The sequence below is a fragment of the Mytilus californianus genome, unplaced genomic scaffold (assembly GCF_021869535.1).
Source record: "Mytilus californianus isolate M0D057914Y unplaced genomic scaffold, xbMytCali1.0.p SCAF_8, whole genome shotgun sequence".
Lineage (NCBI taxonomy): Eukaryota > Metazoa > Mollusca > Bivalvia > Mytilida > Mytilidae > Mytilus > Mytilus californianus.
The window spans coordinates 38,708,209-38,780,297 of NW_026262734.1; the positions used below are offsets into that span (position 1 = coordinate 38,708,209).

General features: G+C 34.0%; 5 protein-coding genes across 5 annotated transcripts in view; 2 read left to right on the top strand and 3 right to left on the bottom strand.

The window, feature by feature from the left end:
• Positions 1 to 2,404: 2,404 nt before the first annotated feature.
• Positions 2,405 to 26,407, bottom strand: LOC127712329 (serine-rich adhesin for platelets-like). The gene is made up of 9 exons (XM_052218697.1): positions 26,261 to 26,407; positions 16,216 to 22,908; positions 15,526 to 15,717; positions 11,699 to 11,899; positions 9,940 to 10,098; positions 7,220 to 7,569; positions 6,483 to 6,573; positions 5,963 to 6,045; positions 2,405 to 3,335 (listed from the first exon to the last, which is right to left on the bottom strand). The coding sequence occupies exons 2-9, from the start codon at positions 22,898 to 22,900 to the stop codon at positions 3,276 to 3,278; spliced, it is 7,821 nt and encodes a 2,606-aa protein (XP_052074657.1). The 5' UTR covers positions 22,901 to 22,908; positions 26,261 to 26,407; the 3' UTR covers positions 2,405 to 3,275.
• A 5,759-nt stretch (positions 26,408 to 32,166) lies between these two features.
• On the top strand, positions 32,167 to 42,963 carry LOC127712332 (uncharacterized). Its single transcript, XM_052218703.1, has 2 exons — positions 32,167 to 32,259; positions 40,772 to 42,963. Exon 2 carries the CDS (start codon positions 40,784 to 40,786, stop codon positions 41,759 to 41,761), a length of 978 nt encoding a protein of 325 aa, XP_052074663.1. The 5' UTR covers positions 32,167 to 32,259; positions 40,772 to 40,783; the 3' UTR covers positions 41,762 to 42,963.
• On the bottom strand, positions 36,676 to 39,175 carry LOC127712333 (uncharacterized). Its single transcript, XM_052218704.1, has 2 exons — positions 39,045 to 39,175; positions 36,676 to 38,269 (listed from the first exon to the last, which is right to left on the bottom strand). The coding sequence occupies exon 2, from the start codon at positions 38,260 to 38,262 to the stop codon at positions 37,321 to 37,323; it is 942 nt and encodes a 313-aa protein (XP_052074664.1). The 5' UTR covers positions 38,263 to 38,269; positions 39,045 to 39,175; the 3' UTR covers positions 36,676 to 37,320.
• A 6,973-nt stretch (positions 42,964 to 49,936) lies between the features above and the next one.
• Positions 49,937 to 59,841, bottom strand: LOC127711857 (protein unc-93 homolog A-like). Its single transcript, XM_052218022.1, has 3 exons — positions 58,915 to 59,841; positions 57,254 to 57,524; positions 49,937 to 50,474 (listed from the first exon to the last, which is right to left on the bottom strand). The coding sequence occupies exons 1-3, from the start codon at positions 59,821 to 59,823 to the stop codon at positions 50,245 to 50,247; spliced, it is 1,410 nt and encodes a 469-aa protein (XP_052073982.1). The 5' UTR covers positions 59,824 to 59,841; the 3' UTR covers positions 49,937 to 50,244.
• Positions 59,842 to 65,299: 5,458 nt separating this feature from the next.
• Positions 65,300 to 72,089, top strand: part of LOC127711756 (protein unc-93 homolog A-like) — an 8,062-nt gene continuing 1,272 nt past the window's right edge. The window contains exons 1-2 of the mRNA XM_052217869.1: positions 65,300 to 66,391; positions 70,573 to 70,840. Coding sequence (XP_052073829.1) covers positions 65,498 to 66,391; positions 70,573 to 70,840 — 1,162 coding nt within the window. The 5' untranslated portion in view covers positions 65,300 to 65,497. The remainder of the gene's footprint in view (positions 66,392 to 70,572; positions 70,841 to 72,089) is intronic.

Below are 72,089 nucleotides of genomic sequence, written 5' to 3' on the forward strand. Positions count from 1 at the left end.
GACTTGCGGCTAAATATTGACAATGAGGGTCGGTCCGACATTAGTCTTCACGATAAGAGATATGATTTCAATTTTCATATTGTGAACTTTCCATTTCTTTGTAGAAATATTTTAGCAGGCAAACATATGATTCACATATACGGTATCTCCTAGTTGTTATGATATTTAAGGGCTTGTATTTCTTATCATAACTTTATTGATAGAAGGTGGCTGCTATCAAGGAATCTCTTGAACCAAAAGTATTTAATGGTACTGTTAAAGTCATCTCGGTCGTTAAATCCTTTACGAACCCAAAGATTATTTTGGTTTACCGTTATGTAAAATATATGTCACAGATGACCTCAGGTATGTACCACTTCTAGTAGCCTATCACAGCCACAATCTCGTCCTCTTTCCCTCGATTGTTGCATAATGAAATGGGACAGATCACCTTATTTAACCTGTCATGAGCAACAAGACATGTGCCCACAGTGAAGCTGGAACTGTTAGTCTCTCAGAACACAATGAGTTCATCCAAGGTTTCGGTTGGGTTCATGTTGCCCATAATCTAATTAATTTTCAGATCTATATTCATGAAGATTTTATAGTGCTATTTTTGAAGACGATGTTGCTCTTTATATGTCTTTTGGTTATATTTTCATTGGTTTGTGTCTCATTGACGTATACCCGATATCTCATGTTGTTCTTTTCAAAGTTTTTTGTTGGTATTATCTGTCGTATGGTTGATGTCTTATTAACGTGTTACCCTTATCTTCTTGTGTGCCTATAAATGCAGCACAAATATAATTTCAGAATAATTCCATAAAAAAAGATTCGAAAGATACCAAAGGGAGAATCAAAAACGGGTGTTGCTAAACGGCGGAAACGGAATACGGAACGGAAACGGAAAGAAGTTGCATCTTTTCTTTTTTGGTCGAGGAATAAGTTTGAGAAAGAGAAACTGAAAAAATCATGGCAAAACACGACGTCAAATAATAGTCAACAAAACACTACATACAAAAACTATAAACTGAGGCCCCTCATGGGGGTGTCCAAGTAATCACATAATGACAATTGTTTTGCCAATATAATCACATGATCATTAATTATTTTTTTAAAGAAGATAATCAAATACAGTCCTAGATTATCAAATTATTAAATAATCATGAAATATTTTGTCTGGTAATCAAATAATCACTATAAAAACGGCTTAGTAATCACATAATCAAAAACCCCATGAGGAGGCTCTAAACTGAACAACACGAACCCCTAAAATACCAGAGATGGTCACAAGTGCTTTGAAAGGGTAAGTAAATATTACTTCACGTGTGGTAGCAAATATGTATTTTTACTCAATAGAATAAGATCGTCACCTTTCATATTTGTGTATATTTTTTTTATTTGGCGGACATTATCTTCCTAAGACCACCTTTACCTTTTACGAAACGGATAATTACGATATATAATAGCCATGCTTTTACGGATATCTGTCGTAGATGCATACATGAATAAATCTTCTGTCGTCCTTATTTTCAACAGAAATGCACCCGGATATCTTCTAATTTATCTGTGTAATGTCCGAAAAAGACAAACATGGATATGTTCAGAGTCTGGTATTTTGGGGATCAATATCAATTCGTTAATTGATAGTTTGAAGCTATATACGAAATATTTTTTCTTTATAGTTTGTTTTGGCCATTGCTAACAAACACGCATTTCTGTTCTATTTATGACGTTGCTGTACGAAATCTTGTATGAGGTACAGTACGGGAGGCATGATGTTGTAGGAGCAGGTTTTTTTCGGTAAGTGCCAACATTCTTTAATAATTTATAGTTGGTTAATTATTTTGTGTTTTGTTTTCCAATTTAAAAGAGATTGTTGCTTGACGTCAGAAGGTAATTTCAGAGTCGGAGACAAAAATCAGCTAAAACACCATGTGTAAATACGTCTTATAACGATGGAGAGGTTGATTTATTGTATAGACACTTGTCTATTGTTGAAGATAGAGTGTTTCTTTCTAGATATCTATTGGATATTTTCTCGTTGGGTTACTGTCTCATTGACGTATACTCCACATCTTCTTTATTTGCACTAAAGAATTAAAAGCGAGAGTCTTAAAGAACTACAGTATCGTATCAACTGGGAGATATATACTCCATATACAGGCGCTGCTGGAATGTTTCTACATAGTAATGGAAAGTTTACAATTAGGAAGCTGAAATCATCACTATTGTCCTAAAGTTTTGTTCTCAATTGACCCTAATTGTCAATGCTTAGATGTAAGTCAAGATATGAAGCAGGCTTAACTGTATCTGTATCAAGTAATGTTATTATGACGTGATGAGTTGTCAGAAAAAAGGAGATCTTTTATGAAAATAAAAAAATAAATGAATTTATAACATTTTGTCATTGGTCAAGTCTATGTAACAATTTCGACAATTTATTTAGACAAATTACAAAGCAAATATAGGACAATACAATGTCAATAAATAATCACTACAGAAACTACTTAATTAAACGCTTCATTTTCTCGCATATATATCGTAATATAATTATAGAACTAAAACAATGTGATTCATATAACGAAAAACAGAGAATGAAAAATTATATGAATAAGATTCATCCTACCAAACGTTCTGACCGTGCCATGTATGTGACAACTAGGTAGAATGGGACAGTAAATTAAGTTATCCTACAGACTATTTAACGCTGATTAACATTATATCGTGAGCTTTAAACGTATACAAGTGGAATTTTAATTAAAACCACAAGTATACATTAATTAAACAATAAAAAAACATGTAAAATCCAAAATAGGCATGTAATACTGTTTTATTTGCATAAAAATGATTAAAATGAGAAATGAAGTAACAACAATATAATTATAAAATAACAATATAAAATAAAATTTGCTTGTTCACGATATAAAGTGCGGTCTTTCGGATATATGTAGCGTTTGATGGGCATACACCAAATAGAGTTTGCGTGGACATATAAGTTGATGTGATTATTAAAAAAATATCGAAAGGTGCTTATATGATAATCTATACCTGCAGACTATTACTGCTCGCTAAAATGCTAAACTTAAGTCTGAATGGGACATTTTTTTTCAGAAATAAGTGTTGTTAAAATCAGAAAACAGGAAAATCCAAATTCACTCCTTCTTGTCATATGAAATTCAATCAAATATCATTATGTCATTCTACGTAAAACTGCTCAACTGTTGGTCCTACGACTGCTATTCTATCACATAAATTAACAAAGAACCAGCTCTGTTAAAGATGTTTTAAGGATTTCACCGTTGTTTACGAGGTTTGTAAATATTTCTTGGAATACAACCACTAAATACTTCAATCTGGAAAATAAAATGAAAACAAATGTCATTCAACATAATTATTGCAAACAGATGTGGAACTTGAATCCCTCCACCCTGTTTTGAAATAAATCATTATATAGCAGTATAAGACAAGGGCAATGTCTAAGTAGGCACAAAACATTTGGAATTCAACAAGAAACTTATATATTTTCTACAGTTTGTAAAAATATATGATGAATGGATGTAAAAGTCTTCAACGTCGAGTGACAAACATTTCATGTATATCAGAACAAGAACATGCAAATGTAATATCACCGACACGTTGATTCAAATTTTCAACGTGCTAGTTCATAAAGTGATAGTCCATACAAATACTTATCAGCCTATGCGGACACATATTCCAGACTTCGAGCAGTCTAGTCCGAAATGTCACCGGTTTAGAGGAGAATCAGTAAACTCATATTTTCAAGTCTTTGGTTTGACCCGTCTGGGTATCGAACCCACGTCCTCCCGCACCCGATGCAAGCATGCCACCACGGGACCACAGAGGCGGTCGTACAAAAACATATACGGTGTGATTAACTTCAATTAAACAATTGTTTTCACTCAGCTGTATTGACCAAGCTGGAAAAGTCTTAATCTTACTCGATGCTCACAATCGTTTTAAGCATGTGTCTTCTCGAACTTTTGCACTAAAACGTACATGATGAAAATCATTCTAAATCACTTGCGCCTATAGGTGGATCATCACTAGATATTCCTCAGATATAATTTTCTTTTACTTTGCCAAAAAGGAGACTTTATCATGCTTTTTTAAAAAAAATATTATAATAAGTATGAGTCACCATGATATTTTGTCAAGCTACAAGTCGTCCAAAATTGCCGAATTTTGTATAGGTTATTTATGAAGAAGACACTTTTTGTGAATAAAAAGAAATCTATGAGATAGAATTTTGAAAAAAAAAAAATAATTGAGAAGATAGGTTTTATAATATGCTTTAGAAAATAAAAAGAAAAAATGGTGTCACCTAACTTGTTTCCTTGCCACAAGTAAAAAATGAAAAAATCACTATCATTCCAGTGTAAAAAAAATTCTTTAAGAGTTATCTCCCCTTTTATGACTTTGTTGAAAAATTGAATCGCACAAAAACAAATATTTAGTATTTGTTAAAAACAGACAATTTAATGCAATAAATTGCTTATTTTTTCTTATTTAAACGAACAGTCTTACACGTTATTGCCAATCTGTCTAAATATTTGCAGATTTAAGCAAAGAACTAGACCGATTACGTATTGCTATTTTACAATCCAAGATGGCGGTATACAGTTAAACTACCTTAAATCGATAGATAACATTGAGAATGGCAATTGGGAATATGTCAAAGAGACAACAACCCGCCCAAACAGCAGAAAACAGCCGAAGGCCACCAATGGGTCTTCAATGCAGCGAGAAAATCCCGCACCCGGAGCTGGTCAAACTGGCCCCTTAACAAAATGTGTACTCGTTCAGTGAAAATGGACGTCATACTAAACTCCAAAACATATAAATGAACTAAAATTAAAAAAAACATACAAGACTAACGAAGGCCAGAGGCTCCTGACAGGCGCAAAAATGCGGCGGGATTAAACATGTTTTGTGAGATCTCAGCCCTCCCCCTAATACCTCTAGCCAATGTAGAATAAACAAACACACAGCGATACGCACAGTAAAACTCAGTTTAGAAGAAGTCCGAGAACGATGTCAGAATAGGTAACAAAAGAAACTAAGCAAAATGACAATGATACATAAATTAACAAAGGACTACTAGCAGTTACTAACATGCCAGCTCCAGACCTCAATTAAACTGATTGAAAGATAATGTCTTCATCATATGAAAATCAAGTACAATCCCTCCCGTTAGGGGTTTAGTATCATACCATCATAAAATATATGAGAACATAACCCGTATCATGCCAACAACTGGTTTTAGAATAAATGTGTTTATTCCCGATGCAAAGACCCTATGAGTGAATCAATATTTATACCAAAATATGCAATCCTTAATGACTTGACAACAGTATCGTAACTATATCCCTTCCGAATAAGTCTGTTTAAAGGTTTGGTTAGCTTTTGAGGTGAATGCCGACATTTTTGTGCTTTGTAAAGAATATTACCATAAAAGATTGGATGTGAAATACCTGAACGTATAAGTCTGCATGTTAATTTATATTTACGAATGATGTCCTTGTACCGATGATAAAATTTAGTAAATTTTTTGACTAGTTAGAATATGTTTCTGATGTCTCAAACGCTAAAATGTACTTGAATATGATTTGAATGATAGTCAGCATTCTTGACTGTTCTTGGCACATATAGCTAAGCCGAAACTTTTCGAGACCAAATTGAATCAAATATATACTCGATTATACACGATGTAGATGATCTCATTTAGTACAGTTAAGACGGTCGAGTACAGCATGTACAGTTCGTTAAATACTTAGAAAATCGACATTGTGTTGACATTTTGTTACTGAAAGTTCAGTTCAGACACCTGTCAAGTCAAATCAAATGAAATTCTGCGTTTGAAGGAAGTCAACTAAAGTTATCACAGTAAATTACAAAACCTGGTCTACTCATCCCCTTTCTTTTCCCATTGAGATAAATTGAAAAATTATATTTCACTTACACTATCTATTAAACCTTTGTATCCTGAACCAGGTTTAGGACAGCCGCCTATTACAATAGCATTTGATCTTGTTTCTAGTAAACCTGAAAATTAAAAAAAAACAATATTGAATAATGTCTTGTCACATATAAAAAAACACCATGCTATAAATATCAATTTCATTAGTCATGTTAAGAATTTCAAAAGGACAGGTTTTAAACTTGTTACAAAAACAATTGACACGAATTATAAACCGAGGACAAAGTGGTCTAAGTAGTCGAACTATTTTATCACTAGCCTGTCAACACTGAGGTTGTGAATTCGAATCCTGCACGTGGTAGTTGCACTCAACTCCAATCTTAATTGACTAGGACTGTTAGTTTTCCTACCGAAGGTTGGTGGTTCTCTCCAGGCACTCCGGCTTCCTCCACCAATAAAAATTGACCCCCACGAAATAGCACAATAGTGTTGAAAGTGGCGTTTAACACCAATCAATCAATCAATGAAGACATGTAAACACTCATACAAATTCAAATCTTACCTCCCAACGGCTTTCTAGATCTATAACCGTCTATTGCAGCAACAAAACTGTTACCATCATACACATATGTAACGTCATTCCAAGAGTATGGCTATAAAATAAATTATGTTTGCATTACAATTGTAACCATCATACACAGTGTACTAGCTGGAAACTGATGGCAGAGGGCCACAGACCTATAAAAAGGGCATGAACATATAATGTGATAAAAAGTGAAGTTGACAGATTCAAAGGTTTAAATAAAAAAACCCGTACAAATGCAACTGATTGCAATATGTTTAAGATATGACCGTCTAGGACTTATGGAATAAGAAAACAAAACTGTTTTAACTAGAAATATTTAAACGAACATATTTTAGTTTTTAAATAAGGGTTCATTATACCCTAAATGTTCGCCACGCACAGCATAGAAATGCTCCTTACAAGTACAAATTGATATACAATCATCCGATTTCATGCAAAAAAGTAAACAAGAAAAAAAAAAAAAAAAAAGAACAAAAAAAAAGGAAGAAAGGTATCGTACCGATTGCTTTGCGCTCAACGCGTGTTTCTCCTTGAATACTCATCATTTAGAACGTACATGAGGAGAATCACACGTACTCTCTATCGAATTTTTATTTTCAATTGCAAGATTGCAAATGAATTGAAGGAAAACTCGTCCCTTTAAACCATAGTTATTTAAGGTATAATGTATAGTAGGTATCAAGGACTTTGGTGTATATCTAAGTGTTACTTACATCGAAATGACTATTGATAATGGTTCTTCTACTAAAACTGTTACTTTTAGCTACTAATTTCACTTTATGATTTTCTAATCCTATTGCAACTGTTGCGGTACCAGTCATGCCGCAGTTCGAAATCAAATTTCCTTTTCCTGTTGCTTTTGGATCTGGCTTGAATCGTATTCGAATGGCAAATTTTTTTCCAAGTTCTTTATTCATGAATCCCCACAGAGTTATGCGCCCGTTTCCATTGAATTGTGCAGCACCATCATTGATTACAACGTTGTGTACGTCAAACGCCATGTTAGAACCTGACAACTCCTTAAATCCGTAATTGAAATTCATGTAAAAATTTGGCTGACATTCTGTAAGAAAAAAAAAGGAATTTTGAGAATCAATGAGGTATGAGGATCTAGATGGAGTCCTTAATATCTGTATTCTTTTAATTTATCTTTAAAATAATGCTTATTCGGTAAAATTCTCATGTAAATAATTTCTCTGTAAATTCGATGATTTCTTTATTCCGTACATTGCAGTGGCGGATTAAGAAATTATCATAAGGGGGCCCACTGACTGCCATAAGAGGGGGCCCGCTTAGTCATGCTTCAGTGATTCCCTAAATCAACCAATTTTTTTCCCACAAAAGAGGGGCACACTAGGCCCCTAAATCAGCCTCTGCATCGTTCATTTCTTTATTCAGCATTTGATTCCCTAATTCTTTTATTATCAACAGTTATTCTTTATTCGTTTACATCCAATTATTCTACATTCTATATATTTTTTGCTATTATTCTCTATTCCGTAAACCCCATCTAGACCCTCGTGTATATAACGTTTATGTGCGACGTTTGAAATAACCCGAAATAAACATATATTCAGAAGGGATACTGTTATGATACTGTTGTCAGTTCCGATGATTAAAGATGGCATATTTTGGTATCAATATTGATTCACTCATAGGGTCTTTGCTTCGGAAATAAACACATTTATTCTAAAACCAGTTGTTGGCTTGATACGGGTTATCTCTTCTGGTATATTTTATGATGGTATGATTCTAAACCCCTAACGGGAGGGATTGTTATTGATTTTCATATGATGAAGACATAATCTTTCAATCAGTTTAATCGAGGTCTGGAGCTGGCATGTCAGTAACTGCTAGTAGTCCCTTGTTAATTTATGTATCATTGTCATTTTGCTTAGTTTCTTAAGTTATCTTTTCTGACATCGAACTCGGACTTCTTCTAAACTGAGTTTAACTGTGCGTATTACTGTGTGTTTGTTTATTCTACATTGGCTAGAGGTATTAGGGGGAAGGTTGAGATCTCACAAAACATGTTTACCCCCGCCGCATTTTTGCGCCTGTCCCAAGTCAGGAGCCTCTGGCCTTTGTTAGTCTTGTATGTTTTTTAATTTTAGTTCATTTATATGTTTTGGAGTTTAGTGTGACGTCCATTTTCATTGAACTAGTACACATTTTGTTAAGGGGCCAGCTGAAGCCCGCCTCCGGGTGCGGGATTTTCTCGCTGTGTTGAAGATCCATTGGTGGCCGTCGGCTGTTTTCTGCTGTTTGGTCGGGTTGTTGTCTCTTTGACATATTCCCCATTTCTATTCTCAATTTTATGTTCCGATAAATCGATTAAGTCGAGCATAAAAAAATTCATGCCCAACTGATGACGTCACAAAATATAATGAAAATTTCTAAAATTAAGGTAAATAGATATTAAGGTTTTCTATATGGTAAGCGGACAGAAAGTCACAGGACAAAAAGTCACAAGACAGAAAGTCACAAATTTGATAGGACAAAAAGTCACAGGACAACAGTCAAAAATAATTTGTTGACAATTGTTTGAATATATAAGAGAAAGATCTTGAAATATTTACTTTTTATTACATATATTCTTTTTACAGTTTAGAAAAATTGTTCATTAGCCTTGATAAATGAAGATTTGTTAAATTTTAATCATGCACACTGGGAGATCACCCCTATTCCTATAGGTTTGTGGAAGACTACATGGATTTCCAAAATTTTGGAGTTCAAAATGGCGTGGTAATTAATATAATACCAAAGACCCTTTTTTGTTCTATGAAGTTCAATAATTTTGCTAAGAAATTTAGTTCGTTATATGGGGATAAGAGTTCCTTCACACGTATACCATCATTTTCAAAAAGACCGATACCGACAAAGGTCATTTGTTGTGAGAAATAATCGCCTTTTTATACGATATAGTTTCAGCTTTTTCGCATATTAATATCTCTAATCGGTATCGTTAAACAAATATTTTAAAGACTTGTATATACACTACATGTATATGAAACACTTCGGAAGAAATAGTCCTCGAAAGTTGAAAATCTCAGAAATACAATGTTCCTGATAAATTTGACTTATGGTTACTTCGAACTTACATTTTAATCCAGACTATCTCTACATAGGATATACAGTCCTTTTGCTGAATTACTTCTTTTTTTGTATTTAGAAAGCAATACAGCTTTTATTGACTTCGTACTGTAAACCTACTTATTTCCGCGACTTTCGCGAGTAGAAAAAAAAACGCGAATATAAATCGTTGCAAACTTGTAAAATTTGGATCTTTCCTTATTTAACTACATCAAGTACATTTGAAAATCGCGAACTTAAATAGCCCGATGTGGACTATAAAACTGGCGAAACGCGAAAGAAAGTATCCGCGAAAATAAGATGGTTTACAGTGTTTAATGGCAATTTTAATGATGCTAACCTTTCATTCTGCGTCTACCAGAGCGCCGATTTCCTGATCTACATCCACACTGTCTTGCACTGAATACTGTTCCTTCTGGACAAGCTCGAATTCTTAATCCATTATGTTCCATTGTAAGATAGCCATATGGATTGTATTCATCAGGCAAGAATTTACATGCTGTTAGAAGGTAATGCTTTATTTTAGTGACAAATACATAGCAATAAAATAAAGATGTCAATCCTGTATATTTCTAGGAATATCATTGGGTTAAAAGCGATGGCGTGGAGACCCTGTATATTCAATATGGGGATAGAAGGCGTAGTTTATTTTAATACACGGTTAGTATTGGTGTTATTTCCCTTTATAAAACAACACGGCGTTGAGGAAAAATCTGAAACATTTCACCCATTCAACAGATGAAGAAATTGATGATGAACGATTGAAATAAAAGCAAAAACACATTAAGAGCTAACAATTTTTATTGTTGGCATTTGTTTTTGTATAGACCAATGGAAGTATATAGGTTCTTTATATTGAAGACTTGATCACTTTGATAGACCACTAGTCTAAATGTCACATGTTAAGATAAATTCGTTACAGAGTGTGCTAGTGACCTAATACGATATACATGGGGTCACTAGCACATCGTGAAACTAATATTGTATGCTACAATTTAAAAAAAATATTCACCCATGTTCCAAACCCTGATTGATTAAATATGCGTAAGGACTTCACAAAGAAAACACCTGCAAGTTATTTATAATTATAATATTACTAAGGTGGAAGTCATCCCTGAAGTAATTTCAGTTTCCAAATTTTCCTGCCACTTTCTATATAATTATCTGCAACGGAAGCGCCTTCTGAGATCAGATAACAACAGGGGAAGGAACTAACTTTGTATCAACTTTTCTCCAACATAAAGTCAAAAGTTATACCGCTTTCAATAGTACCGCCATGTTTGCCAAACAATCATTTTTAATAAAAATTAGCATTTACGGTAGCAATTTTTATGCGCATTTCGAAATTAATGTCTCGTCAGTGATGCTAGAGGCCAAAATTATGATCACTTACATCACATAGAGAGCTTTTCAATAGATACAATTGTATTTAGATATTTAAAAATATGGTCAATATAGAAAAGCGCTTTGGACCAACGAAAGTATAAAGTGTTATTTACATTCACAATATATGTATATTATCCCTATATTTAAAGTTAATCCAGACGTGCGCAAACGGTTGTCGAATAAGCGTATTCGAGATACATGAACAAATTTTAAAAGCTACAGGTTATGATTTATTTTAATTATATGATTGTCATTGTCTCCTCTTCAATGTTTGTATTAGGTTTTGGACTTTCAAATAGTATGGTCTCGAGAATCACTGATGAGAAATAAGTTGTCGAAATGCGCATCCGGTACCATAAAATTTGTACTGTTAATGTGCACATTATTTTTGCAGAAAAGGCTGTGAGAACTGTAAGTTGTTTACAGTAAAACAATATCAGTTTATCGTCGTCTCATGTTCTGGCATATATTTGATAGATAAAAGTTGCTAACACGTTCTGTGTACAAATTCTTCAAGGAAGAACTGAATAGATAAGTTATGATTATCTTTAGCAAGCATCGAATAGGCAAGTTATGATTAATACTCTTTTATAAGATGTGTTCATTTTTTTGTTGTGAAACATGGAGACTGTATCTATTCAAAATATTTACACAGAATATTTGAATGGCATATAAAGGCTGCATTGTGTTCTATTGAAAACTAATAAACTTACATTGAAACCGCATACGATTTTCAAGGTCGTAAGGAGTCATACAGGGGTCACGGCATGTTGGGTCTGGTACACATCCATAGCTGTCATAACGGAAACCTTTCTCGCAACATTGAGGAACGGATATACCGTAGTCACAGCGATAGTAAGAACGACACCCACCTGTTCTGTTGTATTGAACCATATCTATATCCAAACATGGATCTGAAAGTGAAGCAAATAATATTTCATTTTAAGGCATAACAAAAGTGTAAATACGTCTATAGCACAGTTGCAACATTATAAACCGATCACCCTCTGTTATGCCTTTGTGTGTCAGGTATTAGTTGTAAACAGACGACACCAGAAATACCGTAAGTAACTTGCGCGAGAGGCACTGTGACGGGTTGTTTGCACGAGAGGTCTCTGATATGGGTTATCAGCCTGGGTGTGAATTTATGACTCATTAAACATATGCAAAAACTATCATATTAATGGTAACTTTATGCTAAAGAGAGAAAATCATATGGCTTTTTCAATATCACATCCGTATCAACCTGAGACACTTATGTAATTCCAAGAGCTCTGCTCGAGGGATTATATTGGTTGAGGGTTGATACGGTGTGTGATTTTGAAAAATGTCATATCATATACACTTTATTATATATATACCTCACGTAGATGTTTTTTTTATGTGACATGACGTCATACAGATTAGGGGTTTGATAAAGCCATTGCAACAGTGAATGACATCGATATCACCACGGATAGTTGATACAACACGATTCCCGTTGACGTATTACACATACAATTGCCTGTATTTTCTACTAAGTATATAATATTTATCATATACTTAGCATCAACATTAATTGTTACATGAATGGTAATTTTTCCTTTGATCTTCGAGTGAGTTAACTTCGGTTATTTTTAGAGGAGTGCGTTTACTGAATGTTTTTTTTAGTTATTGCACTCTCCAGTCCCGCCGTGTGTCGCTTGTCATAGGAAAAGCAAAGAATGGGAGGACTCGGGCTTAGACCAGTGTTCTAACTTTCATCTCAAAAGTTTTTATTTCACTGTCTAGCTCCGCCTCCTTGACCTAGTAAACAATGAAAAAGATGAGAAAAAAGGAGGGGGGGGGTGAGGGGGCTTACCCTTACACTAGCCAAACTTGTAAACCTAACCCTTAATCAAAAATGGTTCCCTATACATTGTACTTGAAACAAATGAATGCCCAAGGAGAGCTACAAAAAGGAATAACGTGGTCTATAAACGAAGAGGCGATATTGATAAATTGGTGGATACTTGTTTTATCGTGACAATATAAATATTTCAAAAAAATTGTCACTGGAATTTTAGTCGTTTAATTCATCAACTTCATGAAAGAATAAAACAAAATGTAATAGGAATGACTATAAATTTTCCTACTGTTATTTCGGTTGGATACCTGTTTTTCTCGTGTCGAAATTAATAATATTCTAAAAAATATATGTCACTGGATGTTTAGTAATTTTCTTCATTCTATAAAAGCCTATCTCCGTGAATTGATCATGCTTCAAATACTTGTCCCTGGATCTTAAACGCATTCAACATGCAACCATTGCAATCAATTAACCGATCTTTTTCCAGTTCCTGGGAATGGAAGAATAGTATTTAATTATCTTCATAATTGGTATTAGAAAATGTTTCCTTTTTATCACAACGATAAAACTCCTTTGAAAAAGAGGGACGAAAGATACCAGAGGGACAGTCAAACTCATAGATCGAAAACAAACTGACAACGCCATGGCCAAAAATAAAAAGACAAACAGACAAATAATAGTACAGATGACACAACATAGAAAACCAAAGACTAAGCAACACGAACCCCAACAAAAACTGGGGATGATCTCAGGTGCTCCGGCAGGGTAAGCAGATCCTGCTCCACATGTGGCACCCGTCGTGTTGCTTATGTTATTACAAATCCGATAAATAGTCTAGTTTGGTAAGTCTTATTCGTGAAAAGGGAGGGTATTGTAGTTACGACATAAGGAACATATCCGATATCATCTGTGAAACGGTTATTCCATAACGGTCAACCAACTCGTGATGGCGTCCGTAAAATTTATGAAGGGATGATTTCAACTTCACCATTTTGGAACTCTTGGTTTAATAGCTTCCTTGTGAGCAGCAATTCTCTATCAAGGAAATTTTGGAATGGGGAATACTTGTGTAAAGTGTAGAAAAGTCAAATGTTTTAATACTATTGCAAGATGAGAGAGAGTCTTAGATTGTATGTACTCTAAAAGATCTTTGGAATTTTTTAGTATTCACATCTGATTCACGCCACCTCTAGAATAGGCAGTTTCACAATAACTTTGGAGCCCGGCTTTGATTGCAGATAAAATAGATGTTAATAATTTTGAAAGAGGTTTCGTGGAGCACTTGGAAGACCCAGCAATATACCGTTGTTTGTAAGGACACTTATGTAGTTTAGGTATCCAATACAGTGATGGAAGATCCAGTTCTTCATCTTTGGTTGAAATTCCAGAGGAACATAGAACAGACCTATGATTATCCAGGATTTCCTCTTTGGTAAGTGTCGTGAGGGTATATGTTGAGTTTCCAAGTGAATTGTCAATACCCAATTCATTTATCAAGCAGTTTATGTAATGATATTTACACACAAAAACGATGTTGTTTGGGGCTTTATCTGCGGGGACAACAACATATTTGTCATAGAGGTAGGACAAGTGTTCTGCAACATTTGAAACTACACTTCATTTTCGAGTTGGAGGGCAGAGAAACATCGAAATAAATTTTGCATCACCCGCCAGCAACCCCCCCCCCCCCCCCCCCCCCCGTCCCCACTTTTCAAGAGTTTTTGGGTAGAAAAAATATTAATAACAAGTAAATGGCTATCGAGCCTGAATACCACGGCATCAATTCATTTAAATGTACCTGTATCTGACATACAAATCCAACTGACATTTGCTGCATGTGTTAACTTTCTGGAAATCAGATATAGTATCACGCCACTATTTGATTGACATATTGAAAAGTACATTAAAGTTTTATTGGTCAGCATTTAACCTTTGACGTGTGTCATAGCCCATTAATGTTACAAATCATATATAGCCACGCCTTACTCATTAATTACATATTTAATCCACGCAAAGCTACGCTTTTCGTGAATTAAACACGTTAATTCGTTAAAGGCGTGCTATATATATAACTTATACTAACGTCTCGTGTTGATATGGGGGTTCCGGAATGGTACTCTAGCCGATAATGAAAAGGCCATGTATTTATCTGTATATGAAGGGTTAAATATCAACAACAATATACACATGTGATTACAAAGCGGCGGTATACATGTCCTCCGTAGTACTTGTATAGCTCTATACGTGTTTCGTGCTTATACATCCTTTGGTTTTCGTCATTCCTGATGAAAATAATCGGTTCGAACGCATTTAAAAATAAAATTTAAGAAGTGTTATTACCATTTGTTTTTGAAATCATGTTAAAAAATTGGCAAGTTTCTTACTTGCTGCTTAAAAGTTTTAACATGAGTCTTATTCGAACTGTAATTATTCAAATATAACAAACATAGGAATAAATGACTAACATTCGAAGGACAACCTTCTCTCATTTCAATAAAAAAGATTCAGTTTAAACTAAGGCATTTATAAGAATAAATATTAGTAAAACGTACGCAATATGTAAATGGATATCAAAAATAATTTGTAAAATTGGCGTTATTTATTATCTGCGTAACATAATTATATTTACCGGTTTCACCTTCATGAGGAATAAAGATATATATATATATAATGTTACTTGTGAGGCATGTTTTATAAATGAATACTATTTACCATCATAGCAAGGAACCTCCGCTGGCGGTCGACATAATACTTGGTCCTGGTGCCAGAAATATCCATACGGACATTCTCTTTGCACAGCAGTAGTTCTTCGCTGATATGTGTAACACTGAACTAATTTATCACAATACCCAGGATACTCGGCATAACCTATTCCGTCAATAAACATACTATTGCCACATAAAGCTACAATAAAAGATTTGATTGCATTTGTTTTAAAGACAAGTTTTAAAATGCGTATATTGGATTAAAATGCAGCTCATGTGAAGAACCACTCATAAGTAAATGGTCTCATTGTTTATATTATTTTATATATATTGTTTTGAGTTAGGCAAAGTTTGTAAATAATTTCTTTTTTTGTTCATTCGAGTATTTCTAGATCTGTGATTTACGTTTTCATTAAGATTTTACTTACTTTTCATACGTTAAATTTTGTAACATAATGAATGTGTTGAAATATCGTTATTGAATTGGTCATGTGTTTATCAAAGTTGACTTCTAATCTTCTTCTTAGTTATACATTAATATGATGTCGTTTGGACATTTTGGCCTTCTAGCCATTGACCGTATGAACTGACATGAAGTCTAATGTAATTTTTGATTAATAGTGTAGTTATCTTGTGTTCTCATTGATGCGTACTCCGCATAAACTTGTATTGGACCTTGGATAGAAAAATTACTTACTCTCTAAAGCTGGAGACGTCATTTCTGGTTCATATTGTTGCACTAGATTTTGTTTTCTGTCTTTGTTGACACCAAATGTTGCTTCAGCCCCCTTGGAAATGTCAAATTTATTGCTCATGTGATCTGCTTTTTTATGAATCTGCATACTTCTGTGATATAAATCCCTTGAGAGCTCGTTTATTGGTTCATTTTTCCTCCACGCTACTCTTGATTCTTTTACAGGTTTTGATTCGGTCGCTCTTACGTTGGTTGTTTCAAGTCCTAGTTGTTGTTGAGATTTTTCAGGTCCTGTTTCAGCGAGATATCTTTTTGGCATTGCAGTTTTCTGTGTTACTTCAGTGGCTGGTTTGCCAGTTCGTTCAAGCGTTTGTAAAAGTATTTTTGTCTCAGTGGGCAATTTGTCGGTTTTTTTTGTCTGTATTGTATCTTTAACAACTACTGCTTGATCTGTAATTGTTATTTTTTGTTCAGTTGCTTTACCTTGTATACTTAAATCGGGATTTTCAAGTGTTTGATCGACATGTTTTATATTTGCTTTCTCAGATCCTTTTGTTTGTGATACTGTGTTGATTTGTTTTTGCTGTGTTGCCGTTGAATCGACAACTTCCTTCTTTTGCTCAACTAGTCTAGTTTCTGGTGCTAATTTACCTGATTCAATTTTTAAACTTTGTTCATCAATTATTGGCACAGATGGTGCTTCACTAGCAATAAATGGTGATAAGGTAGTTTTTATAATTATAGCTGATTCAGTTTTTAAACTTTGTTCATCAATTATTGGCACAGATGGTGCTTCACTAGCAATGAATGGTGATAAGGTAGTTTTTATAATTATAGCTGATTCAGTTTTTAAACTTTGTTCATCAGTTATTGGCACAGATGGTGCTTCACTAGCAATAAATGGTGATAAGGTAGTTTTTATAATTATAGCTGATTCAGTTTTTAAACTTTGTTCATCAGTTATTGGCACAGATGGTGCTTCACTAGCAATGAATGGTGATAAGGTAGTTTTTAGAACAGGTTCAGTAGTGTCTACTATTATAGCTGATTCAGTTTTTAAACTTTGTTCATCAATTATTGGCACAGATGGTGCTTCACTAGCAATAAATGGTGATAAGGTAGTTTTTACAACAGATTCAGTAGTGTCTGCTATTTTAACTGATTCAGTTTTTATATTTTGTTCATCCATTATTGGCACAGACGATGATTCACTAGCAATGAATGGTGATAAGGTAGTTTTTAGAACAGGTTCAGTAGTGTCTACTATTATAGCTGATTCAGTTTTTAAACTTTGTTCATCAATTATTGGCACAGATGGTGCTTCACTAGCAATGAATGGTGATAAGGTGGTTTTTAGAACAGGTTCAGTAGTGTCTACTATTATAGCTGATTCAGTTTTTAAACTTTGTTCATCAATAATTGGCACAGATGGTGCTTCACTAGCAATGAATGGTGATAAGGTAGTTTTTACAACAGGTTCAGTAGTGTCTGCTATTTTAATTGATTCAGTTTTTGTATTTTGTTCATCCATTATTGGCACAGATGGTGATTCACTAGCAAAAAATGGTGATAAGGTTGTTTTTACCATAGGTTCAGTAGTGTCTGTTTTTTTTGCTGTTTCGAATGTCAGGTCATACTTTTCTGTATTCGCAAGACCTTTCAATTCATACTGTGGAGTTTCATCAATCTTCTTAACTGTGTTTGTTTCATGAGACACTGGGATGATATCTACTTTGTCTGGCGTTGCTGAAAACACTAAATCAGTCTGACCTTCAACTGCTTTTGAAGAATACTCTTTAACAACGACCCCATCGACATCTTTAGATGTCATGGTTTGATTAATTGATGGAGATCCTTCCACTAGAGGTTGTTGTTGCAATAACTCTTCAGAAAACTTTGTCTGCAGTATAGACTGTGCGCCATCAGTAGTATCTTTTATCATTTTTTTTGGAACAGGTTTGACCAGTTTGTCACTAATTTTTAAGCTGGTTGACTGATCAGATATTGTCTGTTTACCTTCAGTTGTTTCCATTAAGATCGTCGATTCAAGCTTTGTAGTTTGGGTATATGATTTGTCAGAAATATCCTTTTCCGTTGTGAATGGTATAATACCGTCAACTAACGTTGAAGTTTCTAACACTGTAGAAATTGCATCTGTTGCTTCATATTGTACCACAGGCACCTCTTTAATTAATATAGATGTATCTTGCTGATCCAAAACTGTTCCGGTAGCAGCTTGTGTTTGTCTCGGCATATATACAACCACTCCTTCTTTACCAGCGAGTTGATCTGATGTCTGTAGAGTTTTTGTTTCATAACTTTTAAGTGGGCCTGACTTATCTGTGAATTGCTTCTCAGCAACTTGTGAAAGAGCAAGCGTATCTGAGAGTTCTCCTTTAGAATCTCCATGCAGATCAGATTTTCCTGAATCTACGGTTTTAGATTCAACAGATTGACCCAAATTATTTACAAATGAACTTTCAGATTTATCCAACGCATTTGTACGTATAACGTCAGCATCTGCTATCTGTTGATTTAAAATGTCAACTTTGTCCTCATAGAACGTCGCTGGAATAATAATAGCCTCAACATTTGGAGACTTTGTTAACTTACTTTCAGGTACTGTTGCATCCATGGTTTGTAGGTTTTGTAATGCACTTTGTGCCTGGTTATTGGACATTGAAACTTCATTATTTGCTGATATATCAAGTGATCTTAGAGGTTCACTCTGTGTAGTTTGATCATTCAAGTTAGAAGAATCGGTCTGTAAGAAAGATTTGTCCTTAGAATCAACAGTAGCCTGATCGATTGAAATAGCCTTGCTATCAAAAACTGATTCAGTCTTTATTGCTGCATTGACATCTAAAACTGCTTCGGTGTTTGTTGCTGCATTGCTATCCAAAACTACATCAGCTTTTGTTGCTGCATTTCTATCTATAACTGCAGCAGTGGTTGCTGCATTGCTATCAAAAACTGCATCAGTGGTTGCTACTTTGCTATCTAAAACTGCTTCAGTGTTTGCTGCTGCATTGCTATCCAAAACTGTTTCAGTGTTCGTTGATGCTTTGCTATCCACAATTGCATCAGTAGTTACTGCCTTGCTATCTAGACCTGCTCCAGTGTTTATTGGTGCATTGCTATCAAAAACTGCATCAGTGGTTGCTACTTTGCTTTCTAAAACTGCTTCAGTGTTTGCTGCTGCATTGCTATCCAAAACTGTTTCAGTGTTCGTTGATGCCTTGCTATCCACAATTGCATCAGTAGTTACTGCCTTGCTATCTAAAACTGCTTCAGCGTTTGTTGCTACACTGCTATCCAAAACTCCTTCAGTTTTTGTTGCTGTTTTGCTATCCGAAAATGTTTCAGTGTTTGTTGGTACCTTGCTATCCAAAACTGCATCTTGGGTTGCTGCCTTGTTATATAAAACTGCTTCAGTGTTTATTGGTGCCTTGCTATCCAAATCTACTTCTGTGTTTATTGCTGTCCTGCTATCAAAAACTGCTTTAGTTGTTGTCGCTGTCTTGTTATCTAAAACTGCTTCCGTGTTTGTTGCTGCCGTGCTATCCACAACTGCTTCAGTATTTGTTTCCGCCTTGCTTTCGAAAACTTCGTGAGTCTCTGCAGGTTTATTGCTACTCAAAACTGCTACATTGTTTGTTGATGCCTTGCTATCCAAAACTACATCAGTGGTTGCTACCTTGCTTTCTACAACTGCTCCAATGTTTGTTGCTGTCTTGCTATCCAAAACTGCTTCGGTGTTTGCTTCTGGCTTGCTATCTAAAACTGCTCCAATGTTTGTTGCTGTCTTGCTATCCAAAACTACTTCACTATTAGTTGCTGTCGTGCTGTTTAAAACTGCTACAATGTTTGTTGCTGCTTTATCATGAATAGCTATAGGGACATGCTCATTCAAACTGGCACCTTCATTCACTGATATTTTATCATTTGAAGGTGATTTTTCAGACAGCTTCTCTTCTAAATGTACAGAAGTACCATCAACTGGTAAGGTTATATCTACTGGGTCAGTGATCACATTAGTATTTGCATGTTCGTTTGTGCGTTGAACAGGCAACTCTGTGTTTTGTACTACAACTTCTTGTGCAATATTTTGGTCTATTGGTCCTTCTCTGGCAACACTTTGTACAACACTTGCATGCAGGTCTTCTAATGGCATTGGAATAGACAGTCCACCAGGTTCGTTATTATTGTGTGCCTGCTCTATTGGTCCTATGTTAATACTATTTTTGTCGGCAATTTCTTTCTTATTCATGTTACGCCCATCATTAGTTTTTGCTATGGTGTTTATTTTCAAATCAATTAGTTCTCTCGATTTTCCAGATACTACTGTTGCTTTTTCTTTACTCTGATCAGGAAGTACCAAATTTGATCCAGTTTCAGTACGACTTTCAGTAAATGAGGTAGCATCAGATAATGTTGATTTTTCTGCAGCTGGACTTTCTACGTTATTATCTGAACTAATTTTGGTTGTCGCTGATCCCTGTAATGTTGTTAATTGTTCCATCACATCATTGACTCCCACATTTTCTGTCGGAGCTCCCCTCACAACTTTATCAATTAACCGTTGTTCATCAATTGGTTGTTTTATCACATCATTTACTATTGTCTTATCTTTATTAGGTTCTTCTAAGACAGCTCCGCTAAATTTAGGTACACTGATTGTTTCCGAGATTTTAGATTGATCTATCACGTCATTGACTACGGTCGTATCTTTACTAGGTTCTTCTAAAACAATTCCACTTGATTGAGGTACACTGATTTTTTCGGAGATTTTAGATTGATCTATCACGTCATTGACTACGGTCGTATCTTTACTAGGTTCTTCTAAAACAGTTCCACTTGATTGAGGTACACTGATTGCTTCAGAGGTTTTAGATTGATGTATCACGTCTTTGACTAATGTCGTATCTTTATAAGGTTCTTCTAAAACAATTCCACTTGATTGAGGTACACTGATTGTTTCAGGTGTTTTAGATTGTACTACAACTTCATTGACCACTGTCGTATCTTTACTAGGTTCTTCTAAAACAAGTCCACTTGATTTAGGTACATTGATTGTTTCAGAGGTTTTAGATTGATGTATCACGTCTTTGACTAATGTCGTATCTTCATTAGGTTCTTCTAAAACTGTTCCACTTGTTGATTGATGTACACTGATTGTTTCATTTGTTTCAGATGGGTATGCAAGGTGTGTTTCAGAAGTTTTAGATGATTCTTTAGCGTCATTGACTAATTTTGCATCCTTCACAGGTCCTTCAATAGGCAATTCAAATGCTGTTTTACTGTTCATTTCAGAGGTTCCCGTACTTGCACTGCTCGTTGTTTTTGTGAATCCATTATTTTTGGAACTAGTTCCGGTAGATGTACTATCTGTTTCACCGCCAGTGGCTACTGCTTCTGTTATACCTTTATTTTCAACACTATTTCCTTTGATCGAATTGGTTTGAGATACTGTCGTAGCTAATTTATAAGTAAATGTGGGTACATCTTTGGCTATTTTCGGTTTATTATCTGATCCCGAAGGCTTATTAGAGTCGACAATGGATGAATCTGCTAAAGTCCCTGAATTTTCTCTTCCCTGAACATTTGCTGCTATATTTGTTTTCACTATTTTTCCTGTTTCAGGTTCCTCAAATGCTGATCCTTTTAATGGTTCATTTGTTTTTGAGCTTACTGCTTGACTGGCAAATGATTTTTCTGTATTTAATGTTGTTGCAATGCCTACCTCTGATTTCATTGTACCATCTATAGGAATTTCAACCACTTGAGGGTTGTTATGAACTGTTGGTGTCAATATGGATTCTTTTGGCGTTCGAGGAATTTGTGGAACTTCATTGCTTATTCTTTTTACATCAATAAGGTATTCTTGACGAACATTAACCAGTTCTGGTTTACTAGCGTCCGTTTGGTCTGTCCTCTTTGGTTCCTTAAAACCAGATAATTTAGCAGAATAGGGTTTATCATGAGCAGCTACAATATTTTCTTTTGGAACAGGTTCCATTATAATGATATTATTTTTATAATCAGTTTTTACATTGGAATCAACCCTTGACCCTGAACTGCTCGCGCGGAAGTATGCTGTGTTCGATTCCATATTTCTCATCGGTATTTCGATACCAGCAGACATACTAGGTTGTTTTGATAGTCGAGACTGGTTTTCCTTCGAAATACGCATAGCATGGGGTGAATTAGGATTAAGTTCTATTATTTGAGTATCAGGTATCACTATTGGAGTATTCATTGAATTACTATCTAGAACATCAACATTTACGGGTTTGTACAGCACAGGAACAGCTGGTATTTCGTTTGCAGGTTTTTCTAACTTTGTATTTGTCGCTTCGACTGGATTATTTCTTGTTTCAACATAGTTGAATGTTGGCGTGTTCGACTTGTCTAAAGAAAGAGATGTTTGCTTGCCACTGGCACTAAAACCTGCTCCTCTCATATTGTGTTGTTTCCGTTTTATTGTAGGTTCTGTGTGTGATTGAGAGCTAATAGTACTACCTGGAGTGGACGTGTTAGGATCGACGGTAGGTGTAGGTGCTACCTCAGACCATCCAGTAACTGTTTCAACATTTGAACCCAATGATTCAATATTGGACCATTGATTAGCTTGACCAGATGATTTGGAACTAAACGACACCAGCAGAAGAACAGGAATCACAATCATAGTGATGTCTACAACGAAAAACAAATCTCATAATTACGACAATAGCACATGTTTAGAGAAGAAACTGAAAACCCTGCAATATTCAGTTTGAACCTTACAGTGGAGAGATGTAATGTCCATTTTGTGATCTTCTAAATAAACTTGATACTTATATACGCTATCATCCTTATTTTTATATTTAATAGCAATTCGTTATTTGAGAAAATGACAAAAAGTATACGTATTTAATAAGGCGACAGTATTTTTCCGATGGTCAAATATCGTAAATCTACTTAGAAGAAACAAATCAAGGCAAGAAACATAAACTAAGGGAGTCGAATAAAATATAAAAGGAGCGAGAACGAGTGCATTATTCCAATGATAACTCATATTCGTTGATATTATATTGTAGAAAAAAGAAGATGGTATTCTGGCTACGAAATGGAACATATTCATGAAATATTTTATTAGCATTGAGATATAAAATTGAGAATGGAAATGGGGAATATGTCAAAGAGACAACAACCCGAAAAAAGAGCACACAACAGCCGAAGGCCACCAATGGGTCTTCAACGCAGCGAGAAAATCCCGCAACCGGAGGTGGTCCTCAGCTGGCCCCTAAATAAAATTGTGTACTAGTTCAGTGAAAATGGACGTCACCCTAAACTCCAAAACATATAAATGAACTAAAATTTAAAAACATACAAGACTAACAAAAGCCAGAGGCTCCTGACTTTGGACAGGCGCAAAAATGCTGTATACATACTCCTAACGGATGTGCAATTTGAATGTTGCTGCATATCGTGGAAATCCGAGTATGAAAAAATCGAAGTCATGTCTTGTCGTAACCGACAATCACAGTCAATTATTGATATAAGACGAGATAAGACATTGATTTCTTTGTACACATGTTATTCCCTATTACTTATTATACGATTTTCTTTTCATAAAGACGTCCACCATACGCAACAAATTCTATGTCAATCCAAACATTGAATTCTTGATGACGTCATTTGTATGCTTGAATCGGATTGTGTTTTTTTTCATAAAGTACTATTTGTCCCTTCCTAGAACAAGAAATGTATGAATATTGGCCATTGTTTTATTAAATAGAATTGAGATGAAGAACAGTAATAAAAACGCTGTTCCTTTGCTTTTTTGTGCTTTTTTTTTGCTGTGGGTGTACTGGTTTTGTGTCATGAATGGATACCCCATATCCTTTGTTTTTCTATTATAATTTATAACTTTAGAATAAGGAATACTTGAGTTATAACATCATATGTACCAATTTGTATTTGATAAACATGAGATGTAACAAAATGTACCTTTAAAACTTTCTCAGGAATTAGTTGTTTAAGTATAAAACAAATTATGAACACTCGCACTTGCACTCTAACATTTTATGTAGAAAAACAAAATGTGCTTTTGAATATCATATTTTGATTTGCGGATAATTGTACTTTCTTATGTACAAAATTAACAATTACTATCCACATTGATCTGTGTCCATACTTGTTACTAATGTACTGATTAAACAACGTTTAAAATGACCGTAAATGTAAGTATTTATGAAAAACAAATGGGAAAGTAAATTATCAAAGAAATGAAATGAAAATAAAGTAAAAACGATTGTCGTCAGGTCAAATATTTTGCATTATCGTCTAGTAAAAAACTAAGCATAAATATTGTACTTTTAAAAGCTGCATAAAGATGGTTTTTACAACTACCCAACGACGCAATTTATCAAATATTATTATATGTCAACGTGTAGTCTACAACAATAGACATATGTCTATATAATACATCATGCTCGTTGCATCTACGAGTGTCACATATGGAGCAGGATCTGCCTACCCTTCCGGAGCACCTAAGATCACCCCCAGTTTTTGGTGGGATTCGTGTTGCTCAGTCTTTAGTTTTTTATGTTGTGTTTTGTGTACTGTTGTTTGTCTGTTTGTCTTTTCCTTTTTAGCCATGGCGTTGTCAGTTTATTTTCGACTTATGAGTTAGTTTGAATGTCCCTTCAGTTTCTTTCGCCTCTTTCTTCTAAATCCCCCTAATTCTATAATAGTCATTCCGGACCCTCTCCCTTTTAATCCCGATTAGCGGGCAAGAAGATATCAGTACAGGAAAAGAACTAACCTTTATAATCACAGCTTAAAAGATAACAATAACAAAAGTAGAAATAAAACAATTATAAACATAACCATATCAAAATATGTTTCCAAAAAAAAAAGCTAAAAGTACTTAACCTGAAGCCAGTATTTCAAGGGTTTCGGTGGTTGCTAACGGCCATATTTGTTTTCCGTTTAATTTTTTGTTACAGATGAGGCCGTTAATCTTTTTGTTTGAATTTTGTAATGTTGGGCTTTTTTATAGCTGACTATACGGTATGAGTTTTGCGTATTGTTGAAGGCAGAAGATGACGTATATTTGCCTAAATCCACGTCATTTGGACTCTGGTAAATAGTTGTCACATTCGCAATCATACACATCTCCCTATTTGATATATTAACCTGTCGTCGTATATATTCTAATATTGGTGTTTGAACTTGTCAATAGATTTCATATAGCAACGTTTTAAACAGTACAAGAAAGAGCGATGTTGAGCGAAATAAACTTTACCGAATTTCAATCCTGAAAAACGGCTTGAGAAATAGGAAATACCATTTTATTTTTTTCAAATTTCACGCAGTAGAATAATATTTACATAATAATATCTTTGTATTTGTCTTTTAATGTAGTTAAAGTTACGGCCAATGTAGGATATTTATAACCCTTCTTTATACGTATTTTAGTTATGAAAATATTAAGTTCATTGAAATCTGTGAGGAAGATCGGTGGAAATGAGTTAATTCGCCAACCCGAATTGACCGCTGTTGGAATGATATTTTTGAATTTTACAATGTTTGTTATCGACGTTTTTAATAAGCAAAATTTTTTTCAGTGCTGAATGTTTTTATAAATATGAAATTTGGAAGCTCACAACATAATAATAGATAATGTCTTTCATGGAAGCATGTTCTTTATAAAAGAATCCGTCAGTTAGTTCATCTGTAAATGTCCATTTTAATATATTAAATATAAGGAAATAATGGTATACCCTGTCTCAGAACATATCTGTTTCTTTTTTGCTTTAGGTTATTATATATTTTTCTTTGACAAGTTAATCAAAATTGAAAAATGAAATAAACGATTTTAAAACTTTTTATATTTGTTCTTCATGTTAAAGATTTTTACTCTATTTTTTGCTCGTCGTTTTATTTTAATTTTTTTCCTGATTTTTTGGGGGTTTTAATTTTAAAATTACTATATTGATATGAAAAAAGATACTTATGAAAATGATTGTGATTGTAAAATGTCTGAAATTTGTATACTTACCCAGTTTAATTTGCTTTACATCCACGAATGTGACCTGCTATCTGTATTGAGCCGTTGGAAAAGAAGACTATGTCACAATGTAATTGACAAATCGTACCCTGAAATTATGACCTTATGTAAACAGAAAAGCACAAAACCTGTGTGAATTAATGCATTTGCGTGCGCTAGTTGACATAACTTTGACGGCTTCATGATGACATTTTAATTATATTAAAAAAAAAATTAAAACACGACATCGCTTCACATTAATTCTCATTTAAAAATATGATTACGAGGTTAGCGTGCATATAATTATAGAATTATATGTGGTTTATATTTACTTTACTTTGTCACTGCCAGATTGAGAGTAAATTTACAACTCTTAATTGTCTCTTAACTAGAATTTAATAATTGCATATTTCCTACTAGGAAATTACTGAGAATAAAGACTATTTTTATTCAATGAGAAAAATATCTTTCTTTGGTAGATTGCATTCATGCATGTTAAAAGAATATAATAAATAAAAGAAGAACGTGTCTACGGACACGACTGCTCCCACTCAAGCTTTGCAATTTTCCAAGTTAAAAAGGGGCATAACTCTTGAACAGTAAATGACTCACTGCCCAAATTTGAACTCTGTCTGCGTGTTATGGTTTTTAGCATTGTGTATGAGTCTCATAAAATTTGCATGAGGAAAACTTAAGAAAGAGTGCGGAAACGAACAAATTTGCAATTTTCAAAGTTATAAAGTGACATAACTCTAGAACAGTAAGCGACTCACTGCCCAAATTCAAAATCTGTCTACGAGTTTTGGTTCTTAGCATTGTGTATGATTTTCGTAAAATTTTGATGAGGAAAATTTAAGTTAGAGTGCGGAAACGAAAAAAATGCAATTTTCCAAGTTATAAAGGGGCATAACTCTAGAACAGTAAATAACTCACTGCCCAAATTCGAACTCTGTCTGCAAATTTTGATTCTTAGCATTCTGTAAGAGTTTCATAAAATTTGCATGAGCTTAACTTAAGTTAGAGTACGGAAACGAAAAAATTGTAATTTTCAAAGTTATAAAGGGACATAACTCTAGAACGGTAAGTGACTCACTACCCAAATTCGAACTCTGTCTGCGAGTTTTAATTCTTAGCATTGTGTATGAGTTTCGTAAAATTTTCATTAGGCAAACTTAAGTTAGAGTGCGGAAACGAAAATTGGACGGACGGACGGAAAGACAGAAGGACGGACGGTAAAGGTAACACCTATTCACCTCTTCGACTGCGGCGGGGGGATACAAATATATGTAAAAAAAAAAAAGATAGGCACCTTGATGAAAAATATGGCGAAGTTGAAATTATAAAAAAGAAAACTTTTCAAACATAGAGAGCTAAAAGATTAATATAAGAAATACTCTAACATAAACTCATGATAAAAATAAATTTAGGAAAACGGTGAGTAAATATGGAGTATCAACTTGACAATTTAGGGATAACATATTTTAATATGAACCACGCAAAAATTATACATTGTAAACAATTCATATGATTCATTTGAAAACACATGCATAATTAATTAGTTGTAATTAGGTTGATTATTACAAACCGTGCAGACAATTTAACTGTCATATTTCATTCAAGATATGTCTATGCTTCTAAAAATATTAAAATTTAAATAAGGATTAATTCATTTATTATTAATCAGGTCATGGCTTCTGTCAATATGTCTTAAATGTGGAGTGCACGAACGTAACTGACTAGAAACAGCTCATCGTTTTGAATGGGCTTATTATTTTACCAAACTTCATTTCCGTTCAAGGCATATAAAGTTTTAATAATGACGAATACAACTGTGACGTTACATTTTGTATCAGGTGTCGCCATTGCTGCGCTCTACAAACAATATTCATAAGCATATTTGATTTACGAAGAAGTGTACTATACTTATAGGATGGGGCAAAGACAAGGAATATCAAGACCTTAAATCGCCGTCTTTTTACTACTAAATGTAGTTTTTTTAAGATATCAATGAAACGTTGGTATAATTGCAGAGCAAATGCATTTAGAAATAAAGGTTATTCTGACCTTCAGAACTTCAAATAGCAATTTTATGTGATTTCGCGATCAAAATGTATCTTACAGTTTGTTATTCATATTTTATCACCAATACAACATGATAATTATTGGAACTGCAGTTTAAATTGAAAAGTAAAGCACGCAATCAGAGTGAAAATCAATTTTTTGGGAAAAGTGACACGGCTTTATACTAGTATTATTACAATGTTTTGTAGTATTTGAACTTGTACTTAACTTTCTCTGAAACTTCTGAATTTTCCCAAGTTACTATGTTTTCATGCCTGTTATTATAGACTGAATGATTTCAATTTTTGTACACACCCCAACTATGCTCTTCATGCTCTTTTTGGGAAGGATAATAATTTATCAATATAATTGATAAATAATTAGTTTTTAATTTTTTGCCTCCTTATAAAAAAGTGGATGTTTACTTGCCATCAGCGACGAACACGTGACACTAGTAGAGCAGGGAGTGGTTACCCTGCCGAACCACTTGAGTTTATCCCAGATTTTTAGTTGGGTTTGCGTGTTTCTTCATTGAAATTGTTTTTAACTTTTTCGTCTGTTCGTCCTTCTTTTTTTTCAATGGTATTTGTTGGTTTTGTTCAACTCATAATAATTTTGATCAGTTTAACAGTTTTGGTTATTTATTTTTTTATTAAGTCGCAACATAAATTGAAAAGGCACCGATCATATCTTGTGGTTGTCAAAGGTTCTTTAAACTCACAACAAAAACACACCATTCTTTTAAGTTGTATATAGAACCAAGATTTTTTGGGAGTAAACTACACATTGCATTGATTTTTTCGCTATGGTTCAATGACACAAACATCTCAATATTTTTGCCATCGAATGAAATATTTAAAAAAATGCTCCTACCCCACAATGATTTTATTTGGGAACTCAAGTGGGAGGTAGGAAGAGTTATCATCCCGAATTCCCGAGAAATTGAATGCCAAATCCTGGATTCCCGTCAAATAATGTGTCCGTTGCCGCTCCCTCAATACTACTATTCCTGTGTAAATGATCATGAAGCAATGTAATTGCTTATTACTAGTGACGTGTGTTCAATCGATTATCAGTATGAAATTCCTGGAAACCAGTGACTTCATAGAAAAGAAGATTTGATTGAATACTTAGTATCTTACGAAGTTTCACATTATTTCCTGTATACCTGATTAATCCTTTCTGATTCATTTCATAAGGCAAAAGTTCGGAAGTTATAACGTTTTTGTTTTATCCGCATCTTGTTTTTCTTTTTCATAGTTAGCTAAAATTTACGCAGTTTTTCTTTGTAAAATTATTTGGCGTCTTTAATCAAAGTATTTTTTCTGGTCGAGTCGCACAATGTTTAAATCTGGAGTACAGTATAATGAATGTCGGTTACCTGGCATGTAAGCAGTAGGCTGTGTATTGGATGATACGTACATACAGCTTTCAACCCACGTGTATGAATCCTGAAATATGTCTAGAATGTGCCAATTACTATACACATTTGACCTTAGACAGTTTGGCTGTTCTATTAGGAACCTTTCGTTTTTTTATACTCTCCAATGTGTTAAATTTCTACCTTTTGGATCTTTCAGTCTCGAGCATACCTGGTGAAGTTATTTTAGAATTATGTGGAGTGCGCGCGGAATTCGTATCATGCACTTTTCCCCAACGATTTTCAAACCATTACCTTGAACTTTCTAGAATGTTTGTACATGCATTCAAATTGTGTATACATAATATTTACATTTTTTCTGGATGGCAACATGTAGTCAATTTTAGCAGCATTCTCGATATAGTGGGATTACAGTCTTAAGCCATCAAAAATTCTAGAATGTTCGTCTATAAAATTTTAAAGATGTACAACCCATTGTGTACACGTACATTTGAAAAAAAATGAGATTGTGAAATTTTCACGTGGCGTTTTCTACAATGAATTTTCCAATTTTAATTGAAAAACAAAGGATATGGGGTATCCATTCATGACACAAAATCAGTAGATGCATAGCAAAAAACACGTACACAAAAAGCAAAAGAACAGCGCTTTCATTGCTGTGTTTCCTCTCAAATTCACAGTGAGGCCTTCAATACGGAGCAAAAAAAAAAAAAAAAAAAAAAAAAATAACAGTCACCGCGCAGCAACTTTAAGACGGTCCCTAGCCCCGGTTTGATTTGAATTCTTTGCAAAATAATTCGGATAGACTTTTTAAGATGTAACACCACCAAATCGGGCCCGGTCAAGAAATTACTTAGTAGTACATATTCAAAACAAAATAGTTCCTACGCATAAGTGTAAATATCAAAATCAGTAGAATATATTTTGGTAATTTAGGTATCAAATGAAAGGTGAAGGACTAGTGAACCCTGTAGAACACATTTTGACTGATAATTTTGAATAAAAAAAATATATGAATGAATTCTAAAATTGAGGGCATATATTGCCTGTTTATCAGATATGAAGTAACGGTTTATTGACCCCCCCCCTCCCCCCCCCCCCAATAAATGTTTGAAAGTGAAACATTTTGGGGGCCAAGAATAGGTGGTGTGCGTCTTATTAGAATTTTAGTACTCTAACTTGCCTAAAATTGAGAGAATGAAATGACACACAAAAGAGAAGTTATCTCATAAAATAAATACACCATGAAAACTTTAAAAATACAGAAGAGCATACACCTCATCTTTTAATTTTGTCTGTTTAACGTATGATATCTCCTAGAAGACTGAGCGTGGTTTATATTATGAGATTTTCTGATTTGTATGAATTTCAAATCAAGCTTAATCATGGTAAAATGTCGGGCGGCGGGCGGGACTACCAATAAAAGAGGGTACATGTTTTGTGCTACCAATAGTCTATTTAACAATTATCGATTTGATTCTGTTTACACATTTTTAAGTCAAGTTGTTCCCCTTTGCTAAATGTTAACTAGTTCTAAACCAGAAAAATATGGTTGCTGACCTTGCAAAGCATGACATGTTGTAAGTGATATATAGGCGTTTTAACCATTTAAAATAAAAAATAACTATTGATATCAAAGTTTTTATATTTACAAAAGATTAGAATGTTCTTAAAAGATATGAAAAACTTACACACATTACGGGTAGAAAAATGTGCTCTCTTCGCTAGCTCGTCTTATTAATGAAAACGTATGTCCCTCCCAAGGGAAACAACTCATAAAAATAGATCTCTGATTAAAGTTTCAGTTACTGAATTTTCAAATAGACGGTTCCTTCTACAGGTTTTAACCCAAAGTCTCCAATTTTCTAGAATGTAACAATATACCCTGAAGATGCAGATACATTGAAGATGGGTACCTTACTTTATGTACACATTTGGAAAATTATCATGGCTGATTTTCCATATTGTTCAGCTGTATTGTCAATGAAGGATATCGTATAATCAACTCCTTCTAAAGTTTACAAATCTGAGCTAACAAATGTTCTAGAATACGAGTCGAAGGAGATGCGGTCGTGACATCAATCGAACAGAAACCGAACGAAATCAAATGATAAAACATTACTGCGTTGTAAAAACTTCCATTTGTCATTTGGAACAATTAAAAGGAACAATCACGACGGAGGGTCGCCATATTGTGTAATCAACGTCTAGTTTTCAGCAAACAATCTTTAAACTTTCTACAAAAAGGAAATCAATTTTGCAATTAAGTCGTGTTTCATTTTCGACCTTTAGCTTTCAATCTGTCTACAACAACAAATGCTTTATTTATTTCTAGACACAAATGTGACCTATAATTGCTAATTTTAACGTCATTTGGTCTCTGGTGCAGATTTGTCTCATTGGCAATCATACCACATCTTCTTATTAATTTTACGAGAGGTCAATACATACAAATTATACGAAATAGACAGTAGAGGTTAGTGTATAATAACACGTGATTTTCATGACAAAGAAATATACAATTTATTGATTACTTGTTCCTTAAGGAGAAGAAATATCTAGAGTAAATGTAAGTACCTACATATATATATATATATATATATTTATGTGTAAATACCTTATATTTTAAAACATGTGATAATTTTGTTCTTAGAAAAGTACATATTTTCAAAAATGTAAAAATATTAAAGTAAACCAATCAATTTCTCTTTTGTAAGATAATTTGGCTGCTGCCTTTTGCGCCAATTCACGTCTATCATTTGGTATATCGAGAAAAAAGGTCGTGAAAGAATAAGAAAAGATGGCCAAGCATTGCGATCGGATCGTTAAAGATCTTGCAACGGACAATGTGTGCAATTTTATACAATTCAACTGCAAAATCTGTGAAAATGTCCGTTGTATTATTAAAAGACTGAAAAGATCAGTAAACAGAAATATGTCTATCAAAATGGTTCTACGTCCTTAATAATACTGCGTATTAAGAAAAGAAAAAAATGCAGTACGGTTTATTTTTAATAAAAGCTTACTTTCTACCGCAAATTTGATAATCACTTAAGAAATGGGGTAATAAAAATATTAAATTTCGTTGAAGTCCTTCAACAGATTTGAGTTTTCTTCAAATATGTGTGTGACATTTTTTTTTATTTCAAACTATTTTTTTATCGAAAATTTTACATTGGGCATTAATCTGGAATTCCTTATCATACCTTGATATAAATTGTTGTTGAAATAAAGATGTAAATCATAACATGTTAATTTTTGAATAAAAAATAAAGTTTATCACATCTCCCTCTAATTTTCACATGCCGCAATTTTGAACTCCCCGGATTCAATCATTTTCCATTAAAATTTAAGCTCAAATTTTTTCTCAAATTTGTTAATCAAGATTTTTAAAACCAAAAGGAATGGCTACCCCCGGTTTAAAAAAAAAATCGACAAGATCTTCCTCTTATTGATAAAGTATGAGGCAATTTTGACTTTTGATATCACATTAAAAGACAGACAGTAATTGCTTTAAGTCATCACGGACTAGTCGGTGTAGTCTTATTAAAAACCCAGACGAAATGACATTGAACCACCATAGCTTAGCAGTTTTAACCCCAACAAAAGTGACCCGGAAGAAGTCATGAAAGTTCAGTCTTTTGCTGTACCAATTAAATAATAAATTTTTATATAATTACAAAACAATTTTAACACTTCCAATGAGCTTGGCAATGGCAAGTAAACGGCACCGGATCTTTCACGATCAAATTTGTATAAAAATTCAAATGTCGTTCCACACTCTCTGCACTTTAAGAAACTATGTAACAACTCTTATGGGGGAAAAGGGGGGGGAGGTTCGTAAGTTGCGAAATTTCTGTTCCATTCCAGTATAACCTCATTTTTCAGTGGCAGTCCGAATATCCCGTCCTTCATTGCGGTTGCTCCTATTACAGGATCCACAGGGACTTGATTAACAGATCCAAAAATGTTTTAAAAAAATCAAATTTGCTGTCTATTTGTAGTAAACATTATGAACGCTGCTTTCGCCGTGGAAAATTTGAAATTTTTGACCTGAATGAAAAGATAGTTGAGTAAGGGTGGCGTTGATCGGAAAATCAATACATGCTTCTGATAGAATAATGATCATTTAGGAAGGAAATGAGTTTCCTTGTAAGGTATACAGTCACACAAAAATATTTTTGATTAATTTTTTATTAATAGAAGGGTAGGCTATTAAAAATGTCGACATAGATCCCTTTAGGATTTTTCAGTATACGGATATGGATAGTACTCTGCACATTGCTAGATCGCAAAGAAATATTGCCGCCAACTTAAAATACGTCCTATCAAATGAAATCAAAGCATGATGTACGTTATACACAACAACTGCGTATACTTTTTTGTAAGTTCTTACATAAAAATTATTTTTGATAAAACGTACTGAATTAGAATACGAAGCTTTCAAACCCGACATCGTCACCCGTCGTGACAATTTCTTTCTTAACTTTTCAGGAACATATGCTGTGTAATCTGTTTATTTTTTTTCACTCTTTTTTTTTCCAACGCAATTTTTGTCTCGCCTTAACGGAGTCAAAAAGCGAGACAAAGGTATAGTGTTTCCGGCGGCGGCGGCGTCAACAATGTATTAGTTTGTGATTAGGTCAGATTATAGGGAACCACTGGTGGTAGGTTAATGCTATTTGGTATGCAGTTGTATTAGCATTGGCACATCACGTTTCCATGGAGATTATTTTGCCCCGCTCCCTCAGTCATGGTCTATTCACTTTGAAACTTTTGCTTAGTTTACATGTATTAGTTTGTGATTAGGTCAGTTTATGTGGAACCGCTAGTAATAGGTCAATGATATTTGGTATGCAGTTGTATTAACATTGGCACATCTCATGTCCATGGAGATTACTTGGCTGGCCCCCTCAGTCATGGTCTATTGACTTTGAAACTTTTGCTTAGTTTACATGTATTAGTTTCTGATTAGGTCAGTTTATGGAGAATCACTAGTGGTAGGTCAATATTTGGTATGAAATTGTTTTAGCATTGACACATCTCATTGCCATGGAAATTGTTTGGCCCTGTACCCTGTCATGGTTCATTGACTCTGAATATTTTGCATAACTTGCATGCTAAAGTATTGCTTTTTCAATTTCAACATTTGCATTTTACTATCTAAATAACAAAGAGGCGAGATATATCTCTGTATTAACAGTGTATTCACTTTATTGTATATCTTTTTCTTGTACACGAGTGTATCAGTAGTCAGTGTGTCGGCATTGATCATGATTTTGTTACGTACTTTGTAATGAATTATCAGCTGATACAGTTGTAAAATGTTTGCAAATCAAAATATAAACGTGCAAATTAAGGTTTCAGCTCCTTTAGTTAAAATCGACTCGTGACTGTTTTTAAAAACCCTTTTTTTATTCTTGTATTTCATTTTATTTGCTTTCTAAACTTAGTCATGAACGCATCAAACGATCGCGTATCGTCACGATTGATATCAAATGTTTTGCTGACCTAAGCTGGTAACCTATTATGTAATTACTTTTGTTACCTTTACCGCTGAGCATACCTGAAGAGGTATATCAATGCATGCAAATAGAACTCGAAAAAAAAAACAACGTAATGTGATGTTTTGTTTTGATGTATTACTTATGGTTCCATTCAAATGCAACTTAACTAATTCCAGATCAAAATTTGTAAAAAAAAATTAAGGACTAGTTAACCTGCGTAGGAACTCATACGCATTACGTCGTGAAACGTTTTTTTTTTTACGTATACACATTTTACTTGCAATGACGCTCACCTGTTGAATAATTTGATGTCCTTTCATATTTTTTTTGTAAAAACATATATACTCTAATAGAAGAATTTACATTTGTATTGTGTAAAAAAAGTTTAGCAACATTTTTTAAAATTCTTAATTTAATATTTCAAAAATAAACTACACATCTATACAAAACAAAAAATAAACTATTGTTAAAAAGAAAATAATTCACAAAGTACAATTTTACTCGATAAAAAATCGATTATAAAGATTTAAACTGAGAAATTAGATAAAATAATATGCATGTTGCTAAACTTTTTAAATATAGATTCTTACATTGATACCAGTGGATTATCGGATTTATCCAATCTCGATAGTTAAATTATCAATTTTAAAGTCCAAGCCTCGGCGAGGACTTTAAAATTTATAATTTAGCTATCGAGATTGGATAAATCCGATAATTCACGAGTAAGTATGTAAGAATCTGTTTCTCTAATGATTAAAAAATAAATCTTCTTTTTTTGTTAAACGAAAATCCCCTTCGAGTGCCTTTCACATTCCACGAAGTTGTCAGTTTCATTAACACCTGTTAGCATATTTTGATTCATTCAGTTAGCTAAAAAGGTTATGACCCTTAAAATCATCCAATGATCTTTTGAGATCACCGGCAACCACACGTTGATTAAATTTTTTTATACAATGGGTCCGGAAAGGGATAAATTTCCATAGAATTAGAGAAAAGTATATAAACAAACAGTTCATTGAATTTAACATTTTCCTGATATGTATGACATGTACATTGTGGTCAAATTACTTTATATATCAGACTTTTTTATAATGTGCATTATTTCATCTAGAATGATCGAAGCTTTAAAATGAAATTTATTTTAGCAGCAATGAAAACTGTATATCCTTCTTCCGGTCAAACGTTTTCGGAAACTTTAAATCTACTGAACTATTGTTTACTTGTTCTTGTACTGAAACTGTTGTTATCCAATAGGGGCGGGTCCAAAATCAGAGTAAAGGGGTGCGTAATCGTCCGAAATTCTTTTTTATTTTATTTTAAGCAAACAAAAACATGTTTTGTACTATAAAATAGTCGTACGCCCTCTACGCGCCCCTGGAGCCGCCATTGATACACTTTTTTTGCTACAAAAAGATGAAATCATGGATTGAAGTAAAATTTTGAATCCCATAAACTTTCGTTCTGACAATAACAGAGACTATAAGCGAATTGTTTAATCATCAAATGAAATCCAATTCAGGTAAAGACCAACAATTTGACGTTCTAAAGTAATTCAGTTTCAAAGTTAAAAGTCATTTACATATTACTGATGCCAACCATGTTAAGGTGGTACCTAACACTACAGGGAGATAACTCTGTAAAAATCAGCTAAACGTTTTAAATACGTTGTATTGTTAAGGAAATATTAAGCTTCTCAATGATCAAAATTAGTGTTTGTCAAACTGCTATATAACCAATGAAATTTTTCTGATAAAGTGGTTGATTCAAATTTTTTGAAATTTTTATATTTTTGTCAAAGGGTCAAAGTAAACATTTTGTCAAAATTTTATGAAAATTAAACGAGCCAAATTAATATTAGTCAAGGTGTTGGGTACCACCTTAAGTCTTTACTATCTTTTCCAAACAATCCATGCAATATAGATCAACATTTAAAACACAACGATGTTTGCTAAACATCAAGTGCCTTCATGCATAGCATAAAAGTAATATTGAACTCTATAAAACACAGATTTTAACAGGAAATTCCGTGAATTGTTCGTTTTCATAATACAAATAGGTTTATTTGATTCTCTAATAAGTTAGACAGTTATTGCACGCACACTAAGAGACAGGGTACTTATACACTACTGTAACTTTACAAATTTGGACAATGTACTTATAAGCTTTCCTAAGCTTGTACGAATAGAATTGAAAGTTGACATCATTTGATTCATAGAGTTACTAAATCTTGCCATTATTCCTATTTTTTGTTGTTGTGAATAACTTGGTTGTGGTTCATTGTTTTGAGGTTGTTGTTGAGATTGTGGTTGTTGTTGTCTTTTAGTTGGTTGCTTGTTACTATTCTGCATCTGCATTTGATATTGTCTATGCATTTGTTGTTGCATTTGTTGGTGACGCATTGCATTTTGTTGGAACTGTTGATCTGGCATGCCTTGGTGTGGTCCATGTCCATGACCGGCACCTGGGACTTGACCTGGTGCTGATATGGCTGCTCCACTTCCGTGCCCTTGCTTCATTTTCTGCCAAGCAGCATTTATTTTATTTGTAGGCGATTTTGTAGTGATAGGATGTTCTGGTGCTTCATATTCCACAGCAGGTGCTTTCGTTGTTGGTTTCTTGCCTGTCTGTTGGCCACCTGCAGCTCCCTGTGGTGGTGGTCCCATCATTCCATTACCCATCATACCTGGATACATTGGATAATGACCTCCCATCATACCATGTCCGCCCATCATTCCAGTACTATGACCCATCATACCTTGACCTCCCATTCCATGCCCCATCATTGCTCCACTACCACCCATCATACCTTGCGGTATCGGTGGTGGTTGAGTATTAAAGCCACCACTCATAGCAGCTGCGAATTCTGGAGGAACTGGACCATAATTTGGTCCTCCAAATCCCATTCCGGCTCCTCCCATTCCACCCCCGCCTGCCTGTGGATTCCATGAACCTCCTGCTCCACCTTCAGCTGCACCACCACCTCCAGCTCCACCATTCCACGTTCCTCCCATCTGCTGACAAAAGCATGTCGGTAACAACAAACTTGCAAATGTAAGCGCTATCATTCTGTTTCTGGTTGGTAAAAATTAAATATATATTGAATTAGATAAAAATTATGTTAACTACATGAAAAGATACGTTAAAGTATCATAATCCATCAAATAAAGATATAAACTATAGTTTGATAATGTTGAAAGAAACAAAATGTGTGTATGTGTGGTCGATCTGATTGGATTTTAGAACAAATGGAGCATCGGTGGTCTAAATAGTTCATTTACAGTGACCACGAAGGTTGTGAATTAGAACACCACTCGCCCGTTCTGGTCTTAATTGACTAAGATTACCAATTTTCCCCTGTCGAATGTTGGTGGTTCTCTACGGGTATTACGGCTTTCTCCACCAATAATATACATGGCCGCCATGGTATGACCAAGAGTGCTGAAACTGGCGTTAAGTATGCTTGACAATACGGTTTTAATATGTTTGAAAAACAACTGACATCTGTCGGGTTACCCATCTGTATTCGCCGCATTGTTTAAACCTCGATAATTTGTTTTTAAATCGATAATTATGTATAATAGGAGTAAATGTGGAATACATATACTGCAATAAGACAGCAATCCAACGACAAAAATAATCAACAGACATAAAAACAATCTTCTAAAATAATGTCTTAACACAATACAAAGCTATTTGCTAATTTTCAATTTAAATGCATGATGCCTCAAAGTATATGTACATAAAACACTGCTCGAATCACCATGATTTTATGACAACTATATATGCTGATATCTTTTACTATCTAGAAGTTTTGTAATTTGTTGAAATCTATTCAAGTTTTACTTACCTTGTTTGTAATGGCGGCAGTCCCTAGTTCTCCCAAGTCATATCCCAGTGATTAATAACGTTCCCTGTCACGATACTTTACGCGACAAATTGAGAGGCTATCCAACTGACAGATAAGAACAGCAACAGAATACCAAATTACTTTCTGTGTAAAAACAAGCGTCATATTGAGGTATTTGACTTCTGGTAATTAATTTTCTGGTAATAATAGAATAGTTATATTACGATGTATAATATCTTAAATGTACCTTTTAATGTACTTCATTTGAATACTAATTAAAAAATATGTGAACAGATATTGTAAGAAAAAGTACATATTTGTCACTATTTCTACTATATTAAGCCTCTGATGTTCCTATTATATATTTTCCCCTTTTGTGTTGATGCATCATGGGAATTTGGTACATTTATCATTTCTTTTTCTCATCTTACTAAAAAGTATTTAAAAATAAATGTTAATATTATGTTAAAGATAATTCTGATATCTCGTGCAGCCAACAATTTTTATGTTTTCACTAAAACCTGTGCTTGCTTTTGAAAATTTGAAAATTCCAACAATAAAAAAGTCCTCGCAGTCAAACATATTATTGTTAAATAAGTATATTTTAACATTCATACATTTGAAAGTATACTTTACAAATAAATTTAATATGAAACTTTTCCTCGATATTTCAATAGTTTTATGTTCAAAATTTGTTAAAGCGGTTGTGTCGTTAATACAATACGACACTTTTAGCCTATGAACACTGGTGCTACAAATACATGTATCTTCAAATACTGTAAATTCACAAATGATTGCGTGCATTTATTTTTGCGATTTTTTTTTGAGATGAACAAAATGCGAAATTAATTATTGCGATTTCAGGCTTGAAAAGGTGCATAGAGATATATTTATCAGATGTCAGAATGCGAGTTCTTTTATTGCGATACCTACCCAGTCGCATTATTCGCATTGATAAAATCCTCGCAATAAATTCTGAATTTATATCGATAAACAACTGTATTATCCCCATGACAAATATGATGTTGTCCCAGCAGACATAGCCGCCAAAAAACAACATTTTTTTGTGAATTAATTACATTATATACACTGTGTAAAGTATTGAAAATTTTCTTGGACCCATTTAATTAAGAAGGTATCTTCAACAAACTTGAGCCTGTTTTAGATTCCTTTTGCATTTCAAACAAACATAATGAACTGGATCTTTTTTTTTTATACAAATACGAAGATGTGGTATGATTGCAAATGAGCAAACTCTCCACCAGAGACCAGTTACACATTGTAACGTAGAATGTAACAACTATAGGTCACCATACGGCCTTCAACAATGAGCATAACCCATACCGCATAGAAAGCTACAATACATGTGTAGGTCCACCATATATTCCACGAAACCTCTTTCAATATGGCCACCGAGCAGTTAACACCATAAAAATCAGCTCTCATTTTTAGAAGTTTTAAGCCAAACTTAAGAAGGCTCTATCTAGGATTTTCTTACTATGTGATACCTAATTCAATAGAGAATAGAATAATATAACTTGTGTGGCATTATTTTCAACAGGAACAATTAAGTGACCTGTGAATGATTATTTTGGCACAAGGATTTTGTATTTGTTTCTGTTTCTATTCTTCACCTCGAATATAGGAGATCGAGGATATCCTCATTAAACCAATAACCCACATAAAATGATTCATAATAATATTTGATTTTTGATTTTTACTCCTAGAGGTAACATTATATGCACAGTATGTCTTCATGGCAAACGGTAGCTGGTTACAAATCTACAAACAAAAGATCTACATCTAAACCTGGGAATTCTGTTCAGACATTGCTTGCAGCAAAAGTGGATAAGGATAAACCATCACCTAAAAAACGAACCCATTCAGACGTATCCAGTGACTCAAACAATAGTTTAGACTCATCTGGTATAAAGAACTTTCAAAAAGATATTGACGACATTAAATCAAAACTTGAAGGTGTGACAAGGAGAGAGGACCTTGATAGAGTAACAAAGGATCTGATAAAAACTAGTGATGTTGAGGAAGTAGTTACTGTAATTGTTAAAAAGCTGATGAATGAATTTGAAATAACTGTACAAAACAAGATTGATGAAAAAGTTGAAGAAGTTAAAAATGAAATGCAGGAAAAATTGCATGTTTTAGCTATAGAAAACGAAGACCTAAAGAAACAGCTCCAAGATATACAGTATCCAAATACAACAATAATAAGAGACCTTAATAAAACAAGTCGACTTTCAAAACAGGCTGATATAAGTAGCAATTACAACGAGCAGTATTCGAGAAAAAATAACATTAAAATACTTAATTTTCCAAGAAAGGAACATCAAGATCTAAGAAAGGACTTTATGGAATTTGTCAAAACAGACCTCAACGTTCAATTGGAAGATAGAGATGTGGTTGCAATCCACCGTATACCGTCACAAAAAGTTGGGCCCTATCCAGTTATTGTTAAACTATTCAATAGTGATGTAAAGCGTAAGATTATGAGATGTAGAAAAGAATTGACTAGTAAGATTAAATTTGTGGATAACGTTACTCAAAGAAATATGGGCTTAATTAAAAGACTTAGAGAAACGGAAGAATTTGAATCTGTCTGGTATTATAATTGTGGAATTTATGGTAGAACTTTTTCAGGACTTCAGCTAAAATTTGGACTATATGACGACATTCATTACAGACTACAACAAGGGAAATAGATGTTATGGGAATAGAACTTAGACCTCACAGACAGATTGAGAATTCAACTTCGCTGCTGATAATTGACTGAACTTATGATATTTGTGCTTATTTCCCCTTCTTTGTATAAAAAAAAATCAAAGTTATCTCCCTTATAATTATACTAGGTCATGATTTTGTTTTCTACATTTTAAAAATTCAAGTATTATGCACATTTATCGTCCCTCCCTTTGCCTTTATCACCCTGCTGAGTCGCTCATTTTTCCTCGTATCACGTACGGCTTTGATACGTGACCAGGGTAGCGTTCAATATTCTAGCAGCTATTTCTAAGACATCTATGTATGTTAAACGATAAGATGGTAGCTAGTCTATCATAATGACGTCACGAGTAATAACCTTTCCGACGCCATTTTGGATTCTCTAGATAGCATACATTTTTAAGGCTATCTAGATCTAGTTAGCGGCTAGGCTAACTACACGTTCAGTAGTCAAAATCTACGTTATGTTATAAGATGTTATAAGCAACGCCACAATGTCTGATGAGAAGTTATCAGCGACGTCATAATGTGTGAGGAGAAGTTATCAGCGACGTCACAATGTCTGAGGAGAAGTTATCAGCGACGTCATAATGTGTAAGGAGACGTTATCAAGCTTCTTTTCGTCAAGCGTAGAACTGTCTAAGGGAGGGAAATAGGTCAGTAATAAAACGATAAACAGATTATCGGATTTTCTACGTATAGATATCGTAAAATATCAGCCGCTACGCTCACTCGCCAACAAGGTTCACATTGTAGCTCGCGGCTGATATTTTACGATAAAATGTAGAAAACCCGATAATCTATACATATCTTGATTTTTGTTAAACTAGTATTGTCACAGTGTTAGTTTAATATAATGCAAGCTGCAAAAACTAAAAAATTTCAACGAGAAATTCATCGAGGCTTAACATATTGAAATACATTTTTCTTTTAATAGTATACTTGTATGTTACATGTACCTATAATTTATGCTATGAAATGCATGTGTTAAAAGTATTGAATTTCACTATTGGTTCCTGTTTGAAGATTATTAGTATATGTATGTTGAGAATTTGTATACTGCTTCATCTAGATGATATTTTGTGCAATTTTTATCTATTTATCACTGTATGTCATGCGAATGTATGAGGGTTTGTAAAAATGTATACTTTTTGAAATGATAATATATACATAATTCAAACAACTATGGGCTCTTTAAAAATACTGTCTGTTAATGTCTAGGTATGAGAGATATTTCAAAGAGGGAGATGTTTTTGTTTTTCTTAATAAATCTGGCAATTATAACAAGACACTCATTTCACAGTAGATCAAGAAAATAGTATAAGAACGTTCAGTTTATAAAAACTCAAAAAGGGTTTAACTCAAGTTCAAACACTATACATTTTCTAATGAGTTGTACTGTATCCTATGAACTTGCTACTTTAATCATACTACTGTAAATGAAATATGTTGGATTAAAAAAAAAACAAAAACAAAAACAAAATAAACCTCTTTCTAAATCACTAACATCTATTTTATCAACAACCAAAACTGCACTTCAGAATTACTGCGAAAGTAATTTATCAACGGACGATATGAATATCAGATGTGGATACAAAAAGAAATCTATAGTCCTGTTAAAAAGACATACACTCTTAGCCCCTCTCCTTGTGCGATAACATCAACATTTGACCTCTCCGTCCTTTACACTTTACTCAACTGATTGAAAGAACAAGTCCAACTTTGTTTTATGATAAAGGAAGGGACAACGAAGTAAAGGATATACTGTTTGAGGAATGAACGAATCATACTTTAAAAAAAATAGTCTTATTCAAGCAAGAACTTCTCCGAAACTAACGTTATCAAAATTCTTGCCTTTTTATATTGACAACATATGTACTACGTTTTGTTTTTCAACAGGCAGTCGGTATTGAACAGATATATCATGTTAAGGAGGGGTATTTGCGAAAAATACCAGTCGAGAGAATGTTAAATTTCGCGAGCCGTAAGGCGAGGGTAATTCATTCTCAAGACTGGTATTTTTCGCAAATACCCCTCAAGAACATGCTATATCTGTTTAATTACACCGAATGTTAACGTACAAAACGCATTGATGATCGTGACATAAAACGCATTGATGATCGTGACATTACAAGCGTCCAGTCGGATAGAGTATTTTTTGGCAAATACCACGGCAGAGAGGGTAAGAAAGGCATATCCTTTTTGCATATACCCCGGCGCTGTTAAAAATGAACGATATTCATTTGATAAAAGTAAATTGGTGAAAAATACACTGGCTATCAACCAATCAAAACCCAGGATTCTTACATAAGGTGTAATTATCCAAAAAAATCAATCAGATAAGTTATCATTATCTTATAGCCAACTTGGTTTTTAATAGTAAAATTGAGAATGGAAATGGGGAATGTGTCAAAGAGACAACAAACCGACCATAGAGCAGACAACAGCCGAAGGCCACCAATGGGTCTTCAATGCAGCGAGAAACTCCTGCACCCGGAGGCGTCCTTCAGCGTACATGTATGAGGCAGACTTTATACAGGGACTTCTCAAGAATAATAAAAATAAGCTAGCTTCAATTCTTTACGTTCAAGTTCCCCTACATCGACGATATCATCTCATTGAATAATTCAAAGTTTTTTTGACTACTTCAATCGAATATATCGAATTGACTTGAACTAAAAAAAAATACCACATATACATAAATGTTAGTTTCATACTTTTACGTTTGAATTACATCTAGAAATTAACAGTAAGGGTTGTTTGAAAAATTAACGTTTCAATTCAAAAGAGAGGAAAAAAGATACCAAAGGGATTTTCAAATTCACAAACCGAAAATAAACGGACAACGCCATGGCAAAAAACGAAAATAAACTGACAACGCCATGGCAAAAAACGAAAATAAACGGACAACGCCATGGCAAAAACGAAAAAAAGACCAACAGACAAACAAGAATATACAAAACACAATGAAGAAGACTAAAGACTGAGCAACATCAATCCACAAAAAAACTAGGATGATTGCGAACTATTTATTTTTATATGGCTAGATTCTAGCAGCACCTGCATATTGAGGAAATATCTCGCAGGCGATACGATATTTCGAGGATTGGCTCTTATTTTCTTGATAGAAGGTTGCTGCTTTTAAGGAAGTCATTGAACGATTGGTTCTTGAGGGTAAAGTTGAAGTAAACTCTTCGAAAGTTTTACAGACGTCATTAGGTGAACATTCTGGAATATATGTGTCATATATGTCCGCCAATATGTCCCCTTGTCTTACCGACTGTCCCGTCCTTTCCATGTTTATTACACTAAACTTATCAAAGTATTGTAACTGTTTAAGCTTATCATTCTAGAGCACCTCAGCTCAGTCCAGTTTTTAAGGGGTTCGTGTTGCTAAATGTTTAGTTTTCATCACAGTGTTTTGTGGATATTTGTCTTTAAATTTGTCTTTCTTCATTTTTGCCCCTCATGGTATCTTACTTCCTTTCATACAAATAAAAAAAAACATCGAGTCGCTTTACAATCGACGTATCTTATGTTCACAACTTTTTTTCAATATTTAGCATCAGAAAACATACCCAGAAAATATTTTAAAAAAGTGCTTTCAACAAATGAAAATAAAACTTTTTCTGGGTTTCATTTCGCCACGAACGCTCAAAGCAAAAAATTGAAGGTCAAGGATGTATAGGACCCGACACTTGTGAAGATCTACATGTACGCTTGTTGTCCTAATCTTTGTGAAACTTTCGTAGAAGAAGAAGATATCTTGTTGGAATTAAAACCCAAAAGCCCTTACACGTCAAGTTGGCCTAGACATTCGTACTAAAACCCATAAATAAAAATAGAAGGCACAGATAGAACCATGTTTTCAATGTACATATTTTTTCTACAAGCCTCCATCTAAACGCACTTATAAAAAAGCAGGGATGATTTAATACTTTTTTTAATTTAAAAAGAAAAAAATTTGTCGAAAGATTAAAAGACTTGTTTTTACTTGCATCTAAAGCAGGTCTAGTAACCGCTCGAATCCGTCCGTCCATCTGTCCGAAAGACCTTGAGTAGAAATCTTTAGTCAAAGATTTCTTGGCTTCTATAAAAGGGAATGATTTTATATTTTATCTGCAGCTTGATAATGTTGGGTTGAAGCGAGTAAGCCTTTTTTCAGATCTGCCGTACAGCCTCTTCCTGTTTCTCGATAGTTTGAAATTTCAATCAATTATACACAGCGACGAACGTTCAGATCTAGTATTGGTCTTGTTTGTTCAGTTGTACATTTTGTTTGTTTGTTTGTAACTGCTTGTTCCACAAAACCATACAAATGTATACAAATGCCTAACTGATGTGTACAAAGTTGTCGTATACTGAAGGTACGTATTTTTCTTTAATTACCGTAAAACATGAAATAATTAATTGAAAAGAGGCATATAATTCTGTACAACAATTATCACGAATATGTTCAAAGTTGCATAACTGGATTTTAATTTAACAACTCTAAAAATGTTATATCATTTACGCACTGTTTTAAATTAATAATTTAACTCAGAGTAAATATACAAAGTTTTTTTAAAAAGAAACTTCAATACAAAATTTCAATATGTTGTAGAGCATGCACATAATCCATCGAAATGACGAATTAATGGTTACTCTGCTGATTTAAGAAGCTAGTCAATACATTTCGATCAACAATACCACAAAAAAAAACAACCTCGGAAAATCAAATATAATGTTTTATCGACTGTTACTATCAACAAGTGAAACAAGAAAAATCCAATGTATCGATAAACTTTATAAAAGCCCAACGAAACTTCACTGACTTGATATATTTTTAACCATGACCGTTAATAAGTCGTAATTATGGAGGAGGCAATTATTCAGGCGAGGGTTTTGGCCTATGCCACAAGAAGATAAGCATTTTCGTGGTGCAAAGTAGATGTGAAATGCCAAAAATATAAGTAAGCAGTATCGACAGGATGTAAGATCGTGAGTTATCATAACTGTACATATATAGCAATATACATCTAGTTATGTTTTAATATTTCAAAAAACAAATCAATGTTAGTAACGATAAATATAATATTTAAAGAAATTACTGTGTTAAATTGATAACCATTAAAAATAAGTTTATTAAAAAGAATTTCGCCTCTTTAGAATCTAAAGGACTATGGGTAATATCATTGTTCGTACACCAAACATAAAATAGCGTTACGTCATTGGTTAAATTTCCATTGTTTAGTACGGTTTAAACTAATCAAAACGTTTTGGTGTACGCTTTTGAAAATATTACCCAGAATGCATTAGATTCTGAAACGGCGTTTAAATGGATGGTATCTAAATTTCCGGACTTTATGAAACAACATCACCGTAAAATATAGGATTTGATATCCCGTTTTACAGCCAAACTATTTATCTATGAAGATTTTGGTAAAGGTTTTAATAAATTTGTAGTCACGAAATCCCTGAATTAGAAAACTACCAGGTATACATAAATTACGTTGTTTGATATCTAAAACGCGACTACAGATACGGGCATATCGAACAAGTTGTGAAATATACACACCTTAAGCATGTAAGAAGGGGCTAAAGGAACATCACAGTCCGAAAAACCATAAAGGGAAAATTAACTATCGGCACCAAAAAATCGTCTCTTTTGTCGTAAATTTTTGAATGGATGTTCCCGTGTGAAACTGAAATATTCTAATCTAAAGAAGGACAATGACTGCTGTCCGTATTGGATTTATCTAATTTAAAAGTAAGTTCCTTTAAGTAAGTTTCCACAGTAAAATTGAAAAAATCTTGATTATTTAAAGCAAAAATACCATCAAGGTAACAAAAGTGTTTTTAAATTCATCAAAGTGTAACTTTAAATTAGATTGATCTTTATCGAGTTTGGCAGTTTTTGTTATTGTTCAATCATTGTGTTTGTTTTATGGGTACTAGGGGGTTGTAGGAGAACAACACTTATGCTACATTAATGTTCGAAGCACGACTTAAATGGTGTTTTCTCTGCATATAAATTTTGTATCAGTGTGTTCTTTGCATTTCATGAGATCGTGTCTTCGTGTACTATTTATGATGCTGCTACATGTAATTAACTCTGACGTACAGCCACTGATATTAGAAGTTATGACGATGGCATGATTCAATATCTGCAGGTTAAGTAATTTGATATTGTTTTCCTTCAATATCAGCAGGTTAATTAATTTGAGATTGTTTTCCTTCAATATCAACAGGTTAAGTTATTTGAGATTGTTTTCCTTCAATATCAGCAGTTTAATTAATTTGGGATTGTTTTCCTTCAATATCAACAGGTTAAGTTATTTGAGATTGTTTTCCTTCAATATCAGCAGGTTACGTAATTTGAAATTTTTTCCCGTAATCTTTGATACGGTATATTAATTGTTTACTTTTATTTTGCTGTTATGATATCTCTGCTATCTATTATAACGTTATTAGTTAATTAAGTGATTTTCCTGTACGAGCTTTTGTTAGTTCCTTTCTGCACCTTTGATCGAGATTAAAAGGGCGAGGGTTGAGTCTTAAAACACAAGTTTATCACTGTTCATGTGTCTGCCCTAGTCAGAAACCTCGCCATTCGTTGTGGTTTTGTATATCTGAGTATCCCTAAATGAAAAACGAGATTTTCGGTATATATTAATGAGACCGCAACACAACGACACAAAAGAATAAGAGGAAAAGTTTAAAAATGCCAATTAGAATAATTCAAAACAAGACCAATACGGGGTCTGGACCACTGTTGCTGCATGTAATTGACTGAGGTAACATGTATACTGAAGCATAATTGATCATTCCCTTTTATTAAAGAAAAAAAAAATGTAAAGAAAAGTTTCCTTGCACAATGAGTGTTGTAAAATTTTATTATGTCGACAAACAGGAAGTTGCTGTATGGCGGATGTAAAAATTACTTACTCATTACAACTGAACATAATCAATCCATCTACAAAAAATAAAAATATTCCCTTCAGTACAATTATTTTGTACAATGAAGGCTGTAATATTTCAAACTATCGGCAAACAAGAAGTGGCTGGGCGCGATGGATGTAAAAATTGCTTTCTCGCTACAACTCAACACTATTAAGCTGCAGACCAAATATTAAATAGAACCTTCCAATAAGAGCCAAGTAAATTTTAACGAAAATGTTTTCCTGGCACAATGAGTGTTGTAAAATTTGAAACAGTGAATGCACGACTGAGGTAAAAATCCGGACGGATGGACGGACGGAGTCGAGTGGTTACTAGATCTACTTTCGCCTTTGGCGACGCAGGTAAACAGGAACTTAATTGCGGAAGAAAATACTAAGGGGCAAAGCAAGAGTTGACTATGAGCGTTTACCATTAACACAATGAGCGATAAACATTTAGAAAGTTAAATTGGCAGGCATGACTTTAGAAATCGTAAAAGGTATCAGTAACAGTGATCGTGACCGATTATGACTATATGAAGTAAGTCTCACGCCAAATTGACAAATTACCTCATCGTTTACACAACGTGAAAACAGACTTTTAAAACCCTGACTATAATGCTGTAGCTCAAAACATCATTTAAAAGACGCTTTTGTTTTGCAAAACAATGTGTAATAGACAATAAAAAAACTTAATGTGTAGGCAGCTTTTTGCAAAGTATATTTCACTACATTTGAATAAAATAGAGAAAACATGATCCGATTATAATTTTTCTTTGTATATTGAATGTTTTCTTCGTTTTGGAACTGAACATTACAAGACAATGTGACAACAACTAAATAGTTCTATTATTGTAATGATGAGTCGTAACATATACATGTTTACATGTATACATGGCTAGAGGTATAGGGGGAGTGTTGAGATCTCAAAAAACATGTTTAACCCCGCCGCATTTTTGTGCCTGTCCCAAGTCAGGAGCCTATGGCCTTTGTTAGTCTTTTATCTTTTTTAATTTTAGTTTCTTGTGTATAATTTGGAGTTTAGTATGACGTCCATTATCACTGAACTAGTATACATATTTGTTTAGGGGCCAGCTGAAGGACGCCTCCGGGTGCGGGAGTTTCTCGCTGCATTGAAGACCCATTGGTGGCCTTCGGCTGTTGTCTGCTCTATAGTCGGGTTGTTGTCTCTTTAACACATTCCCCATTTCCATTCAATTTTATTCAATTCTCAATTTTATTGTGGTAAAAAAAACAGCATAAAAAAACAAAATGAACTTCGTAAAAAGAAATAAAACACCAAACTATACATCCATGATTAATACAAAATATATAAAAGTCATATCATATCACCCGCAACACACTGTTTCGACAAACTGCTTACATTGATAGTTTATACTTTTTTCTAATACCATTGCCATGGCAGTCACCTTGTACATGTATACGAATTATTCTGTCAACTTATAGCTCAAATTGCCCGTCTCCACGCGGTCATTAACAAACCTGGTTGCTTTTCCGATGTATAAATTTGAACATGTATTGGACTATTTTGTCTCGGAGATATCTGCAGTCCGTTGTTTGAGGAAAACTTTAACTTCTAGAGCAATATACAGTAAACACGCTATCGATAATAACGCAATGACGATGATAAGCTTTGTCTTTACACATAACACAGTACTGATAGCGAAATACACAGTAAAACTTGTCGCCTTCCAGAAGTGATAGTTGGCAAATGCCGGCTCTGTATTCTCTGGGTACAGGTATCCAATCAGTGCTAAAGAATATAACAGATACAACTATTAGCTTATGTGAAAAGCTTGTCTGGTTTGATATATGGGTGACTAAGTCTTACCTTTGTACTTATATGACCTGATAAAAACGAATATCGGATTAAAATTATCAAATTCATTAAAATTCCATCTATATAAATAAAAACGTAAACTAAGTTATCCAAATAACTATTTTCTGACAATTTTCTGGTGTATATACGACATAATTTGGAATGAAAAATTCTAACTGACTTATGAAAAAACCTAGCCACATATGGCATGGTATTGGTTGCAAAAATTTGATATTTTTCATTTAAATGCAATATTTCTTATTTAATTGGTATATTTCTTCATTTAAATGCAATATTTTTTTATTTGAATGGTATATTTTTTTCATTTAAATGCAATATTTTTTATTCAAATGGTATAATTTTTCATTCAAATGGTATAATTTTTCATTCAAAATGGTATAATTTTTCATTTAAATGGTATAATTTTCATTCAAATGCAATAGTTTTTATTCAATTGGTATAAAATGTCATTTGAATGCAATATTTTTTATTCAATTGGTATAGTAGTTTTTTATCTATATGCAATAATTGCATTATGGGAAATTCTTTGACGTCATAAGGTCAAATTTGCAACAACGTTTGTGATTGGTCGGAAATTGTTTGGATTTCTCCCCTCTCTTTCTAAACATGGGTGACCAAGAATTAAAAAACGCGTCAGAATATCGCCCCTCTAACTAAATCTAACGTTCTTGCGAGTCCTGCACTGGCTGTTAAAATCTTGTGGTCATAACTAGTATTTCTATTGCAAAATTTCGATGGTCAAAACGTTCGGTCCACTTTTCAAAAACCGTTTCAATGTATATGGATTTATATGCAAGTATATCGGTTTTTTTAAATAGATTAGACACCGTTGGTTTTCCCGTTTGAATGGTTTTACACTACTAATGTTTTGGTGTCCTTTATAGCTTGCTGTTCGGTTTGAGCCAAGGCTCCGTGTTGAAGACCGTACGTTGACCTTTAATGGTTTACATTTACAAATTATGACTTGGATGGAGAGTTGTCTCATCGGCACTCATATCACATCTTCTTATATCTATATACAACGTAAACCAGACGTTTCTCAAACTGTTTTCTTTTTTTAAATAAATCCTTTGCCGCGCGTTGTGTACTGATTGATAACTCAGTCTGGGAGAACAAGATTTATTTCAGTACCAGTTGTAATTAGGTTTGAGCAAACTTCCAGTAATTGTAAATACTCTTATGTCAGTGCTTTGTGTCTATTGTCTTAATGTTAGTTTTTTTGTGTGTCTCGTACCGATCTTTTGAGTTAATTTGCTGATTTGTGCAGGTTGTTATTTTATTGTACTGTTACACCACTGTCCCAGCTCCGGGATGGGTTGCTCACAAACATGTTGTTGTACTGTTACACCGCTGTCCCAGATTAGGGGGAGGATTGGGATCCCGCTAACATGTTTAACCCCGCCACATTCTGTATGTATGTGCTTGTCCCAAGTCAGGAGACTGTAATTCAGTGGTTGCCGTTTGTTGCTTTGTTATACATATTTGTGTTTTGTTCATTTTTTTGTACATTAATTCGGCCGTTAGTTTTCTCGATTGAATTGTTTTACATTTTTGATTTCGGGGCCTTTTATAACTGACTATGCGGTGTAGGCTTTGCTTATTGTCGAAGGCCGTACGGTGACTTATAGCTGTTGATTTCTGTGTCATTTGATCTCTTGTGGAGAGTTGTCTCATTTTCAATCATACCACATCTTCGTTTTTATATCCACCCTGCCATATTCTTTATTTGCCTGTCCCAGGGATGGAGCCTGTAGTTTAATGGTTGTCGTTGGTTCCTGTCTCGACTCATATTTGATATTTTGTAAATTGTTTTGTTATGTATAATTAGGCTGTTAGTTTTTTCATTTGAATTGTTCACACTTTTCATGTCGGGCCTTTTATAGACGACTTTACAGTATCAGGTTTTTGTCATTGTTGAAGGCCTTACGATTGTCTACAAAAAGCATTTGTCTACATGACGGCAAAAAGCTCTACAGAGCTTATGTTTGTAGTATTTTATGTAACCCGACTTAAAATAAATTTTTCTTATCTTATCTTATCTATAATTGCTTACATCCACTCCGGTGGATAGTTGCCTTATTAGCAATCATATTCCATCTCTTCATTTTTATATTATATACGTGACTTCTAAACTTGTGTTTTCCTGAACAAGCATGAAATAATTTTCACTGGGCAACAAACAATCAATCAATTTAAACTTGTGTTAAATAAGAGGAAAACCATTTGATATTTATTTATTTGTTGGGGTGGGGGACAGAAGGATTTCATATATGAATATGGTTGCCTGGTAAGAGCTGAAAAATAGGCACGATTAGCGACAGATTGAAATGAATAATAATGCCCTCTCTTCCCTTCCCCATTCTTCATCTATAAATTTAAACTGACCACCACGGAATAGCCCAATAGTGTTGAAAGTAGCGTTAAACACCAATTAATCAAAATCCCTTCCCTAGAATATCAAATAATCGTCCCTTAACTGTCCGTGTAGTTCTTATATTTATCCAGCTTATCGTCCTACAGGGATGTCCTACTAAGGCTGTCATACCATAAAAACGTTTATAAAACAGCTCACATTCTAATATATCTGCATTCATAAATTCATTAATTTCATTTAGACTAAACGACGCCATGTTTGTTATGTGCCTCTGCCGTCAACCTATCAAAAAAGAAGAGATGGTATAGAGCCAGAAGATCTTCCCAATGCAAAAAAAAAAAAAACAGAAATGGACTTCTTCTGGCTCACTTCCGAAGAACAAAAAAAAAAAAAAACGCGCCCCATTTATTTGTTTTAAAAACGCCTTGCCCCTACCCTTTTTTCCAAAAAATGGCATTATTAAATATATAAACATAAATAAAATCATCAAAATTAAAATGCTATTGTATTTTTATAAGGTCTACTTTATTACATGACCTTGGACTAATGACATCTATCTATAAGTCCTAGCATACATTAATTATTATAATATGAATATGTTTCTTGGTTTAATAACCACATATGATACTATGCATGAGTCACCATTTATCAGGACATGAATTGGGATTACATAGAGAGGATAAGGGACGACATCAGAAAATCAATGAAGGATTTAAACTTAATTCAAATAGTTTGGGGGGGGGGGTCAAAATTGCTGCAAGTTTTGTTTAATCAACATCGATTTTATATATATCCTTATTGGTCAATCAATTTTTCCCAAATTAAGTTAAGAGGGGGGAGGGGAGATGGGGGGGGGGGGGGGGGGGGGGTAGGGGGTCTGAAAAAAAAAACTATATGAATTAAGTTTTTTTTTTATCCTACATTGAACTTTTGATGTCGTCCCTAATGTGCAAAAAAATAGATAATTGGGCGGGATCATACCTATAAATAACATAATAAAGAAATGATGAAATATACAGAATACGTTGATTGACTTTTGGTTGCCTTATGTCCAGTGGCAAATATGTCGCGCATGTTTAGAACAAATATAATAGAGATCAAAGGATAAAGAATAGAGTGAAATGGTAAAAACTAAAAGATATAGAATTATAGAAACGATCTTTGATTTGAAACCCCTACCCTCACACACACACACCATAGCCATTACTGCCAATACTCGCATATATACATCTCTATACAAATATCTAAATTTGAACCTACTCCCCCCCCCCCCCCTTCTCTAGACACCGAGGTTTTGGATCCGCCCCTGTTAAATGTGTCTTATTATATACATTGTGTACGGGTTTAGATAATAGCTAAACGTACAATCATATAATTTGTTGGATACCTAATTATATCATATAATGTGTCACAAAATAAACTTGTATACCCCCCTTTCCAATGCAGTATTGAAAAGTAAATCATTTAAAAGTCCTGAAGATAAAATATGTTTTGAAATATGCCCTGCATACTTATTTATGCAAAGACATATAGTAATTATTGAACTACTGTGGGGCTTGAAAAAAAAATCAATTTAAGGGATTCGGAGACGAGAACAGTAAAAAAAAGCTCAGCAACGAATCCTAAATGTAAAATGATTTGCAGCATAAGACATGTGAGCACATATTATAGATAGTATTAAATATGAAGTTCACGCCTCATATAGTGAAGTCCTATATCATAGGACTATTGTTGTAACATGGGTTAGTAACTGGTTCCAATTTATCCTGAATTGTCTTTATTAAAGAATTAGTTCCGGAGTATAACAGCTTAATTATGTCTCTACTTGTGGGTTTCTGGTTCTGCTGTCGTAAATAGGTGATTTTTTTTCTACATGTAGTAAAAAAGAGGGGGCTTAGTCCAAATGATTGTAACGTCCTGGATGCTTTTTATTCTTTTTTCATGTGTGCCTTCCTGCAACGTCTCTGAGGATCAAGAAAAGTAAAAAATGATATAGCACTAAAGAACGTCATGATTACATGTATCTGGACTTAGAAGGGGGAGGGGGGCTAGCTATGTATTTTTTTTATTTCAATGTGTAGACTGTAGGAGAGTTTCTTCAGAAAAGGTTTTCATTGGAGGTGCTTTTGCCATGCACGCAGGCATCTGTTTCTATCCATGAACAAGTTGTGTGTCAAATTAATTATTATTACTTGTCACTCGCATTTTTTGCTCGTCCTGGCAATTATTGGCATTAACAGCCAGTGCACGAACTCGCACGAACGCCAAATTTAGTTAGAGGGTAGATATTCTGACGCGTTTTTTAATTCTTGGTCACTCAAGTTTAGAAAGAAAGGGGAGAAATCCAAACAATTACCGACCAATCACAAACGTTGTTGCAAATTTGACCTTGTGACGTCAAAGAATTTCCCATAATTCAATTATTGCATATAAATAGAAAACTACTATACCAATTGAATAAAAAATATTGCATTCAAATGACATTTTATACCAATTGAATAAAAAATATTGCATTTGAACGAAAATTATACCATTTGAATGAAAAATTATACCATTTGAATGAAAAATTATACCATCTGAATAAAAAATATTGCATTTAAATGAAGAAATATACCAATTAAATAAGAAATATTGCATTTAAATGAAAAATATCAAATTTTTGCAACCAATACCATGCCATAGCCACACACGATTTATTGTAGTATTTAATAGATATAAGAAAATGTGGTATGAGTGCCAATGAGACAACTCTCCATCCAAGTCACAATTTGTAAAAGTAAAAGTTTGTAAAGCAGTTGTAATTATTGTTGATTTAATAAAAATATGGAGATTCCAAAATGAGACAGAAATTCAACGACATAAAATAATTGTGATTACACTGCTGAAACATATAATGGTACGTTTTGGGATTAAAATTACTTCGTTTATTTAAGGTGTGAAATAGCATTGCACAATGTTGGCACGTCGTCCGATTCATTCTATGACGGTGATGTTTGAAATCTACAACGAAGGATATCTGCCAAAACTAACGTGTAACACGGAGAATTCTTAGTACAGGTTTAGTACGTTGAGCTTGCATTCTATCATTGATTTTTTGTTTTCTTTTACCAGTATTTTGAGTTACGTACTTTTAATGTATTGATTTTTATGGTAGTCTACGTTCTACTTTTCACGAGAATGCTCTGATGTCTGACGGCCTGTTATGAGGTCCGACGGCCTGAATTAGGAACTGGTTTGGACAGCTTGAGACGGTCTGTTTTGTGAACTGGTTGGCCCAGTGGGACTTGGTTGGGGAATAAAGCTTTCATTTGTGTTACAGGGCGTTGTCGGTCTTAAAAGGACAATATTCATGAGGAAAATGAACAATTGCAAGAAAGCGAATGATGTATGGTTTATCTGCTTGCCAATGAATCTATTACTATTTCTTGACAGAAACTTACATCCTCATGTTTTGTTTATGGACTGCCTCTGAATTCTCATAGTCTTGAAAAAATTGTGAATAATTTAACATAATCTATCGAAGATCTACCATCAAATCCAAATTCACTATATGACAAAAACAATAAAGATATTACCGTGAAAGGAGAATTTCAACAATTTACCAGTGCACCGATTGGTAGTGATCATAAACATACAGAAAGCGATAGTTTAACAATGAATATCCGTACAACAAGTACAGTCATACAACTAAGCAATTTTCCAGTATTAGCTATGGCCCAGTGGTAAATGGCACATCAACTATTGAGAAAATCTGTATGAGCAACCTCTCAGTTATTTCAGTAACTCGGACCGAAATTTAGATATCATTGGCAACTGGGCATCCGTTAATTTAAATCACAGAAGTGTCTTAGCTTTGACATATATTTCTTTTTTGTCAAGTAATATTATTCTTGGTTAAATAAAATTAAAATGTTCAAACTGTATAGAGTCGTTCTTAAAACGGTTGATCTACGAAACACGAATAAACTATCGACCGTTTGAAACAGTGACCCGCACTAATTCTCAATAGTAATCACTATTCATTACAAATAAATTTGAGATTTTTACGACTGAGGTAATTATCGCGCCAAAAAATCTGTTGCTTATTAAGGGAACGACCATTTAACTTCAAGGGGCGGGGGGGGGGGGGGGGGGGGGGGGGTAGGGGGGTAACGGTGTTTTCCTAAAAAAATATTCTGATCCCCAATTTGATGAAAAAAAATATTGTGGTCAAGCAGATGACAAAAAGAAATATTCTGAATCCAGATTTTCCCCGTGTTAAATTTTGAAAACCATGTATTGAGTTGGAAAGCGAGTTACAGTAAGAATAACAACTCACCATTGGATTGCGTCTGAAATATTCCTTCGGCGATACCCCATATGACTGCCATTATAAATAAATAAGGCAAGTCACTTCTCCCTTGTGGATGGAAGACAAACATGGCAACAAATATGGACATTTGTATAATAATTGCTACTGCAAACAAAACTTGTCTCCCAGTGTATTTAGCTAGCCGTGACGTCACCAATGCCGACACAGTTGTTGATCCTCCATACGACGCCATGATAAAGCCAACCATTTTTATTCCAATTGGACAGCTGATGTAAGACTGAAAATGGTAAGCAGATAAAAAAAAAACTATCAACAAAAGCTACATATTATGGAACTAAACATTAAATTTTGCTGACGTCTTAAGATACCAAGAAAGTGTATATCATATATAGACAGATATACAATTCAATTTCCCCTGAAATACTAAATAATTCAGCTATGACATCGGGGTACATATCATTAGTATAGATATATGTGGACAACAAATTTATTATATCAAAAGCGAACGAACGAAATTGACTTTAATCTGGAAAATATATTATTTAACTGTAGAATTGAGCACCGCTTCAGCTTAATATCTAACCATGTTTCCATGTTTTTAGTCTGTTCTTATTTTGATCTTAGTTTTAATTTCGTAAGGTATAGCATTGGAGTATTAAGGTTTCGACAGAGAGGCTCGTCAACCGACCAGACTTTGCAATAGCTATATTTTCTGATGCATTTTAATACAATGTATGTTAACCACATTTTAAACATAACCAAAGTTGTTTCAATATCAACTATCCACTTATAATTTCCTATCCACATATGTTTCGTATACTAAATACAGTAAGTATACCAGTGTGGATAGCGTGAATACTGACATCACTTGATAAAAGTATTTCAGATGTTCACTTCACATTCGACTCGTATTTGGTCTCCTTAATAGAACAAAACTGGTCTTTTCTAAAAAGAAAATTATTTGGTATCTTTCAGATCTAAAAAAATTATTTGGAACTTGACACACGAATAACTCACATATATTAAGTAATTACAGTTTTATATTTCATATTTCATTAAAAGGTTTTTTTTTAAAGAAGGACGTTTTCTTCATAGTAATGAAATGAACAGTAAAACAACATAAGATTTTCGTAGAATCTGCAAACCTTTAATTATACAAACAATGACTGCAAGGTGATAATTAGATTTGCAACGTTCAAAAATATATGGATATATCATTTCTGAAAATAATGACCCATAAAATAAGCTGCACTTTTAACATACGACAGTAAAACCCATGCTAAAGATGAGAGTCCGTGAAGTAGCAGGATGTATGAATACGTCCGATAGGGAACATTTAATCTGATGTTTTATGTATGGAGAATTCCACGCTCTCTGCAACTTGAATAACCTTTGAAACAACTGTGTTAACGGCCCGTTGCAAATCAAAATGTCTGCCCCTATATCCAACATACCTTCTAATCCAGTTGAAGTCAAGATGGTCGACCTATTATGCAAATCCTTTTTTTTTTGAATTTTATATCTATTAATATAATATAATTATTATATCTTATTGAATTGTTAAAGTCATGATATGAATGAAATATTTGCAACAGGACGTTAAACAAACAACAATAACCAATCGATTAATATATAGTCATCAAGTTAATCATTCTTATCAGACATACCTTAGTAAAATCTGTCCACAGAACGGCTTGCTCCATCGCCATTATTGCTATAAATGGTACCAATAACAACATCTTCATATCAGCGAACGCAAAGAAACATGATGTCACTGATTCTTTTATGGAAGAAGACTCTGTCCACTGACTCTTCGGTAACGGAGGTAAAAACGTTGCAGTCAAGATGAGTCCAATTACATCAAAGACCAGAAAAACGCCAAGCATAGTGTACACGGTATCTGAAGATGGCTGGTCCAATACAGTAGCATTTCCGGTGATTGCAGGACAATCATTGATACCACAGTTCGTAGATGAAGCATTGGAATTGTGGCTTGCACTTTTATATAAAACAGCAGACGACACTATATTTCCACTGATTTGTGTTAACTCATATATTGTAAAGAAGATTCCGTTTAGTCTACTGAGCAACACATGTGCATCTTTACCTGTGCTGTCTGAAAGAGAATAAGCATTTCTTGTTATGTAAATACTTTGCGATGTCCATAAAGGACCGGAAACAAGCCCAAGTAAAATAGACGAAGGAATTAAAGTTCCGAATGTTGGATAAAAGTTGCTTAAAGTGTAGACCATATGTAGTATCCAAGCGATAACAAGTGCTAACTTCCCGCCAATAACCTTTAAGACAGTTGGCGCCAATACAGCAGAAATGATAATAAATCCATATAAGCACGATAATGACGTTACTCCTAGCCCTGCTTCCTGATTCAAACTGCTCTGCAAATTTTGTATCGCTAGGTATGCAGTAAACACAAAGAAAAATGAAGCCGACAGTATGTAAGTATTACGAATTTCATGACCGCTGTTTCTGTCATCTCTTTTGGCGCTAAAACATAAACATATCTCCTCGAGGTTCTCTGTTTCATTCCGTCGTTGTGACATTGTAATATGACACATGTGAGATAGTGACCTATCGTTTACCTACTGCATCGGTTAGTGTGGACAATACTAAAATTAGGTTTACATAATTATTCAAGTAAAAATTTTACGTGTATAATCAATATTATCTATGATCTTACAAACCATGTGACAACAGGTTGATAATAACAGCTGACACAAATGTGATTTTATATATTAGTTAATTTTAGCTGTATATACATCAACAAGTATAAACCTTAAGTTATTTTTATTCAATAGTGTACACACGGTGCTTCAATACTTCAAAATAACAAATACACCATCCGATACACACAAGTCTTGTTGTTTTCATGACATCCAGTTTATACAAAGGCGTCATTTGGGTTATTGAGGACACGGTCCATATACAGTTATTTATAGCAAAGTCACAATATCTCAATTCCTCACAATCTTTTTTGACTTTTCTGTTAAGTAATGTTTTTTATTTGTCTCCCCGAACTTTTGGTTGATGAGGGCCATTCCACGATTGCGTATGTAATGTTTTTTGTCTATTTTCGTTCGAAATATACAATTAAAGCCCTTGTTATTCTGTCCTGGGGAGGGGGGAAACTGGACATTGAAACATTAAAAAAAAGTAGCCTTGTTTTCGCTTATTCGCGTTTGCAGAAGGTTGACTGAAGTTTGACGTATCATCGATTTGTATATAGAAGAGTAACATATTGAATAAGTATATTTAAGGAATGACTGTAATATTTTTTCTGTCTATGAAGAAATAACATAAAAAATGTGGTGCACACTGAATAACCCGCGTAGCGGGTTATTTTAAAGTGTGCACCACATTTTTTATGTTATTTCGAATAGACAGAAAAAATATTACAGTCATTTCTTATAATTTAATTCTAAATTCCATTTTAAACCGGAGTAAACCATGAAAAAACGTTGATGACGTCACGGTCACATGACAAAATTATGTCTATGAGCTGATAAACAAAACAACGTCAGCCAATCAGAAGACGCGTTACATCCAAAATTAAATTATTAGTAAGTTAGTACAAAGTCATGTAAGCATGCAGTTCATCTGGTTGATCTACTTTTAACGAAATTACAGCGCGTGCCCGGACATGGATAGAAAATTTGAATGAACATTGTAATTGCGGGCTTTTTTTACAATGCTTGACGGACACGGAGTTATTACGTATGGTTGACTAACAGATCGAAAAAGAGAGGCGAAAAATAGCAAAGGACATTCAAATTCAGTCGAAAATAAACTGACAACGCCAGGGCAAAAAATGAAAAGGACCAAAAAGACAAACAACAGTATACAAAACACAACAGTATACAAAACGCAACATTTTCGAAGTTTCGTTCCGTTATGAAAGTTTGGGGTTTCATATCGTAAGACAAATAGTTATCAATATTATATTACGCTCATTTTTTTAGATATCATTTTCCATTGGAGTAGTTTTTGGACTTGCAAGGACCCCTGTCTATAAATATTTACATTGCTGGGATAGCCAGATTTTTTTTAAACATGCAAACCAAGTAAGACTATTATTTTTTTCAGTCAATCCAAAGAAAGACAATGTGTTTTCAACATTCGTAAAGACAAAGGAATATGATATCTATAAACTTTTATTTTTATGGTATTTTTGAATATAAAACATGATTTTGTCCATAGCCAAACAACGGCTATTTTCTGTAGCCCAGTTCCTCTGCAGTTATGTTCTTGCAATCCACTATACAGATAAAATGCAGGGACGGATCCAGGATTTTAGGTTAGGGGCGGAAACTTAAATTTTCGCCGAGCGGAGCGATGCGAAAATTTTTTGGAGGTAAAATTATCGAAATATTCTTTATTAAGCTGAGGACAACCCATGCTGTGCAAATTTAAGGGGGGCGCACGCCCGCCACGCCCCCGCCTGAATCCGCCCCTGAATTGTTCCACTCATTCGGACACTACAGTTGAAATGACCACCATTGCTGTAAGTAATGGCACACAGAGAATATCTGAAATATTACATTTAGTATACAATGTACTACATAGTGGATGTTAATATCTACAACATGACATATTAAGAAGAACACACAACAATATTGGTCAATGATTTGGATAAAATAAACAAAACAGTATAAAGTGTTACTCTATTACATTGATGTGTGTGTTTAATAGCTGGCAATATATCACTTTATGTGTTCTGTGAGTTTTAGAGTTTTAAAATCTCTACGTGTTGTATAAATTCTGGTATGCAAAATCAATGTCGAAAAAATATCAGAATATGTAGATATGTAAGAGGTACATGTACTTTGCACTTGTTTTCCACGTACATATTTGTGTAACAAACCATTCACTTAAAGACGCCTGAATGGATCTATGAAACTTCACACAAGACTATCAAATGGAGATGTGTACGAAGAAATTCTTTGTTACAAGGGGAGATAATTGGACTTTTTAAAACTTTCTCATTGGTATGGATAGGTATTACCTTTGCGAGCTTGCTCACAGTACCTCTAATTTCACTCTTTTGTGGCTTAGTTAGATTCTAATGGAGAAACCTTGGCAATAATTTGAAAAATAACTTTGCAACCAACTGAATGATGAGTTGTTTTTTTTTTAATCTCAATTGAAATAAACCAATATGTACTCAAAATGTTTTAATATTTTAATATATATAAAAATAAGAAGATGTGGTATGATTGCCAATGAGACAACTCTCCACAAGAGACCAAATGACACAGAAATTAACAACTATAGGTCACCGTACGGCCCTCAACAATGAGCAAAGCCCACACCGCATAGTCAGCTATAAAAGGCCCCGAAATGACAAATGTAAAACGATTAAAACGAGAAAACTAACGGCCTAATTTATGTACAAAATAATGAACGAAAAACAAATATGTTACACAGCAACAAACGACAACCACTTTACAGGCTCCTGACTTGGGACAGGCACATACAGAATGTAGCGGGGTTAAACTAGTTTGAAGGCGCCAACCCTCCCCCTAACCTCGGACAGTGGTGTAACAGTACAACATAAGAACAAACTATAAAAATCAGTTGAAAAAGGCTTAACTCATCAGATGGATACAAATATGTTCTATTATTTACCATACGTATTTATATGAATATGTAAATGTGTATCTCTACATGCAATACGAATTCTTTTACTATCAGTGGTAACATTTTGTGAAAAATATATCGTTATTTCAATACAAATTGTAATTATAAAATTTATCAACTGCTGATGAATTATTGTATCAATTGTTTAGACAAGCAACAATAAAAATAAAAAAAAAAAAACACAACAAAAAACAAACAGAAACTAAAAATTGGGCAACACGAACCCCAATCCTCAAACCCCGGTGGAGGCGAACCCATACACTCTGGAAGGGTATTAATTCCTGCTCAACTAGTGACACCAATCGATCGTCTTGCTCATTGCAATTACAATACGACGGTAAACCGCATAATGTTAATAGATGCATATGTTTTTTTTCCTCTTGGAACTAGCAATTTGCCCCACAGCTTAAACCCAAATCGAAATATTTTTTTCTCTAACATGCATTGAGGATCAAGATTTAAAAGATAATCAATGTTGTTTTTTTTATGGTTTTGTTTTAGACAGAAACCAATTTGTTTTTCACTTGCCAAAACAAATATCTTTTCAAAACTAGTATATTGAACATTTTATTTGAAAAAATAAAACAAACATTAAGTCACAAAAGATGAATTATCGGTGCCTAAGAGCAAACATTTGCTCTCCGACGGGCCTACTACGGACTCCTGAAAGAGTTGTTGCAATGATTCTCCCTACTACAAGAGCATCATATTTACATTGCGCGTCTGGCGTACACAATTTTAATCCTTGTATCTATGATGAGTTTATTTAATGTCACCCACTGGACGTGGCTGCGTATCTAGATAACCGACGCCCCTTCTTGACATTTCATGTTAATGTAGTATAGGAGAAGCTCAGATAACCATATTCCTGTACCCTAGTCAAACCTTGAGGTACGAGAACGGGATTTTAACTTCGTCGAGTGGATCATATTTGTGAATATTTGTAACACAGATATTCCATGAGAGTCTGGATGGGGTCCTTCATTTCTGTATTCTTTAACTTTTAAGGCCATTTTCTCTATTCTTTATACATTTTGCCCATTATTCTCTATTCTTTATATTTTAGCACCTCATTATTCTCTATTCTTTATTTTTTTGGTCCATTTTTCTCTATTCATTTTATTTTGTGCCCATTATTCTCTATTCTGTAAACCCCCATCCACACCCTCTTCCATGACAATCAACAAAATTCCTTGAAAATTTCAAAGACATAAATTTTAATAAATCATAAAGAATCATTGTTATAAGCATCAGCCCTCTATCAAGTATTAAAAGTGTGATAGGAAAATCAATATGTGGGATTTTATCAACGTGGAGATATATACACTATTAGGTCAGTGTCAGAAACGTATCACTTTTTTGTATGGGGCTTAGAAACTGGGAAAGGGCGAGGTTTACCGAACACTAAAAACAGTTTCAAGTCGAATACAAAAAAAGTTTAGATTTTTCTGACATTGACCTAATATTGTTTTTATACTGTAACATGAAATCGACATTACACGAAATATCCCTTTATTACTATATTTGTTAGATAAAGACAAGAAATTTTCTAGCTGTAGTATAGATATATTATTTGCCAAAAAATGTAGGTGTTGTTCGAATGTTGTTACATAAGATAGGATAATTGTTTTATATATTGATTCGACATAAATTGGCATTACAATAAAAATGAAATTTACTTGCAGTTTGCGCTTTTCACCTTCCACATTTATTATTTCAGTATTTCCTTTGGATGGATTTGAACAAGGGTAATTTACAAATGAAAAGAGCCAATCGAAATTGAGTTTCCGTTGAAGTAAATAGATGCCTTAATATTTTAATGCAAATCAAATCAAATCAAATCATGTATTTGTTTTAACTCCAAATATTTTTTACAAAGACAAACAATATTTAAATATATATATATGCAACATTAAATGCTAACAAACATTCAACAAAGACATTATCAAATATTCACACAGACAAATAAACGTATAACTATGTTAATGCATTTACGATTATCGTTTTACGAGAGCTCGAATTGCACACGCTGTATATTCAAACTCATCGACATATTGACCTCGCTACAAAAATATGAGACAATACAATCTTCTTGAATATTAAATAAGCCTGAAAAATAAAATCGGGGTAGTTTTGATATTCCGACACCGCAATGGTTCTTCAGATCTCGTGAGCTAGCAATTATCGTTCTGACTTTACATGAAATATATGCTGCTGGACAACGAATAGTCATTAATCTAAATTTGATATTCTGATAAAGTTTAAATGTTAGACAGTACATGTTACCTGACTAAACTATCACAACACTACCGTGTCTGTCATTCTGAACTATAACCTTGGTGTAAACTTTTTTTATGCTATTTATAAACACGTTTCACTTAAACGAATACTAAATGTGTACACAGATGATGGATAATCGATTTCACATTTATTTATATTCATTATGTCTTACGAATGTTAAACATGCCTTACATAGTTTAAAATATGCTGCGATAAGAAATACACCAGCCACATGTTTATACATGATGATCGACGTATACTTACTTGACTTACTTTAAAAGTGGACTACCTGACCATTGATTGTAAGTAGAGAAAATGACAAATTTCAGCATGAAAATATATTGTGCGTTACGTGGCGGCGATAAATCGGACAAGATAGAAAGCCCCTTACAATCAACTATAGTTCTATCCATCGCCTTTTTCTTCGTGTTTTCGGCCTTCATGTCGATCCAGGCGTTACAGAATAGCTTGAACATGGAAGCAGGACTAGGAGTGAAGTCACTAGCATGTTTATACAGTGCTAGCATAGTGTCGTCACTACTTGCACCGTTCTGTATTAAAGTTCTTGGTGGAAAAATTACAGTGGTTGCAGCGTTTTCTTGCCATTCTGTTTATGTAATGAGTAACTACTATCCACGGTTTTACACTTTGATTCCTACATCAGTACTTTTAGGATTAGCTACAGGTCCATTATGGACTGCGCAAAATTTGTTTATCACTGCTAGTGCTACCAGAATTGCAGTGAAAAGTAATAAAAACTTAAAAGATGTTCTGAATCGACATAACGGAATTTTTTTCTCTATTCAAGGAATGGCTTTCGCCATTGGAAGTGTCGTTTCTTCTTTAATTTTTCATACAGATACAACCTTAGCATCCGGAAACGTTACCAAATATTGTGGCACTTTAGAATGCGACAGCTACACTCAACCAATCACGTCTAATATATCTTTTATAAGTGTAACTAGACCATCGCCTCAGTTACTTCATCAACTTTTCAGTGTTTACCTAGCATTTGACATTATTGGTGTTGTCATAGCAGTATTATTATTACCTACATTACCAGTGAGTGAATGGATAAAAAAGAAAAGTGCTTTAAAATCTGTGTATTCCATGTGTTCATCATTATCGAACGTTAAATTGGTTTTATTTCTACCCTTAACTGTTATGGTTAATGTACAACGCTTTGTTTTATATGCGGATTTTACAAAAGTAAGTATTGCATGTATTACGAGATATGATCATTAAATTGTGCTAGTGCACACTTAAGTGCACGGGGAATAGAAATATATATATATATATACGTTTTAGGTGATATAATATCAACTGGTTTTAAATTCATTGAAGATAATTGATTGAAGAGGGATAGGATGACCCCCAACCCCCGTAAAGGGTATATGTTACACTAAATGCATCATATATCATAATATATATGTTTCCGGGATGTAAATGTAGTTTATAAACAGTTTTTCGGATAACTAAAGATTATAAATGTGTGGGTCCCTTTGGGGAATGAGTATATTTCATTCATTGTATCAACTTAGAAGGAATCAAAGTATATATTGTTTAGATTGGGGATGATCTGAATTGTTTTTTCGGATTACTTAAGATTATTGATCTGAAAGAGTAAGGGTTATCGCCTAGGGGAGGAGCTATGTTTCTTGTTACAGTTGTACTTTTATTTTTGGTGTAGAGTCAATCCGGGTAATTTCGTACAGGCGGGTAATTACCGCACATATTACATTTTGCTTGTTTTTCTGATAAAATTGAGAAATAAAGTGGGTTTTAATATTATTTTCTGATAATAAGATATGTATAACCTTGTATGTTCACGTGTTTACGATTTTCTATCATAGAATATGTACACATGTGCTGTTTGTTGGAAAGTTTTGTTCGCTGGCGTTTTGAGAAGATGATCTCGCCCAAAAAGTCAACACATTTGTGTAAATTTTAAGTTTTGTTAATTTAAAGTAAGAACTTTTTATTTTAATCGAAATTTAGAAAACTGATGGAAACTGAATGCCAGAAATAGTTTTGAATTGACAGATACTTTTCCGTGAAGTATAAGTGCAATAATTTCCAATAAAACGGACTGGAAGTGGGTGTACGGTATTCCCTACAGGATATTTTAAATACAAATTGAAGGAGTCTAATACCGTACACGTCATCTCTTAAATATGTTAATGTTCATTAAGTGATATAAATTTTGACTTAGCTTTGCTTATATCAATGATTTTTGTTAAATAATCAAATTAATTGCAAAATAAAATAAACAGAAAAAAATGCATAAAACAACATCAATTCGATATGAGAAGAAAGAGGTAAAAATATGTTAATTTTGATTCTATGAACCACCAGTCCGCTGCCTATTGATTTATAGAGATAGACGTTGACGTGTTTGTAAACCATTCCTCCTTAATTGCGAGGGTCCTCTGTGCCTCAGTGGTCTAAGTAGTCAGTCACCTCATATATCGCTAGCCAGTCAACACTAAGGTTGTGACTTCAAACCCCGCACATGCTTGGTAAGTGTGTTCGAATATTAGTTGACTAGGATTGTCAGTTTTCCTCCCGAAAAATAAAACATAAAAAGCTCTACCACAAAAAGTTGGCAAACAGCTATGAAAGATGTTAAATATAGACGTTATTAAGAAAATGTTCCACGAAAAGCTGCTGGAACAGTTGAAGATGATGCTTTAATTCAGGAAGACCAACCGACTTAGAATTAGTAAAAACTGCTGCAGCCTCTCAGCTTACAATGCGGGACTTGATTGTAAAGACCGGTTTGCTCAGAGTTAGAATTCTTTTCTGAATAGATTGACATGTCTTTCTTCAGACTGAACTAGGACGATAAAACCGGATGAAGGTATCTGTCTATATAATACAATCAGGGTCTATATTCATATCGCTTATCAAACTTAAGTCATGCATATTACATATACCGTCAAGTTCTCATCCTGATGTCCATGTATTATTTGCAACTAAACGTTACTGTGTGTGTGTGTGTGTGTAACGTTTCTGTCTGAAACACAAGTCCGTCATAATCATATCTAAATTCGTACTAATAATTTATTGAAGCTTTAATACAAACACAAATCTTAGGACACTTGCCTTTTGGTCCTTCTTTTGCAATTTTTGCATCTATACTCAATGTTGCCAATATATAATCAAAATAGCAGTTAAAATGTTGTATTCTGTGATCAAATATACTGCCAGAATCTACATCACGACATGAAGCTGTGATACTGTGAATTTAAGTAAACTGATTGAAAGACTTGAAGATGATCCTGGTAATAAATTTACAAGTCCAAGTTATTTCCAAATAGCAATCCTATTTTGAATTTAATCAATGTACGGAATTACACTTCAAGGTGTACGGAAATACATGACATCCGTACGATATTAGCCACAGTGACTTCTGTTCGATATGCTCATTCTCGGTATTTTACCTTGAATGGCAAGGAAAAAGTCAAACATTAATACTATCTACGAATGATCTAGTTACCGGTTTCCTTCTAAAATATTGTAGTATCAAACAGGGAACCAAATGAGATTCATTTCGGACCAAAAGTGTACGGAATTACCCGAACCAACTCTACAAGTGAGGCGGAAGATACCAAAGGAATATTCAAACTCACAAATCAAAGACAAACTGACAATGCCACAGACCTGCCAACTATCCCGATTTATGGGGGATATCCCCCATGAGAGGTGTTGACCTGAATTTTGAAATTCTTTATTATACAAACTGAACACCTCAAAACAGGCATTCAAATGAGTTAAAAGGGTATTTAAGCACATACATACTCATCCAAACAATATAGAAGTGGATTAAAAGCACTTATGACAATATAAGAGGAGCATTAGGTCCTCTTGCGCTTAAAATCCCCCATGGAGATTTTGAAAAGTTGGCAGGTATGATGCCATGGCAAAATCGAAAAACGACCAAAAGGCAAACACCAGTCTACAAATCACAACATAGAAAACTAAAGTCTTGAGTAACACGAACCCCATATTAAACCGGGGATATTCCCATGTGCTCCGGAAGGGTAAGAAGCATGGTCTTTTTTTTCTGTTATAGGCGTTTGTATCATGTCCACGAGAGCGTGTTACATCGTCCTTTCTGTTGCAGATATTCGTCTAATGTAAGTTTTTTGTACACACGTATGCTACATAGTCCCTTTGTTATATACTCATAGACTTTAAAAACGCAATACACATTTTGTTGATTTTTGTTTTATTATCAAATTATGATTACCTGATTACTCTTCATATTATTGCTATTCATGATCACCATACTTCTTTCTTATTACAAAAATTCAATACCTGACTTACCGTAGATAATTGGATATTTCGGATTATTGACGTGGAACGAATTTTATTGACGCAAGATTTTAAAAAAACATGCATGATTTTTATTTTCTTCTTCGGAAAACCATACTCACACTTAAATCAGTAAAACATTGTTTCGCTTCCATTTTTTCGGGACTGGGCAATGAAAGTTTGGATCAAGAATGTTGCAGGCAATGGCAAAAAAAAAGTCAACGTGCTGTTGTTAGTCAATTTCACGCCAGAAATTCCCCCTTTAGTCCCTACAACAACATTACAACAACGGTTCAGCCAGAAGGGATTTGTAAATGACCACACAAGCCCAGGTCAATCATCAGCTACAACACCACGTCAATACAATTAACGCCATTCGTGAGATAGATTTACGACTGCAACGTCAACTGCTAATCATATCGACGGATATCATGGCAGACATGTTCGCGCCAAAAATATGACATATACCCATATACTGAAATTCAGCCAAATTCATTGCAGAAAACCATTTTAAGGTTTACAGTTTGAACCGCATAATTGCCAAAACAGACTACAACGGGCGAGATATGCATAATAGGAAGGGACGAAGCTGAACTCAAAACAGAACTAGTCTACTTTTCTATCAATTATTTAGGCTTTGGTCACGTCATGCAGTTCTTGCCTTCGATGTCGGACACACCCATTAATAAGGGGAAAACCAGTGTTAAAGTGCATGATTTGAACATTAAACGTGACGTACTAGTAATTAATTCAATTTTTGAACCGCTAGTAATGAATGAAATTTATATTTATACATGTATTGTACAAGTATTGCATATTTGAAAATGAAAATTGAAAAAAAAATAAAATCTAGTGTTACGTTTTTAAAGTCCGTCAGTATACATATACAGAAGTAGTTTATGTATTCCCCTTTGTTACAGGAGTATGCCCCACATTCACTTTTGTTGCATAGTTGTTTTTAAAAATAAGGAGATGTGGTATGATTGCCAATGAGACAACTATTCACCAGATTGAAATGAATTGGATGTAAGTAATTAAAGGCCACCGTTTAATTGTATGTACATTTTTTATAGGCGTACATTACATGTCCATTCAGTATTGGATGGGTAGGATTAGTCATGGCGAGTTATGCATTAACAAATACAATTATGCTACAAATTTTACAAGGAATAGCAAAGTTGATCAAACGCCAAATTCTAGTAGCATTCGCAGCCATTGTTAATCTAGCGGAAATGACGTTTTGGTTATTTTGGAACCCAACAGCAGATCACCTTCCTTTAGTATTTGTTTCAGTCATTTTATGGGGAGTGACAGACGCAATATGGAAACTTGAAATATTTGGTAAGTTATACCATTGAAAGTTCGATTTACTTTTACGTAACGCCCTTTTGATATTGATAAAAAAAGATAGGGCAAAGTTGTTTTCATAAATGTACTGGCAATAAGCATTTGGAGGTAAATCATCACTCTGTCTCGAATTGATCAAAAGAATAAAAAATTACTAGTTGAAACATTTACCCGACAAATGTTTTACAAATCGACGAACATAATAAATTTCTCCTATCTTTAGTCGTTGCCCATAAGAATATTCAGTTTGTCAATATAAAAATAGAAAGATGTGTATCATTGCCAATGAGAAAACAATCCGCTAGAGACCAAATGACATAGATGTAAGCAACTATAATACCGTACAGCAAAATTCATACCATATAGTCAGCTATAAACGGTCCTGACATGATAAAATGCAAGACAATTCAAACGAGAAAACCAATAGCCGTATGTATGTACAACCCTCTTACAAAAAGACTGAAGACACAAAGTATACCGATCTTAGGGTACTCTCAATCATTAAAAAATAGTATAACAAAAATACCGAACTCCAAGAAAAATTCAAAAAGGGGGTGTCCATAAAAACTGACAAAATCAAATGTTATGCAGGGGCGGATCGAGGATTTTAGGTTAGGGAGGGGGGTGCGCAAATTTTTTTGAGGTAAAATTATCGAAATATTCTTTATTAAGCTGAGGACAACCCATGCTTTGCAAATTTTAGGGGGGGGGGGGGGGGCACGCCCGCCACGCCCGCCACACCCCGCCTGAATCCGCCCCTGTTATAAACCAACGGAGCGAGTGGAAAACCACTGTCATATTACTAACTTGTTACAGACATGTTATCGAAGAAAATGATGGATTAAACCTGGTTTTATAGCTATTTTAACATCCCACTTGTATGACAGTTATTTATAGTTCCATTGTATTGACAAAATTGGGCGAGTAACCCAAACAGACATGATAGGTTTGTGACAATAACTGGCATCCAGTATCCGAAACTATATGTAAGCTAGTGCAAAGCCACTAAAAACTAAACAATAAATAAAGTTTCCAAGACTAAGGCTAACAGTCACTACACATTCAATTGATTAAGTGTAAAGACGTCATATAACGGTCGGAGATAAATATCACTTTGTAAATTCCAAAATATAAGTATCGACAGGATGAAAGACCATAAGTGTTCAACTGTATAGGGATACATATTACGTTATGTTTCAATTTGATTTATTAATAACAAAACCAATGTAAGTACCGATATAAC

Excerpts from the sequence above, each read along its gene's own strand:
- LOC127712329 (XM_052218697.1), bottom strand. The coding sequence starts at position 22,900 with ATGATTGTGATTCCTGTTCTTCTGCTGGTGTCGTTTAGTTCCAAATCA. Across the intron at positions 11,900-15,525 it reads GGAGGTTCCTTGCTATGATG|ATCCATGTTTGGATATAGAT; the intron begins GTAAATAGTATT and ends CTTCACTTTCAG. Across the intron at positions 10,099-11,698 it reads AAATCGTATGCGGTTTCAAT|CATGTAAATTCTTGCCTGAT; the intron begins GTAAGTTTATTA and ends ACCTTCTAACAG.
- LOC127712333 (XM_052218704.1), bottom strand. The coding sequence starts at position 38,262 with ATGATAGCGCTTACATTTGCAAGTTTGTTGTTACCGACATGCTTTTGT.
- LOC127712332 (XM_052218703.1), top strand. The coding sequence starts at position 40,784 with ATGCACAGTATGTCTTCATGGCAAACGGTAGCTGGTTACAAATCTACA.
- LOC127711857 (XM_052218022.1), bottom strand. The coding sequence starts at position 59,823 with ATGTGTCATATTACAATGTCACAACGACGGAATGAAACAGAGAACCTC. Across the intron at positions 57,525-58,914 it reads TGTGGACAGATTTTACTAAG|TCTTACATCAGCTGTCCAAT; the intron begins GTATGTCTGATA and ends TACCATTTTCAG. Across the intron at positions 50,475-57,253 it reads ATTTCAGACGCAATCCAATG|CACTGATTGGATACCTGTAC; the intron begins GTGAGTTGTTAT and ends TATATTCTTTAG.